At 28.8% G+C, this 54,170-nt stretch overlaps 1 protein-coding gene across 2 annotated transcripts; it reads left to right on the forward strand.

Annotated features, from left to right (window-relative positions):
* Positions 1-208: 208 nt before the first annotated feature.
* On the forward strand, positions 209-35,228 carry LOC135953584 (uncharacterized). Of its 2 annotated transcripts, none has more exons than XM_065503535.1 (3): positions 209-2,841; positions 32,888-33,055; positions 34,708-35,228. In XM_065503535.1, exons 1-3 carry the CDS (start codon positions 864-866, stop codon positions 34,824-34,826), a joined length of 2,265 nt encoding a protein of 754 aa, XP_065359607.1. In that variant the 5' UTR covers positions 209-863; the 3' UTR covers positions 34,827-35,228. The 2 variants fall into 2 exon arrangements, with proteins under 2 accessions (XP_065359607.1, XP_065359606.1); XM_065503534.1 differs by having other exon boundaries at positions 210-2,841; positions 32,825-33,055; positions 34,708-35,227.
* Positions 35,229-54,170: the final 18,942 nt, after the last annotated feature.

Here is a 54,170-nt window from a genome sequence, read left to right on the forward strand (position 1 = left end):
CTAACCACGTTATCATCAAACTTTTTTCTTCCACTACCAACTGTGTGTTTTTTGTTGTTGCTGTAACTTCTTGCTTACTTTTGGTTGTAAAATCGTACTAATGCAAAACGCATGCCTTGAGTTTTTGTGTGTTTTGTTTATAAATAATGGAAACTTGGTTTTATTATTATTGTTGTTATTGTGGTAGCCAACATGTTGTAGAGACCAAACAGCCAAGTTTCAAACTACAACCAAAGAGTACAAACAAAAACTAACTAACTAACATTCATTGGCAACATTAGCACGAGTATAAGCCAAGAAAAATCCAGCAACAAACAGTCTTTGACGGTTGAGCAACGTGAAAAGATGTGTTTCTGCTATCTGTTGAAATGAAATAAAGTTTAACAAATAAAAGAAAAAAACGAAAATAAGAAAAAAATAACAAAGCAGAAAGAAAATATCTTGAAACGCCGCGTACCAAACGAAGTGTAAAAACGAAACCAAAACGCGAAAACGAATCTTTTGAAATTGAAAAACCAAAAAAAAAAAAATAGTAAACAACAAAAATAAGAATCGCTAAGAAAGCCGATGCCAAGTTAGCAACACACGAAGTGTAAAACAAGCAAAAAAAAAAAAACATAAATGTGGCATGGTTTAGGCCAAACACGAAACCAAACATTCAAGTTGCATACAGTTTAGTTTTAGACCATCAACATCAACAACAACAAGATCAGCTGCAGCAGCAGCAGCAACCAAGTGCAATTTTAAATGTTTAGCTAGTGTGGATATTTTTGAGTTGTTGTTGCTGTGGCATTGTGGATAGTTTACGGTCATTTGTGCAGTGTTGCAACATAAATGCATTTGCCCATGTGCATCAGTTAGGCATGGTCCGTCACGAAAGACGGTCGATGGCCGCAACTGCAACCATAAATATAATGTGTGCCAAACGTAGAAAAACGCGGAGTTTACGAAATTCTTTAGTATCTTGGTTCGCTCTCCTCATCTGTTTAACGCAATTTCATGACGTGACATTGGCCTTCGACGACGCGGAATTGGCCCACTATGCTAATGAGGCGGATGTTGCGGGTGTGGGACGTACCGCACATGAGCCAAGATTCGGAGAACGTTTGCTACCGTTGCGCAAAAAGACAAACGTGAACGTTAGTGGGAATAATAATCGCAATTTGTTGAACAAATCTCTGCTGCAAAATACGCATGCAATAAGTGTGAGCACAGAAAAAAGTGTAAATAGTCTATTGAAAAGAAGTAATTATATAGTGAGTCAGGAAAGTGACATAAAAGTGAGATTGAATAAAAATCAAGTGACTAATAATGATAATAACAAACGCAATAGTGCAGAGACCCGACCCGAAGCGTTTACGCTGTCGGTAGCCTCTTTAGAAGATCAAACATTTGAAGCTGTAACACCAGCACCGTCTCGTAAGAGACAAGCGAAACAATTAAACAGAAGAGAAGACATAAATATGGCTGAAGCGGTTTTAGTGGCCAATGTTTCCAAGGCAGATCGTTTGGTGGAAATGTCCACAGAATTTTTTGTGGTGCCAACAAGTTCTGCATTGCCACCAGCCAGCACTTTGGTGCCCTCAAGAACGGGTTCCAAGGCCAGAGGATTACCCAACTTTATACAGCCTTCGATTACAGCTCCTGGAGGACCACGTTCGGTATTAATAGTGGCCCCAAAAACAGCGTCCGGAGCTAATAGTACAGCCACACCACCCACCATAATATCGACCCTCCATAACTTTACCGGTTTGCGTAAGGAACCCTGGGTAGTGCCGGTATTAGTTTTGGCCTCTTTAACCATGCTGATGATGGCTGCTTTTGAAATATTTGTGCTGTTTAAGGCCTGGAGAACCTCACCCTCTCGAAGGCATCTTTTTTTGGGACAAATGCTGCTTTTAGGTCTGTTTGCCTGTGCGGGTTTGGGAGCCATTATAACAGCTCAACCCTCTTTGCTGACCTGTGGCACCATACGTTTTGGTGTGGGTGTGGCCTATGCCCTGGTATTTGCAGCCTTGTTGGTGAAATGCGTATTTCTTATTAGTCTTAATGGTGGTGTATATTTACCGGCCCCCTATCAGGGTTTGCTGCTGCTGTTTGCGGTGCTTATACAGGTGGCTATAGGAGCTCAATGGCTGATAACATCGCCTCCGGAATTATTTACCCTATCCGTGCCCTTTGGTACCAACAGTTTATTGGCCTCTACCATGACAACTCAGTCAGAGCACACGTCCTCATCATCATTTTCTTCCATGTTCCATGCCGCCAGCACACCTACGGACATGTATGCTCGCATTACCACAGCGGGCACAGTATTAATACCCTTGTGTAAAACCCAATTCTCCGAATTCCTATTTTCTCTCATCTATATAATATTCCTGATAGTATTTGTCTCCGTGTTGGCCATTAAATCGCGAGGCATACGCGATAACTACAGAGAAGCTACCTATATTGGCTTGGCCATAGGCGGAGCCATACCCATTTGGTTGGGTTGGATGTTGTGCGGTTTGGCTGTGGCCGAACGTCATAAAGATGCTTGCATAGCATTCGGCTTGGTAGCCACCTCTGCTACCGTGTTCCTGGTAATGTTTATGCCCAAAGGCAGACAACTGGCAGCCATGGGCAAGGAGGGCCTCTATGTGGAGGACAGAGAAGAACAATTTAGTTCTTTAAGTCGAGGCGGTTCGGGATATTCACCCTCATTCTTTCACTTTAAGCCCATTAAATATGGAGTAATGGGAGGCGGCGGCGGAGGAGGAGGAGGTGGATTTCAAAATTCAGCTTCTAATTCAGGCAATGGTGCTAATATGAAACATTCATCGAATGGCTTAAATGCAGGAGGTAAGTTCAGCATTTAGATTTTCATAGTTTCAAGAATTCATAAAGCATGGTAATTGTTAAGAAAAACAGAGAGCATTTTGGTAAAATCATTACTAAATTGTTAAGAAAAACAGAGAGCATTTTGGTAAAATCATTACTAAATAATAACTATTTGACAGTGATTGTTAAGGAATTGTTAATTTATTTTGTTTATCACAAACGTAACACTTTCTATTCCCTGGCATATACAGGCATTTGAATTATTTGTTATACATTTTGTTATCTAACATTGATTCATTTATTATGGATTACTTAACCTTTTTCCCCTGACTTCATAAGCTTTTTCACATGCACTCACTCACGCTCTGACTTACAATTCAGTCAGTACTTTCGTTTGCTGCCTTCATGATGGCATAGCAAATAATGCTGGTGGTTTTTTTTGTTAATTTATTTTCATGGCAATACAGCAAAAAGGTTTTTATGCGTGTTGCACCGTGAAACAAACACAGCAATAAGTAGCAATAATATAAGGCATTTCAAGCAGTACGTACGTTAGAAGACTTAAACAGAAAGAAGCTAACAAATTACAAGTATTTTGTTAGTAACCGTAATAAATGTTAAATAGTTTCTTTTAGCTTTTTGCCAACTTTTTTCAACAGTAAATTAACTACAATTTTTACTTCCTTCTTCTTAGTTTTATTTGCTGCCAGGGCCTAGCTAAATAATTCAATGCAATTTTCTTTTCTTTTATTTTCTTTTTGTTATTTAAAAGGGGCAGCGGGAGTGTGCAGAAATATTTGTAATGCTATGTACAATTTACAATTTAAAAATATGTTTTTATTATGTAATTTTGTTTGTTTTTTTTCTGTAATATTATTATTTTTACATAGTCAAGACATCATTAACAAAAAAAGTGTTCATTGCATAAAATAGTAGTGGGAATTATAAAATGAAAAATGCATTTGTTTAGTTTTGTTTTGAAATATTTTGTTATGAAATTGCATTTCACACGTTACGCAAGCCAAACAAAAAAAAAATACATTAAATAATAATGAAGTAAAAAATATATTGTGGAAAATTGCTGTAATTAATTAACAAACCATTAAAAGTTTAAACACTTACTAAAGCCAAGAATAATGTGTATTATTAATTTAAAGAAATTTAAAACGCTTCAATAACCAGCAATTTCAAAGAGTCCCCAGGCGAAATTTAAAGGTTTTCCAATATTTGCAAAAGTCAAAAGCAAAGAAATATGGTTTAAATGGAACTCAGCTAAGATTTGTCTAATATTGAGGGTATATTTTAAAAGTTGACTTTAAAAAAACGAATTTTACAATTTCCTCACAATTTTGATCAGAAGAAAATTTTTATGCTCATACCTTCGTAATCGGATATTATGATTGATGATAAAATTTAAAAAAAAATGTCACAATGTTTTCCAAACAAATTGCTTACGTTTAAAAAAGTTTCGTTTTATTAGATAAGTACCCTAATAATATAATAGATATATGAATTTAAGTTAAAATTTTTGATTTGAAAATTAAAATGTCCCCGTAATTTCCAGACATATTTCATACGTTTCAAAAAGTTGCGTTTTATTAAATATTTCTCTTAATAAGATTTATTTTATGGAAAATTGTCATACATTTTAATAGTAATTATTATAATAATCATAATTTCGTAATTGTTTATGTCGCTTTAACACTTTTGCTTTTGTTTCGTTGTGAAAGTGTTAAAGAAAACATCGACATGAAAAATTATTTTATTTATAATTTCATTATTATACGATGTATTATAAATGCAATTTTTTTTTCATTATTAATTTTTTATTAAATCAAAATATAATAACAAAATTATTTAATTTGAAATAAAATGTACAATACAAATGTATACAGTGAAGGTCAAATTTATAAAGACAAAAATTAAAAATGTCTAATGTAACACTTAGAAATATTTACCTGAGACCCAATAAAGCTAATATGTTTTCATACCAAAATGTTGTTCAACATCTATGCAAATTTATCTTCTACCTTTCTTAATTTATTTCAAGTTTACTACAATTTATTTGAAATTCTACATGACGTCTGTGAGAAATATGGACATTTTCACGATCAAGAACGCGACATTATAAATTTACAGATTTTCTTTTCTGTTCACTTTTTTCATCGCATTTTATTGGCAATATGTCTAGTGCAAACTGTTGGTTTTGGTTTTAATTTAATATTTCCAATATTTTAGCAAAAAAACATGGAATCTAGAACACGTAAAATATAAAATTTCTTTTAGATTACATCTTGAAAAATATAAAAAAATCAGCAAATTGTAACTAAATTTTTTAGAGCGATTCTTTTTTAACTAAAAATATAATAATATGGCTTTCTGTTTCATCTTTAGTATGATTTATCATGCGACATTTACGAGGCGACATATTTTGTAAGAATTAGTTTCTAATAAGGATTAGTTTTTTGGTTTGTCATACTTTTTATATATTGCTTCAATAACTTTAACTCTTTAACTAATACTACTGGTAATAAGTGGTCTGCCTTCTTTACTTTTCAATATTCATTACAATTTAGTGGATTTTTTTCACTTTGTTCGGCACACGTATTACCTATCTACATGAATTTGTATGCATATCAAAACAATAAAATCATTTGTTTTTAAAAAAGATACCCTTACGATAGCGAATGCGACACACTTTGAAAATCCTAAGAAAATGTTTAGTGGGATTATTATATGCATGACGTCTATGAGAATAATGCAGATTGTCACGGTCAAGTACGCGACATTCGTAAGCCTTTAAAGTGGAAAATATAAAGAAATTTATAGATTTTCTATTATTTTTATATTATTCGAGACATTTTAGGGGCACTATGTCTAGTACAAAAGCTTGGTTTTGTTTTTCTGATGTTTCCAATATATTGAAAAGAAACATGATATCAAGAACGAGATAAAAAATATAACTTGTTTTCGATTACATCAATTTTCTTAATTTTTTAATGCGAATAATGTGGTTTTCTGTTTCAAAATTATCATGTTGAAATATTTGCATTTGATTTGTTTACAGTCTTCAAAATGATTTATAATGCGACGTATTTCCTAGTCACGTTTCTATTTCTATGGTTCGTCATACAAATAGCTTTCATATACTGTTCTTAGTGTCCGAGATATATTCAAAAGTATTTTAAAAAATTGTGATAATTGTGGTTTTTTAATCATATCTCTGCCATTTATAAAGTGATATTTTTGATTTTCAATAACTACATTCTCAAACGTATATCTGAAATAAGATTTGGGTCCCTCGCAGAGTTGTTTTGTATTTCACATTTCAAAGTATTTAAACAATGTATATCGATACAAAATATATTGAAAAACAAATTGCACTTGTATCTACATAGTTACTATCCCAAATCAAGTATACGTTTTTTGCCCACCACTGTACCATCATTACAAAACGATACAATTAAAAGCCATTAAAGGCGAAAACAAGCTAAACCAACAACAGCAACAAAGTAGGAAAAACTATACAAAATTAACACCTTTACAACAAAGTGTTAATTTAACACTATTTACTATTGTTGTTTGAGGTAAAAAAAGTCACTATTTCAATGTTGCTGTCATAACGCCACAATAATAAAAAGCAAAAGTGTAAACAGACAACCTAAACCAAAGCAAACTAAATTAAATATACTACCTAACAATAGCTAAAATAACAATAATAATGATAATAATGACATTTTAAAACTAAAACTCTCAAACACGTAACATAAACACAAAATAATGATGGTCAAAGTTAAGACAAAGGTTAAGGTGTTTAAACACAAAACAAACAAAAAAAGCTATTGCAAACTAGGACTCATTAAAAGTGAATTAAATTAGTTAGGAAATGTAACAGAAAAATAATAATAAATAAATTAAAGTTTTATTAAAAACTGCAGGCTTGTTAAATTGAAAAATAAGAAATAAAACTAATATGAATAACAATAGTATTGAATTTAAATGCAAATTATCAAACAAATAATAAAATAAAATAAAAATACATGCACTTGTATAAATTATTTATTTATGTGATTTTATTCATTCATAGCCATAAACAATGGGATTGAATGGAAATGGAAATTGCTGAAGTGATGTGTCTTATGTGTTGTAAAGTATGCCAAGAAATCATGTATTACATTGAAAATACAAAAATTTAATTGAATCTGGCAAATAAAAGAAAGTCAATTTAACAACTACATTGTTTTGGCTGTTAAGGCTATGAAATAAACAAAATTTGTTAAGCAAATTAATGAAATCTAGTCCTATTACTATGAAGTACTTGCTAACATTTAAATTTTCACTATTTCAAATGAAAGTAAAAACAATAAACAATCTCTTTAAGTTAATACTACAATATATTTTCAAAGTTGGCTTAAAAACTAGTACTCCTTTCCATACTTTTACTCAAGTTAATAAAATGCCAAATCATTGTTTTGGCTGTTAAGTTACACCATGAGCCAACAGCCAGCTAAAAAAAAAACAAAAACATAATAAAGCAAAAAGGGAAAATTAAAGAAAAACTACTCATGTTTACACTCTTACTAGTTTAACAGACAATGTATAGATAGATACATAGGTAAGAATAGGTATGAATATGTTTTATCCATGTCTGTTTATGTTTAGGGTTTTCTTTTCTCTGCTTTTGTGTCAAAACATGATTGTGGCAAAAGACAAAGATAAACGAAGCGTAATTGATGTTAGATACAATAACCAGACTTAAATACATACCACATACGTTTATACAAACTACATATTGTTTTGTATACAATTGCAAGAGGTTGTATTATTTTTGAACACCTACACTGAATCCAAAAGTCTGCCTTCTTTTTTTGTAAACTTTTAGTCTCAATGTTGTTTGTTGCAACAGCTGTTTTTTTGTTGTTGTTGTTATTGTAATTAAAGTATTATTTTTGGAATAAATTATTTTATAAAAAAAAACTAAAGTTTGTATTATCAAAATGTTAAAAAGTTGGGTTAATGCATTGTTTAGGATTAAGGTCACAAATAGTTTATTATTGAAGTTTTAAGTTAAATCAATATTTAGTTATAAATAATAGGTTAAATACATTTTTTATAGATCTAAATTTTTGTCTAGACAGATTATATTCAATTTTGATAAATATTTGTAAAAAAAAAACTGAATGCATCTTGGTTTGATTATAAATGATTACTTAAGATTAAATAAATCTTGTAAATATGTCACTGTAACAATATTAATTGAAGAGGGTTTGCTGCAGAATGTAGATTCTGTAATATGTAGATTAAATCGCTCACTTTGTTTTCTCTCTCATTGCTCAGCAGATTGTAGTCAAATTCTCAATTATATTAAATGTTATTACGTTTATCATCACAAAACAGTGGCTTACTTCTTTAAAAAAAACATATTCTTTTAATTGTAAATAAAAGCGATCAGTAGTTTAAATTTGTAACAACACAATAATTTAAATAGTCACTCTCTTTTAATACACACACTTTAAAATTTACAAGAATACACTGGTATTTCAGTTGATATTCTGACTCACTCAAAACTCGCTGTTTTATTTATATACACAGCGCCATCTTCCAAAAGTTTCAGGAATAATCTAACGGAAATAATTAGAATGATCTATTTTCACAATGAGTACCTAGAGCTTTTAACACTTTCAATGTTAATGTTAGCAGCAATGTTAATAACAGCGTGTTATCAACATTATTGAAAAGTAGAAGTTTCTACTGATGGAAATATTTTAAACCACGATGAATGTTGCAAGCAGCCGTTACAGACTGTTAAATTCATATTGATAATGCAATTTCGTAACAATATATACTTATTATATTATTGGTGTTTCTGAAATGTCTTTAACCCATCTAGAAGCTTGCCAAAGTTTAAACATACAGACGGATATTGTCCATCGATATTTAAACAAGTAAGAGAGCTATATTCGGCTAGTCCGAATCTTATATACCCTTCACCAAATTATACTTTAAAATAAACATTTGAAACAAAATTTAAAAAAAAATTCAAAAATTTTTAAATTCCTTTTTTTCAAAATTAGTTTGTAAAATTTATCAGTGAAACAATTTTTTGGCAAAAAAAAATTGGGGTTAAAAAATATTTTTACCGATGTTTACCCATTGTAAATCCGACTTACTATGGCCTTATATTCGTCGTTGCAAAGGTCTTTAAAATATCGGTCTATTTGTGTTAATAACTTAGTAATCCAGATATAGATAAAAAATCGAGGTTGTTCTTTTTTTTCCTTATATCTCATATAGATATGGACCGGGTCTATAGCGGATAAATTGATGTATGAATCATATATAAAGTTATTTGTGGGGTGTGGAAAGATGATTTAAACACTCATGGTGAATGGTATAAAAAAACTAAACGCAGTGAGTCTTTGTCATCGAAAATCAGACAGAAATTATCAAAAATATTAACGATTTTATTCCAAACTCAAAATTATTACATCTCAAAACATTATTATTAGTAGCCCTCGTACAAATACAGAACAAAACAAGTGTTAAACCAATTGTAGAGTTTTTTTAAAAAAAAAACTTCATGTAATACTGCTACACGTTTTATGTAAAACAAAAAAGACAAAAACTTAATTAAAGTTATTGTTTCATTTCCTAATTTCTTTTGCAAGCTAGTCATTTAAAGATTATGTTAATTAAGAATTTACAAAAGATTTATAAAACAAAAGATTTGTTTGAAACAAAAGCTGGAAATAATTTAATGGCTTTATTATTACCAGAGGCACAAAGTTGGGGGAACACAGTGATTTGGTAATTTCGTTTGCAACAGATATGTTGGTAAACCCGAACGTTTGCCAAAATATAAATTAATTTGCATTTAGAATAAAATAAATTGTTTTTAGTAAATCTTATTGAATTCTCGAATTCTCCTATATTTAAAATATTGTGTCTTCGCATTTTTATTATAAACATTGTGGGCATTCAAAATGCATTTAGCATAGACACAATAAACAAGTAAGCGAAGACACCATATTTTAAATGTAGGAGAATTCTTTGTTCAAGATAAGATCAAAGAAACATTAACCGTTAATGGTGTATTATTTAGTTCCTCAAATATTTGAACAATGTGAACTTGCCTTAAAAAAAACAGTTAAAAGAGATGAAATTTTCCATAAATACTAGTAATTAATCATAAAGTTTATTGGTTTAAAATCCACGCAATTTTTTTAAATTGTAGTTTTTAAGTACTATTTCTAATTGCTATTAACATGATTAATATGAAATTTATGCGGAATTTCTGATTAATTAATTATACTATAAATAATTTGTACAATTATTTTTAGTAACGTAATACAAAACATTAAAAAACACTTATAAAAAACAAAAGATTTCAAGAAACAAACTTGTTTTTTAAAACTCTTTTTTTGGGTATTAGGAAATCACGTGTGTGGTTTTAACATTTAGTTCCTTAAATACAAAATAATAAAAACAATTATAATAGAAAACTCTAACAAAAACCGGAGTTGTTTAAAATACTTTAACATGATTAACAGCACTTAGAAAAAACGTAAAAAACATTTTGATGCAAAATTAATTTAACCTTCAACAAATAATATTTTAGTTATTTAAACAAATAAATAATTAAATAAAAAAATAGTTCAGTAATAAATGAAAAAGAAACAATAGTAAGATAATTAAAGCTATAACAAATCCTCTTATATTGTTATTATTACAATTTATAAAGAAATCATGTTCAAACATGTACAAACATGTATGAATATAAATTTTTTAAGGTGCGTACTAAGCTGTAGAGATAAACTTTTAATTGCATAAGCAGCTTAAGACAAAAATGCGATAGATACATTTAATAAATAAACTGAATATGAAACGCCTACATATAAAGAGATTTTAATAGAGTATTGTAGCTGGTTTTAAATGATGGCGGTTCTAACAGCTTTCGAGTACCTAACATTAAAAGTGTTTTAAAACAAAAATTATTTTAATGAACAACAACAAAAAAACACTCTTCATAAATTCCTCTAATTTGCCTTGTGGCATAAAACTAAAAAAAAAATATCACGCACTCTTTCTTATTGCTGATGTCTTAAATAGACGTGGCTTAGAGTAGAAAACACCAGCAAGTACTTACAAAAACAACGGTTTATTTTATCATCTATTACTTTTAATACTTGTTTAAGAACGCGTATACATAATCATGCAACAGCTCTCAAAAAAAAATCATTATGCTCACACGTTTTTAAACAAGTTGTTGTGTTTTATTTGTGGCATGGATGTTGCAGTCTGTTTTCTGACTTGCCATGCCAGCCTGTCATGTGTTGCTAACATTAATGCACCAAAAGTAAATAAGAAGTTTGAAGTTGTTAAATATTTCTAGCTTAAATCATTCATTAAAGTTGAGCTTAAAACATTGAGTGAAATTGATATAGTTTTAGTCGTTACACGCTGCATTACCAAGTGCTTTACTGTGCCTTGTATAAATATGTTGTAAAAAAAAACCAGAAAATTTTCTTAATGAATTATTCTTTCATTAAATCAGTTGTTAAATAGTGCATTTTGAGCTGGGAAATGAAAATTAATTATATTTTTTTTTGTTATTATTCCCTCTTTTATTAAAACATTTCGTGTTAATTTTTCAAGATTTTATTTTAACTGTTTCAGCTTTTGTTCAGCAATTTCTTGGTCTTTTATCTTCTATTTTATCAGTTCTGTTTTATTCTAGACTTTCTTAAATGTAAAAGGAAAAGTGTTTCTATAATCTATCTTGCACTTGGAAATTACTCACTCTAAAACCTCTGAAACAAGAACCAGCAAATGACATTAATTCCATTTCATTTGTTTTTGTTTTGAGTTGTAAATTCTATTTTTTTTTTTTAACTTTTCTCTTTATATTGAAAAGGGGAGCGTGCGTTTAAGCTGTAAATTATTTATTCTTTTGTTTAGAAAATTTCATTTTTATTCATAGCTTTTTGTCTTGTTTTTATAGTGCTTTGGGAATGAAGCATAAAGGTGTCAAATTTTACAGTTAGCTTTAAAGAAAAGAATTCAATTTCAGTTTTAATTATGAATAAATTCTCTCTATAAAGTAAGAGTATTATTATGTTCATATTTCTTTGAAGTTTATCTATGTTTTTTTATTGAAATGAGAAATGTTTGTCTTTAGCTCTTATTTATGTTTTTGACCTTTGCTTATTTTGAAAAATGTTAACAAATATCATTAAATATATTCACAAATCACAAATCATCAAAGCTTTAAGGAATTTTGACAAATATTCAATTGATTCTTCTTTAATAGCATGAACCATAAACCCTAGTTTCTTACATTTAATTATTTTCATCTCACTTTAAATTCTTGGCCATAAAATTTTATTAAACAGACATTTTATATCTAAACAAAAATGCTCTATGCCTGCCTACAATTGCAACTTAAAAAATGTCAATAACAATAAAATTTCAACAGATCAGAATTCAAAATGCAAAAAAAAACGCAAAATTGCCTTTACAACAATTTGCTGGCATAAATCATCACAGTAAACACCAACAAAACTCTAAACAGGGATGGAAAAACTTACAAAGAGAAGGAGCAAGAGACAGAAATACAGACGGACATACATACAGGCCAGTCAATAAGCCAGCAGGCAATTGTATAATATGTTTATGTGTCCTTTTGGCATTGTCGAAGTTTTTCTCAACACCAGCACTGATCGATTTCATTTATTGCCTCAAACGACAAACAACTGAAATATAAGATCTACTAACAAGTGATGGTGGGTTTTTTAACGGTCAAGTTTAAGATTTCGAAAACAAAACGCAAAAAAAATATACTCAAAAAAGAAGAACCAAAAAAAAAATGGTCATGTGTCAAAAACAATACACACAATTGGAAACCGCATATTAAGAGTAACCACTTGTATTGAAGCTCAAGTATACTCAGTAGCAAAAAAGTGGTCGCTTTAAGTTTTTTGTAATAAAATAAATAAATAAAATTGGAATTTTTTTTTGGTGGATATTTTAGAAAAAAAAAGTTGAATGAAACAATTATTTTATGATAATTTTTTTTAGTACAAAAAGTTTTCTAGTGAAATTTTTTTTTTTAAATTTTTTTAAAAAATTATTTTTTTTGTGAAAAACTCTTTTTTGATGAAAAAACCATTATCTATAAATGTAAGAAGATTTGTCTATACTACTAATTTTAGCAAAAAAAGCTTTTTTTGCATGAAAAATAAAAAAAAGCTTTTTAATGGAAAATACCTTTTTACTAAAAGAAGCTTTTCAATTAAGAAAGTTATTTTTAATAAAAATTCTGCATTAATTTGAAGTGATACTACTTTTTTAATAAAAAGTCTTTTATAAAAACATTTTTAATATTTTTTATTTAAAAAGCTTCATTTTATTAATAAAAAAGCTGTTTTTATTAAAAAAAAATTAAAACAATTTTTTTTTATAAAATTGTTTATTATGGAAACAGCTTTTTATGACTTTTATAGAAAAGTTTTTATTAATTTTAAGGAAAACCTATTTTTTTATAAAAAACGTTTTTACAAATAAATTTAAAAAAGGCTTTTTTTGTGAAAAATTGTATTTGTTGTAAAAGCTTTTTTATGAATAAGTTTTATTTTCTGATAAAGGTTTTTTTCGAAAAGCTTTTTAACCCGAAATCTTTTTATGCGAATTGTTAATAAACAAAATGCTTTAGTGAAAAAACGTCTATTTTTAGAGAAAATATTGTTTTTAATGAAAAAAACTTTCTCAATGAAAATTATATTTTAAAAAAGATTTTTTTAATTAAAAATTTTTTTATTGAAAATATTTTATTCTGGAAAAAAGCTTTTTTAGTTGAGATTTTTGAGTAATCTTTAAGTTTAGTCGAAATGAGCTAATTTTCTTCTAAAATTAGAAGATGACAATGTTTGAACTGGTATCGAACCCTATCCCCAAGGAATCAGTCATGTAACCAGTACGTTTAATACTTGTAATTTTTTACAATTTTGTATGTAACTCACATGAACCTATTTTTCGTCGCTGCTTGTATACAACAAAAAAGCCCTTTAATCAAAGCACCCATTTCAACCAGAGGTTGGCTGTAGTTTATGTGAATTTTTTTTTTATTTCTTTTCGTTTTATTTAATTTTTTTGATGCTGTTGCTGATGATGATGAGGTATTTAAACTTGAACTTAATTCAATGTTAAAAGGTATTGTTGCTACTACAACAATAAGAAAACCTAAACTACTACTGCCACCACTACTGCTGCGGCTGCTACAAACCTAATGAAATCCATTGAAAACTTGGCACCGCGTGTTGAATGTATGTCGTAGTTTAAGAGATGAAAACCAAAAAAAAATATATATATAAAAAATAAATAAATAAACTTTATATATATTTAATCTTGATGGCGGTTTAAGTTTAATGTTGTTGCTTTTTTTTGGATTTTTTTCTTTTGATTTTTTTTTGGAGTGTGTAGTTTTTATTGTTGTAATGCGAGTGCATCACTATCGTCATGATCATCATCGTCAGCATGATCATAATTTTACTTACTGCCTCAGTTACTGTTTTTACCAAACATTGCAGCAGCAGTTAGTTAGTTGCTGTAAATAACCTTGAACTTTAAAGTTATAAGAGCGGCCTCTTAAAGCATTGGTAAGCACAAACTAAACTAAACTGAACTGAAAAACAACTACAACAAAACATAAACATACTCGTAAAGATACATAGAGATGATTTTTCCCTCTTCATAAAACGACAAAAAAAAAACATCTACTAACAGAAAAATATATATAAAAAAAAAAGAAATACATGTCAGTCAATTTTAAACATTGATGTTTTTGTTTCTGTTCTTTCCGTTTTTGCTAAGGATGATAACAATGCTGATGACGCGGCAACTTTTCATAAAAAGATACTTTATAACTGAGCTGTCCAATCTTAAGAATTTCCTCTCTAAGCTGATTTAAATATTCCTGAAAAATGATCAGCAATTATTCATAAATGTCTAAACTTATAAATTAAAATCGGGTGAAATTAAAATGTATTTGCCAGCAGCCAACTGACATCTAGCTTAATTGAATTTGATTTTAGCTTTTTAATTTAGGTTGCACATACGGTTTGTCTATAAACGTTTGTTTGCATTATTTTATTGCGGCTCGTTTACACTTTTCATCAAGCCATCCTAAACAAGCAGCAGCCAACTTGACGTGGTTCGCTCGCTAACTAACCAACCTATAGATCCATCCATACTCTATTTATAATTTTTAGTTTTCGCTTGTTTTTCAGTTTTTCAGTTTTTTTGTTGCAACTTTTTGCAATGTATGATGACAATAATCATTTTGCCTTTAGGTGATGGCTGTTTAAAGGAAACTTCATATTACAACTGGCTACTACAACTACTTTTGAGACTACTTCTTTCTTACACACTGCGCACTACTTACTTACATACTTAGTTAGTAAAATAAAACTTTAGTGTTTTTCACTTCTCAATTAATTGTAGTTTAATTTTAATGTTTAAAAAGGGCGTGTTTGAATAGGATGTTATAGTTAACATACTAAATGTTAAAAAGCTGTTGTGTATATGTTTTCGATATTGCAAGCAGCATAACTAAGTATTTATGAAGTTTTAGTAGTAAATTTAAAATAAAGGCAATATCTAGTAGTTTATTTTATTGCTACACAAATTGTTTGGGATCTTTAAATCATCTATATTCTTGTTTTTTTTTTTTTTTTTGCTATTCCCCACACCACTTGGAACGTGTATAGTCAGTCAGTCAGTCAGTCAGTCGTATTTATGTGCAAGGCAGGACCACCCAGTCATTTAGCCGAATTGCTTGTTGTTGCTGAACTGTTTATTAACAATAAACAATAAATATATTAAAAGTTGTTAATGGCCCCCTTTCAAACAATTGCTGGTAATTATCGTGTTGAAACAACGATTATCGCCAATTGTGGGGTTGTTCTAAGTAAACTAATTTTTATCGTTTTACAATTGATACCCATAATTGGTAATCAATACTCGTTTACAGATATTGCTTCTTTTTCATTCTTGCTTATTTTATTTTTTGTATTTATGTCGGAAAATGTTTAAGGTAATTTTCATAAATTAACACGATGAAAATTTTGTTTAGTTTGAAGCATCTTCATGAACACGTTTTAGTTATATTTAATATATAAACTGGGGTTTTCATAAGGCATTTTTAGTAGAACTTTGCTAATTAGTGCAAAGGAAGCATTCGTATATTTTACAAGTTTTATAAAAAAAATATTTTTGGTGCATATTCCACTATTATTTCTTTAAAGAAAATATTACTTTTGAGTTGTTTACCCACAACAAGAGAACGAATATTGGTTATAGATCCACAATATATATCTTGGGTCCTTATGAAACTTACAGACGCTGCCTAAAAAGTAAAAAAAAATTCTCACTTAGTTATTGAACATAAACAACAAAGAAATTTTTTTTTTTGCTTCGAAAATGTCGAATTTTGTGTAAACAAAGCGTCATATGCAGGAAGTTTTGCTTTAATTTGAAAAGCAAACCGATTGCTCACCAAAGCTTATGGTGAATGCGTTTCATCGGTTTCAATGTACGAGAGATGGTTCAGTAGTGGAGATTTTGACACGGAAGACAAAGATCGCCCAGACCAGCCAAAAAAGTTTGAAGACCAAGAATTGGAGACATTACTCCATGAAGATTTATGTCAAACTCAGCAAAGCATGCAAAATCATTGGAAGTTTCAATCAGGTTATTTCAACCGTAATGCTTCTTTGCTAACTGACTATCTATGGATATAATAGTATAATACAATTAGCAACAAATTTGGTCATACAACGAATCTGAATATTGTAACTTTAAGAAGAAAACTTATAAAGAAATTCCAGAAAATCCCCGACAAACATTTCTCGAAAGTTTACAAAAAAAAAATTTCCCGCGTAGGAACCCTAGTATTGACCGATTAACTTAGACATGAAACCGTAATATTTCTCACCCGATTTTTACCCAGCAATTAATTCAATTAAATACTATGGGAAATCTGCACCATCAATTTCAATGGTAAAAAAGTGGTTTATTGAATTTGGGATGAGGTCTCTATACCCGAAACAATTGAAAAAAATCACGGTGTGGTCTTGGCCGATCGGAGATTCTGGAAGCCATACCTCAGTGGTTTCAATTTTTAATGATCACTTGGGTATGAGAAAGCTTTCCGCAAGATGCCTAATGCGTTTGCTCACAATAGGGTTCACGCATATGCTGTTTCCATGGCAAAAATTCATGAATTAGGCTACGAAATGCTACCTTTTCCGCATTATTCTCCGGATTTAGCCTCGAGTAACTGTTTCTTGTTTCCAAACCTGAAGAAACTCGGGTGCGCTGAAAAACATTTGACTCCAACGATGAAATCATCTTTCAGAAATACCTATTTTGATGACATCGAAAAATCTTTTTTTTTTGGAAGAGATAAAAAATTGGGTAAATGTTCGACAAAGTATTAAATTTGTCAGGTTCGAAAACACCAATGAAAACTAAAAATGTCAAAGTTCTAGCTAAGATAGATGATGAAATAGACATAAGACAGCTTATTATAATTTATTGGCTGTAAAAACTTCTGGAATACAAATTGGGAAGGCGCCTCACACACCTTATATGATATAAAATCAAGTGTGTTAAGGGGACAAACATTTATATGTATCTCATTAGCATAATTATGCTTTTATGAAATGCTCCCTAAAACTGTTGGTCTAATATGATTAACACTTGTATGGTTTTATTAACTTATTTCAGTTTTTAATTAATTTAACTGTATTTTTTAGCAAAATTTGCTACAACTATGCTAAACTATATAGCTATTTTAAACATTATTTATGCATTATTCCGCTCATAGCTGTTTTATTAAGTTAAATTAACTTTCAAATTATAAATTTATGCATAAATTATTCACAAATTAACTAAAAGGTGTAACTGTTTTATTAAACAGCAATTAAATTGCAAATCTTAACGTATAACTCTGTTTTATAAAAGTAATTGAGTTGGAATTTAAATAAAAATTATGCATAAAACTATTAATTGGCAGTTAAAATGTTTAAAGCTTAAACAAGAAAAAGCTAAAATTGAGAATAAATAAATTAGTAAGCAAACATGTGTCTTAAATCTTTCGTTTTAGTGGAATGAATTACAAAAATAAAGTATTTAGGTTTTGAGTTCAATTCTATTAAATAAAAATAAAATTTTGAATTCTAACTAAAACAATAATTACATATACTGTTAGATGAGATGAGATTGATTGAATTTATGTTTAAAACTGAAATCATGATAAACCTATTTAATTAAACCTTAAATAAAACTATTTGCTTAAACAACCGTTAGTTTGGAGTTTATTATTTTTCTTTTAAATGAAAGTATTCAAAATTACTTAATAGAATTGGTTGAGTAGAGTAAAATTATCTTTTATGTAATTTAATCAAGCAAATAAGCAATTTTCATTAATGTATCTATCTCCCTGAGTTATATTGTATATATACAGTGGTGGCCAGGAATTTAAGACAAAAATTGTTTGCTAAATTCCACGTTATTGTCAATTATTTTTTCAAATATTTCCACAATTATGTATGCATGAGGACTGTTTTAACATACATGTGTGTTTTATTCGACTGTGTCAATTCATACATATTCCCCACAAACACATAAAATTTTTCTACAACTTGACCAAAAAAATTTTTTTTTAAATAAACTTATTTTCTCACATTTATATCATTATATTTTTATTATTATAAAATATTCGGACCAAATTTCGTATTTTTAGTTCCATTAGTTTCGGTCATATCATGTTATTAACAGCGGATGTTCGCTGAGGTGGGTCAACGTATTTCCACATATCTTTGTCCATATATGTTTTACCGATTTTTCCAAACATTTTTCAGAAACTAGAAACATTAATAATAAATTTCATACCCTTAGAGGTCCTTTTATTTTGGCTCTATCGCACTTAAAATTCAGTTGATGAAAAAAATTCAAGTATTTGTCTTAAATTGGTGGCCACCACTGTATGTATTTAAACATGAAAATGTTGCTTTTAGAGTTGCTTAGTTTTTCGTTTGACATTATTATCTTAATAATCATAAACCAAAAAATCAATTTGTATGTACCAGTTTTTGTGCAGAGTTTTTTCCTGTGTAGCGTTTTATATTACAACATAATACAATATAGAAACCTGTATGGGAAAACTAGGATGTCTGCTTTGGTTTTAGTAGCTTTACTTTATAAAAATATTATGTTTTGAGTTTGTTTTTGTTTGTTTGTGGCTATGTCTGTCTGTCGGTCTGTCTCCATTTGTCTGTCTGTCTGTCCATTTGCAACTCTACGATAGAGTAATTACTTAAGAAAAAAAACTGTATATAAAATGCCGGTTACTAGTTTATATGAGTTTTTAAAAATACACCACCTCCTCCTCTCTGCTCATTTCTCTAGGTTGTTTAGCTGTTCATTCATTAAAAATTTTCAATACAAAATCTATAAGTAAAATCCAAAACCAAAACCAAGAAACAAAAAAACATACATATTCGTATGTGTGTTTTGGCTGTCTGTCTGAACGTCTAAACACGTACATATTGTATTACTTCAACATTAGTCATTACGGCAACAGCAACATCGGTAGCAGCAACAGCTTTAGCCATATAGCAACAACATCAACAGCATTTACAATCAGTTATTTAGAATTATGTTGCTTTAGTCCATGTTGTTGTTGCTGTGGTTGTTGCAGGTTTTTAGTGTTTGTATGGCTGTGCTTACTTGTCGTCTGTTGTGTGTTGCTGACAGCTGTAGACGGCCGGCTCAACCTGTTCCCCTTAAACAGTTTTATTTAGTTGCATTTGTTTGTTGGTTTTTTCTTTTTTCATTTTTTTTTTACTAAATGTTGCAATTGCTCCGTTTTCTTTTCTATTTTTTTTTCGGTTTTGTTGTTTTCCTGCTAACATTCGTTCAATTTTCAACTATTGGTGTTGTGTCAGCATTACATACTGGCATTTGTTTTCAATTTCATTGAAATCTTTTTTATTTTTTTTCCCATTTTTTTCTGTTGCTTACATTTAGGTTTACCAAAGTCATGGCTAAGACATTGTCTATGTATAGAGAGGTATTAATTTGCTTAGTGTTAGTAGTAAGTTGCAACTATGCAGTCATACTCATAACTAGTTAAAGCTTATCGATTACATTACTTTACTCAGACACTGTATTATAAAGTAGTGTTGGTTTTAGTTGCTTACATGTACACACACGTACGTATTTAGTGTTTTGTAATCAAAAGTTGTAAGTGGAGGTTTTAGCAAAAAATAAAAAAAAAATAAACTTCAACATTTATCACTCATATTGATCAAAATATTCATAAGTAATAAATGAAAAACAATCAGGTTTTAATAGATAATTCATTATTTAAGATTTCTTATCTAAAATCTGGTCACTTTATACTACTTTTGTAAAGAACTCATTATGTTAGGGGTCCCTCTATATCTATATATGGATATAAGCAAACATATTCCCAGCTCTATAAGTATATAAAGATGTGTCGAACAATTAAGTTGTCCTTGACAATGAACAAGCTTTTAAAGCAGCAACACTTGGAGAAATTCTTCAAAATTAAAAAAAAAATCAAAAATCTTTCGGTTTTTTTTTACTATTCACTATAAGAATTGAATTCCGCTTGTAATTTCTGTATATTTTGGGAACCTTATAGAAACTGGAGTCGATATAGCAAAATCTGTCTGTTCATCTTACCGGCTTTCTGTATGTTAGTGGAAATACATTTTCTAAAGTCCCCAGATAACATATTAACCCATAAGGTGCGGATATATCAGACATAGATCTGAGAATTTTAGTACGGAAAATCGGGAAAATCGGACCATATCTAACTGAAATATAGACAATAAATTACGACTACCTCGCTTATGCCGAATATTTTATTATAGCTTAATTAAAGGTTTCAAACTTTGGAGTTAATCTATTTAGCAACTGAATTTAATAATACAAATATTTTTAGCAAATATTCCAAAAAAAATTAATTTTAATTACTTCCTTAACATTTCTCTCCGTGTACTACTCTGCTTAACTAAAGTAATGAAACTTGAAACTTTATTAGTTTAAGCCTTTTGCTCTTAAAGTGGCTAAAATATAAACAGACCAGTACCCACTTAGGCTAAGTACGAAATAAAGATACCAACACAAAATTCACGGACAGACAGACAGGCTGACCGTCACACAGACAGCCATCTATAGTTAAAGAATTGAAGTGTATGGTATACATGTATAGAATGTATATTAATTAACAGAAATTCATTAAATATCAACAAGAATTCTAGTACTTGTTGTAGTATCAAGTTTATTAACACAGCTTCCCTAAGCTACAGCTAATATCTGCGTCTCTACAGTCCAGTATTGATTTACACAATTAGAACCAATAAAGTTTGCTTTAAGAATGTTTTATTTATGCTTTTTTTGTTTTAATTTTTGTATATTTTGTACTTGACCTTCGTTTTGTAAAACACTTTAAGTTTCATAGTTTTTTTTTTGTTGAATTTTAGCGTTGAAATATATGTATTCGTGGAGAAGAGCACAAGGCTAATCATGGTGTTGTTATTCCATGATAAACATAAAAGATTAACATACATTGTTGTATTGAAATATTGTACTATTATTGAGTTTGTTTTAAAAGGAACATTTACGTGGGTAAATTTGAAATTTAAGCAAGAAAACCATCAACATTTACTGCCGAAAATATATAAGCTTCCAAATTAAATAAGTATAACCCCCATTTTCTCAATCTCTGGTTACTTTTTATCGTGACGATAAACTGACAGTTCTCATACAAAAAAAAATGTTAATTGGAGTTTTATCGTTACGAAAAACGATAACCAGATATTGAGAAAATGGGGATAAGTATGAATAAGTATATGGCCGTAGCGGCCTTGAGTGTTCTGATTTCAAAAAAATTTATTTTACATATGTGATCAGATTTATCTGAATGAATTAACAATTTAGTTAAATACGAATTTAAAAACGTTCAGTTTTTGTTCGACTTTATTTTATGCAAATAACTTTATTTGATTAGTAAATAAATGGTCAGTGAATAGGTAATTTTCTTTAAAAATTTCATAGGCAAATATTTTCAGTAATAAAAAAATTTCATATACAATTTCGATGTCTGATGTGCTATTCCTTATACAACCATGTTGTGCTTTATAATGCTCAAAGTAACAATTATAATCTAAAGAAAAAGAAACAGTGTTTTCTTTTTCATCCCAATCTAGAGGAAAGTTTGGTACACACTTTTCATTATATCTGTGTGGAGAAAATTGTAGGACTAAAAAACCTTATAATTTGTTTAATATATTGAATATTGAAACTGCAAGTCTTAGGATTGAAGCATAAGGGAAAACTGATCCTCTTTTGATCTTAAATAAACTAAGTACGTACACACTTTGAAAACTAATTTGATTCTAATAACTCTCCAATGCACTCTTAGTATTTAAACCCCAGAATAACATTTGTATTTTATTTTCCAATTTAAGAAAAATCTAAAAAAAAAAAATTACTCCCTCATACAATATAATGCAGCAGATCTTTTAAATCTGTCCTCTCTCTAGCTACAACTCAACACAAGAGTATTTAGTCACGCTTTATGCCTAAAGCTCTATTATTATTCTTCTATTTTCCTCACTTTGTTGCTGGTTGTTGCTGGTTTATATACATTTATATACAATGAAACAAAATCTAACAAATCGTTTGGTAAAACTTTTAGCAACTCTAAGGCATATTGTTGTTCTGAAATGACAATGACCCTAAAGCATGGCCAATTAGTTAAGTTTTGTATTTTTCTATGATTATCTTAAATGTGGCTGGCTGGATCGCTGGCTGGGTGAGTTTAAATGAGCTTGGAAGTGGTTTAAAGAGTGTGGTGTAGTTTGCAGCCTGAATGAAATATGTTCGTCTGTGTGCGAAGTTTGGAAAGAAAATTTTATTTAAATGGTTTTGGGGTTTTTTTCTCTCTCTGGCTATGGAAAATTGTAAAATGCAAATAAAACAACCAGCCACAACAATAAGAACAACAACACAAAAAACATGTTAATCCAATGACAATCTTCATGTAAACATCAGTCAACTGTTAGACGCCACATTCTGCTGTTGTTTACGTTCAAGTCATGTTTTACCTAAATTTGACATCAGATTGTTGGTTTTCTTCTATTTTTTTTTTGGTTTTTTGTTGGAATCTATCTACTAGTTTCTGTTTGCATACGTTTTGCTTTTAGCTTTAAGATTATTTCGAATTTATTTATGTTTTTAACATTGTGTTTTTTTTTTTGTAACTCACGTGCTATTAGTTTTGTTAACAAAAAGTAGAAAACAAATATAAAGATTACAAAAAAACTGTAACAAAAAAAAAAAAAAATAAAAACATAAGGTTTTGATCTTGTTCTTGTCCACCCACTTTGTGTTAAGTTAAATTTGCTGTCATTGTCTGCCACGGACATACAGAAAATTTACAAGATTTTGGTTTTTGTTTTATTTTTAGCTGTTGTTTTTATGCTCAATTTAATTTGTTCTAGAACATAGACTGAGTTATGCAAGAACATGAAACTCTAAGATTATATTTATTTTTCAAAACAGTAAAGACTAATGGATTTAAATGTACGTTTGCTGTAAATTGTATTCCCTCCTTTAAACCTTATTTTTATAAGCAAACAAAGCAGAATTTCCACTTTCTCTTAGATGTTTAACAATATTTTTAGGAAATTTGTCAAACGAGTGAGTGAGCGAATGAACGAACGAGCGACTTTCTAAATAATAATTGTGTCTTAGGTCTTTTGTTTTAGCTAAAGGTTTGAAGAATTGCTGCACAAAAGTTTGGAAATCACTGCTGTTGGTTTAACAAGACTATGCATGCATTAATGCCAACATTGACATAACAATTGATGTTCAATTATAACAATTACTTACTTACTTTGCTCTGCTTCACTTTATTTCAATTTTTTTATCTGCCTGTTGTGCTTTTTTTCCATTATTTACATGCAAGATTTTTCATTTCCCCAACACATTCTAAAATGAAAGAAAAAAAAACATAAAAATTAAAACCTTAAACAATATATGTTTCTATTTAAGAAAATTATAGAAAAAAAAAACTACTTTAATTGCTTGTTTTTGCTGTTTGGTTCTTTGGCACTTAAAACTCATTAAAAGAAAGTATTTCAAGCCAATAAAACCAATAGTCTTGGAAAATCTTATTTAAATGAAAAACTTTTTTATAAGAAAACAACAAAACAAAAGTTATACTTAGAAGCAACACATGACCAAAATAGCTTGAATAGAAGTACATGTAACTACGTGTAAGCAGCAATAGTAATAGTAGTAAAACTCAAGTTTAAACTGAAACCATAAGTGCTGTAAAATGCAAGCTAGTATGCTGAATATCAAGCTGGTTTAGAAGCACTAAAACAAAAAAACCAAACAAACACCAAACAATTAGTTTTACATACACATAAAAATACATACTTAGATTGTTACATAGATAGATAGATACTACACCACTATTTGTATTTATGTAAATGTCTAATGTAAAACACTATTTAGTTCTTTAGTTTTTTTTTTTTGTTTTTGTTACAGGCTGCTGTATGCAGCTTATATTTTTGTTGTTGTTGCTGTTGTTACTGTGTGCCATTAACACAGTTTAGTCTTAAAAGAAGCTTTAAAACTATAACAACAACTACATAACAACCAGAGTTGTAATAAAAAATTAAAGAAAAAATTAATGAAATTTCTCTATTTTCTAATGAACGTACAAACAAACAAAAAAATACACAAAAACTAATTAGAAAAAATGTTTCTTGTTAAATAAACAGTAGGCCATCAAAATCAAACAGCAATAACAATAATTACATTTAAGGAGTGTGTGTGTGTGTTTGTGAAAGAAATAAAGAAATTACGCTGCAACGTTGTGTGGAAAGATAAAGATTAAAGCTTTTTTTACGACCACTTGAATTTGTTATAAGGATGGGAGCACAACCTAGTAAACTCATTACAAGTATGCAGAATACTAGAGTTTAGTAAAGGGGCTAGTAATTAGGTGTAGGCATGAGTAGGTATCAATAGTGTAATTCCTATTGGGTAAATATAGTCATTTCAGGCAACAAGGGTTTCAATTATATACTACAGCTATTGCTGTACTTAAACAGAATTATTACTATACTGGTGTATACGCCTGTTAATTCAAGGGAGAAGCTGTTTAAAAATAGGCTTGATTTGTATTATAAGTAACCGAATCAATGTTCTAGATCATTGGGGAGCTCCGGAAAGAAATAAACATAAAGTACTTAGGAAGTTATAAAGGTTGTGCCAAAATTTATGCCAGATTTTAATTAAATAGAAAATATTGATTTTTCTTGATATTGTTCATTTTTCATTGAATCATAAAGTATTCAGTATAGGCTTATATGGAATAGCACATCGGACATATGATTTCTTCCATTTTGCCTTCCAATTTCCATTGATCAATTCTGATCACTAAAATGAGAGTATGTATATGACTTGGAAATGTCTCATGCAGTAATTGAATGGTTTAATGTTGAAAAAAATGGAAAAATTAATTATTGTTAAAAAAAATGTTAGGAAAAAAAATTTTTGGTAAAAAAAAAATCGGGTCAAAAATTTTTAAAATCTAAAAAAAAATTTGGTGAAAAAATTGGTGGTTAAATAAAATATTGGTGAAAAAAAGTAACAGAGCTATATTCGGCTGTGCCGAATCTTATATACCCTTCACCAAATTATACTTAAAAATATTTTTTTTTAAATATTTTTATTTAAACAAAATCAAAAATTTGTTTAGGCCCTAATTTTGTAAATCACTTCTCAAAGTGATATTTATATGGAAAGCAAAAACAAAATTTCAAAAATTTTAAAAATTGGTTTTTGTTTTATATACAAATTCTTAACAGAACAAACGCACCAAAATTCAAACGTTGATTTGCCTTTCATAATTTGAAAATTGTGTATATAAAACAAAAACAATTTTTTAAAATTTTTGAAATTTTGTTTTTGCTTTCCATATAAATATCACTTTGGTGACGTGATTTACAAAATTAGGGCCTTAATGTTTTAAATTTTTTTTTCCAAATTGTTTTTTAATTTTTTTTAAAAAAAGTTTTTTTAAATTTCTTTAATTAATTTTTTTGGAAAAAGATTTATGACAAAAAAATTAATGAAAAAAAAATTCGGATTAAAAACTATTTTTTTCCGATTTTGACCCATTGTATGTCCAACTTACTATGGTCTTATATACGTCGCACGGTGGCTCATATCTCAATTTCATCGGCCAAAAGTCCAACTTTTTGTTAACTCCGATTTCAATTATAATGCCATTCAATAGTAAACACATTGAAACTAAGGTAGCCAAAAAATTAAATAAAAATATTGTCAATTGTGTGCGTGGCAAGCTGTTAAAGTCAAATATTTTATATCATTTTATAAAAATGTGATTTTTGTAAATTTGATCAGAAGTAAATTATCATTACTCGTAAACTATTATAGATAATTGGATGATTTTTCTTTTGTTATGTTGGTAGGATAATAGTCTTTAAGAGCTGATATGATTTGTCATTGTACCGTTTATACCTGATGTGTTATTAATTTTTTTCTCAGGTACTATATTTTAGCCAAATTTGAATTTCAGTGGAGTAAAAGTGCTTAGGGTCAAAAGGGGTTAAACAAATTTTACAACCAGGAGAAAGTCCAAAGTGTCCTCTTTAAGCCTATATATACTTGTTGACCTGTTTTGACCTGTTTGTTGAACACTTATTTCATTTGAATGAACTTACTCCCAAATTTTTGTTCTATTTTTATTTTAATTGTTCATATGACTGGCGCAAAGTACAAGTAGCAATCCCGTTTTCCCGAAGTTATACTTTATCGGTCGTAAATGGTTAATTTATATATGTATCTACACAAATGACAAACTTATATATACCCTTGCCACTCATGGTGAAGGGTATAAAAATTGTTAAAAAAAAATTCGGATCAAAAAATATTTTACTCATTCCCGTTCCTAACATCTATGAAGCATTATTTGAAAGGGTCTTTGAAATGTCTTTCATTTTATATTCATATTATCTGTGTACATCAAATAGTAGTCGAGATATAGTTAAACAAATTCGTCGTATTCCTGGTTTTATGCTTATAAAGTCATTTGTGGGGCGGTTTTCCCGATTTTAAATTTTCCAAATGTTATCTGGAGCTTCGAGAAGTTGATTTCAACATACAGACAATGCTATATTTATGGGGTCGAAAATATTAAGGCATTTGATTTTCAACATTCACATGCAGAACCTTAAAATCTAATTAAAAAATAAATAACAACTTCATACAAATTTATTGATTTTTTGAACATCTTCGCTCAAGATTCTTAAATTTATTTTTACTTATTTCATTTATTCAGAATCAAGCCCTAAGGGCCAAATATGATTCAAGAAATATTTAGGTTCATATAAAACTTGTTTATGTCCAAATTCCATTACGATATAATTATTATCAAACAATTATGAACAGGGCAACCAAAAATATGCAATATCATATTTTTTGCTGTGCGTCGTATAAACATATGAGTTAGTTATTTATCCGTTTCAGACAATTTTAAGAATTTTGGCATCGATTCGTTAGTGCATATTTTTGCATATTTTGCCCTTTACTGCATATTTTAGCATATTTTGCGTTTTATAGCATATTATTGCATATTTAACTCATAACTGCATATTTTTGTTGCATATTTTCTTTTATTTTTCATTATTTTATTTTCCTGATATAATTTTATTGTTTGTATTGTAATTTTTCATTTCTATATTTTACTATTTTTTAAGGTCAAATGATAATTGGCCTAAGCTACTTAAATAAAAAATAGAGTACCCATTATCTTCAGAGAGTTTTCGTTGACTTAAGTGAGCTTAGTTTCCATATATTTCAATTAATTTAAAAATATACACACACAAATATTAAAATTTAACAAATAGTAAAAATACGTAAAAAATTAAAAGAAAATTCCAAAATTGTATGTTATTATGGGCAACTTCTTCAAACATTTTTGGATACATTTAAAAGAAGGAATTTAAGGCAGCTTGATACAGTTATGTTTGGGCATTAATAGTTTACCACTAATGTAAAATTAAACAAGTATTTATATAGAATATTAAGGATCAATCGAAAATCTCGCGTTCAAAACCCGTTGATAATTTTACTTGTAAAAAAATTTATTAAGAAACCATTAAAAAATAATATACGTGGATATCGATAGACGATACAATGGATGAGAATGGAAGAAACATAGGAAATGTAACGGTATTTTGAGTCCCAATGATAAAACTTGAACAAAAAGTTTGTTTTAATTTTTTTAATTGCCGCAGTCTTAAATAGAACTAATCATTCCACTATTGTAAGGCTCTTTTATAATTATATTTAAATTTTAGAAGCCGAATTCAGATGTTAATCTAGATACACGATGAATGCTCCAAAATCCTTTGCAATTTTTTTTTACCAAAAAATTACACGCTATTCACAGAGTTTTTGAAACATTATTCAAATGATAAAAAAGCTTCATATAGAATAGAAACATTTGGAGAAATTTATTTGGTACATCCTCAGTAGGGATCCTATAAACATTGGAACACATGGATTGAGAATGTAAAATATTATGCCACCATTTACTAAAAAATAGTTTGAATATTAGGCAGTTTAAAAGAAACTCGGAAATCTAAAACAAAGATTTAGTTTAAAAATTTTAAAACTTTTGTAAACTCATAGTAATTTAATGCTAAATATAATAAAATTAATTGAATCCAATTATATTCATTTGCCCTAAAATTTAATCCTATAATAACCAATTTTTATTTATGAGCTCAATATATTATTTACTTCATATATATTTAATTTAATGAAATTTTGAAATCAAACAATAACCAACTGTTTTTAAGTGCATATTTTTTATATTTTAAGAGCATATTTTTCGTTCTTAAGTGCATATTTTATGCGCATAAAACACTTTTTTTAGAGCATATTTTTGGTTGCCCTGATTATGAATAACAATTAATTTTCATAGGAGGACCTTGAATGGGGACTAGGGACAAATATTGCCCGATTTTCGACATACTTTACAGTATAAATTCAGAGCACTTAAAACTAATGTGTACAAAATGTTGTCAGGATTGCAGCATAATCAACATATTTATGACTGCCTAAACTGTATTTCTGGGGGACATTTGTATGGGGGCCGATATTGCCCATTTGCCCAAACAAACAGAGAATATATGTGGAAAATTTCAGCTAGCACCTTTCGTTTGGGCCCTATCGTGATTTCAACATACATACAGACAGACGGACGGACGGACATAGCTAGATCGTCTTAGAATCTTATGAGGCCCCAGAATACATATAATTTTTTTGATGGTGGTTACAAAAATAATAAATTATAAAAGAACAGAAAACTGTAAAATTCCGTCTATTTCATTTCATATACTTCTTAAATTAACACAATATTTCCAACACTTCTTACTTTCTACCAATTTTAAGTCTACCATAGATTAAGCTAAATTGCGTTTTACTCAAATATTTTTTTAGGATTTAATTTTTTTTTTTTGAAAAATGATTAAAATCTCTAAAGTCAAAACCAACATGCGTTTATATTTTGAACCCAACAAATACACAACAATAAATCAACGTAGGTTGTTTTACAAATTCAGTTATTTTCTTATGAAATAAAGCAATTTTCGAAAATGAAACTCCAACATTTATTAACAGCCTTTGTACAAACTTACTCGTATTTGAGCTTAGAAACATTAAAACCATGCATGCATGTTTAAGCTTAATGTCATGTTGAAAATGTTTTTCTCTTTCTCCACCATTTAATAAAAGTTCAGTTGAAATATTTTCCAATGCTTGCAAAGCTTATGTATTTAGTTACAAAAAATTTACTCATTCACGTGCCTTTGCAATGAGAAAATGATGAAGAAAACAGAAATAACCAAACGTAACGTTTCGAAAAAGAAGCTAGAGAAAATTAAGTGGTAAATGAATACTTACATTGGTAATGGCATTGGTAATTGCTGGTTGCACCTACTCCCATAAAGACAGACAGTCAGACGGACGAATGGAGGGACCGGTGTTTAAATGTGTTCAAATGTCTGTGTACTTAGAGGATTAAAGGTCATTTGCATATTTTTGCGAAATTACTTTAATAACACTGATTAGTTGGTAGCTTTCCAGGGGAATTTTTCTTAATGAAATTCCTTATAAGTTGCTTTCATCATCAGTTTAACGAAATATTTAAAACAAGTTATATGCAGGGGAAGAGATAAATTTCTTTATGGTTTATTGAGTTTAACAAGTTAAAATGTTTAACTAACTGTTGTGGTTAATTTTGTTTAAGCTTTTTTTAAAAAAAAAAAAAAAACCCAGGATAAATATTCCAAATTGTGTTTGATATTAAAACAAATATTTATTTATATAACAATCATTGAAGAAGAATGATGACCGTTTTTTTGTTATGTCTTTTAAATATTCGCTTGTTTTAGGTTCTGTTCTTTTATTTTTTTGCAACACAAAGAATTTTTGCTACCTTTTCTTGTTTTGTTTGGTCTTAATTTCGGGGAATCGTTAGTTTTATTGTCTTTAATCTTAGTGAATTTACACAGAAGTTTGTTATTTATAAATCACATAAGATGACGTCAATTTTTATTTACTGCTTTTTTATAAAGAATTTTATTGCAAAAAAAAAACTTTTTTCTAAAATCAAAATTTTATGGTTTTTAATTTGAAAATTGATTACTGTTTTATAGAAATGGGTCATCAAAAAAACTTATGATGTTTCATTGACACCTTTTGCTAAATTCATTAATCATTAAAAATTTATAATTTGTTTATATTGGAACTATGGCCAAGATTTTTAACACTACTAAACTATGCCTATTAGTTTTAAACTAGTTTTAGTTTAGAATTCTTTAATACTGTTAATAATAGGTGTTTATTATGGTTTATTTCAGTGTTATGTGAAGTTAATAGGATTTTTTAAATAAACATTTGTTAATTAAGTTATAAGAGGAGAAATCGTTTTAATAATTAATACATGGTTAATGCTAAACCAATTTAAACCACAGATTTTTTATTTTCGGGCAATGTTTAAAAAAAATTAATTTCATTGATTAATAAATCATTAATATGGACAATAGGACATCTAATGATAGTTGGACTTACAATGAGTCAAAATCGGGGACAAAATTTTAACAGGTTTTTTTTTAACCAAAAAAATTTAAAAAAATATTTGCCATACAATTTTTTCACTCATAAATTAAAAAAAAATATAAATTAAAAAAAAATTCCGATTTTTGAAAGTATTTATTTTTGTATCATATTTGATTTCAAAAGGAAATTAATTTTTAATAAAGGGTTTATTCTGTTTGTGAAAATCTATCCATAAATGTCTGAGATATGAAGGAAAATTCTCGACTACCTCGATTTGGGAGCATTTTTTATATATCATGAATAATAAGTTTTGCACAATGAAAATATGTATATTAATGAAAGGTATATCACAACAGAATTTTGATATTAAAAATCAGCCAAATCCGCTCAAAAATGATACCTCAGCCATTTTTAAGCGGATTTTTCTGAGCAAAAACACACGACTAATGGTGTTTTCTTTTCTGACAAAAAAATGTTGCCTATATATTTTGTACCATTTGCTAAAGGTTACCCATACCCTCATAATGTGTTGCATTTTTAACGATTACAATAGAACAAAAATCATTACCATTTATGCACTTTTCTTTTATGTAGCTTCTAAATATTATAAAACTATACTTTTTGCTTACATAAAAAGTGGTGTGTTTCTAACCCTTTGATAAAATTGAGGGTGAAACATGTTGCATATATTCAGGGTTTTAGGGTATCATTATTAGAAAAGAACACGACCAAACTAAATTTTTTTCAGAAAAGAACACAACGAAGGGTAAAAGGCAGAATAAATGCATCATTTATGGCAGAAAAGACAACATGTATATCAAATGAAAGGTATTTATTAAATCAGCCATTTTTTCTAAGGTTTACCAATGAGTATTCAAATATTGTAACAAAAATTAGCAAAATTTGCTTTCATTGCAAATAAGGGGGTTTATTTAGTTCCGTTATTACTATTTTTGTAACATTTTTAGCATTGTAGGGCCTTACTGGGTTAATAACACCAGGTGTTTATAACTTAATTAAAACTTTTATTGAAAATGTCTTATTTCTAGTGTCATCATGATTACAAAAATAAATAATTTGCAATATTTTTCAAATACTAAAACAAAATGCTCGCTGTTTTTCTTGTTCACTAAACAAACACACCTTATACAATTAAAAAAACAAAATAATATTTAATTAAATATAACTGTTTTAATTATACACTATTTATTACTTATGGCATTTTTAATTATTTTCTTTTATTTTTATTTTCAAACAAACAAAAAACGCACCTAAAAAACTAAAAAAAAAATCACATCACTTTATCACTTGCAACACAACGTCATCATCATTATCATCATAACAAAACAACATTATTATAACGTTTTTAAAACAAAATTTGTTGGGGTAAATCATTATAAATTCAATAATTAAATAACATTTTGAAACATTTAACATTAAAACCCATTAAAACATTAATAACACTTACAACACAACCAAATCATTTACATCATATTGCACGTGTTAAACATAAATTTACGTAATGGATTTTCAATCCATACATACATATCTTGTCTGTTTCAATGTAAATAATAATATTTTTGTCATATTTTTTGTTTTGTATATTAAAAAAAAAAAAAAAAACATTGTGTGTTGAATGAACATCATATTATTTGGATACATTCTGGTACCTAACAAACAAAACACGCTTATTTCCATTTTTAAACAAAATCCATAAACAAAAATATAACAAAAAAATATTAAGATCGGGTTGCCTTGGTAACTGCTGCACCACCGAGTTATACACGTATGTATCACTATTTTCCAGCACACTTGACAACGCACCCGTTTTGTTTTTATCCTCAACCCCCACCACCACCACCACTAGCACCACCTACCATGACACAATTGCCGGCCCCGCCAACACTTAAACAATTGGGCAATTCGTTGAGTTCTATGACACAAGCACATATAGCACAAACATTAAGATATCCAGGTAAGAGTTGTTTTTTGTAACAAAATAGAAAAATACTTAGAAAAACAAACACACACAACTACTTGATTTTAAGAAATATGTAAGCAGAGAATTTTAAGTTAATATTTTAAGAACATTTTTTGATCACAACTGAACAAAAATATTAATTTTTATAACATTTGTTCATACATCAGAAATGATCTACACTTGTGGATTATTATAAAATATTCAAAAAATACTGGTAGAATAAAGTCGGGGGACTCACTCAGTTCCATATACGCTTAATTTCATGTTTCTAGATTCATTATTATAGAAAATCAAAAAAAGTACCATTAGAGAGAATAAAAAGTACCATTAACTTCTCATTCATTGTTTAACTGTATATTTGTAGGTCCATAATTACAAAGTATTCAAAAGGTACCATCAGAAGAAATAACTACCAAAGTTCTCTTTTGGATTCTCACTCACTCAGATCGAATTTCATGTTTCTAACCATTACTGATAACAAGATAGGTACCACTAGATCTAATTATTTAGTACTATTAGTACTCAGAAGGATGACAGCTACATTTCATCATAATTTCATGTTTCTATGTTCATTATTGTAGAATATTGAAAATTGCCATTAGGATAAATAAAAAGTACCATTATTTCTGGCTTTTTGGTACAATTTGGTACCATCACCCAGAAACATGCCAGCTATATTTTATATTGATACGTTCCATAATTTAAAATCTTAAAAAAGTACCATTTTGAATACCCGTAAAGCTTGAAATTTCAAAATACTATATTTCGGGGAAGTTTTTTGTGACATGAACGATTCAAATCTGTGCTCCTTTTCTCTAGCAAAAATATGTTTTAAAAATGTAACAAAACTGTTTACCCGAATGTGGCCTTATCAGCACTTTTGCAATCGTTTATGTATTTAAATAAATTTCAGTATCGTAAAGACGGAAAAAAGACATATTTCCAAACAGTACCAAATTTAATTTAACAATTTTTCTTCAAATATAATTCACTTTTATGTTTATTGGTTTAAAAGGCTTCAAAAGTGAATATATGATGATAGATATTTCAAAGACCTTTACAGCGACGTATGTATATATCGCCATAGTAAGTCGGACCTACAATGGGGCAAAATTAGAAGAAACAAATTGTTAACCATAGAATTTGTTCACTAAAAATTAAAAAAAAACTTTTTTTTAAAATTCTGAAATTAAAGTAAAATTTGCTGAATATAACTCTCTTACATGTTTTAATGGAATGCTTTGTAACTTGAATATTTTTCAAAACATTTTTTAGTCGTTTGGACTGGCCGATGATACAACTGTGAGTATCCTTCTTCTAGATTATTAGGCTCTCATTTCATATAAGAAAAACGTTTAGAAAGGAGTGAAATTTGTATGAGGAATTCTTGAAAAAAAAAACGAAAGTATGAAGAAGATTTTTCGTTTGTCATTTCGCTTAGAGTTTTAGACTGAATTATTAGGACATTCTAAGTAAGACGATTTTAAATATTTAGTGTTCTGCAGAAGCTCTCATATACTCAAACTTCTTCTGATTAATAACAAGTAATTTTAAGAAGTTGGCAAATTATTATAAAACAAAACATTAAACTAAAAATTTTATATTTAAAAAATTTTCTCTTTCCACCCAATAACACTTTCCATTAGGTTTATTTATACGTCCCGATGATACCAATTTGTATACAACTTTGGAACCTACTTTAAGCAGTAATCCCAATGTATATTTTCAACGTGGAGGTGCTGTTCATCCCGGCATGATGTATTAATAGAACTTTACGTAACCCCCTTATAAATTACTTTGCATTAATCATAAGTTTATAAAGTAAATTTATATACATAAAATACTCATTATTAAGTACCGGGTCTCAATACACAGAAATTTAAAAGAATTTCTTTAAATTTCTAACAATACAGGCCTTTAATGATACAATTAAGTTTTGTGAAAAAACAAAAATCACCACCATAAATTTAAGTTGTGTTTAGTATATTATTCTTTTAATATTTTATAAAACCCTCAAGACTTTTTTAATTTAATTTAAAATAAAATATTAATTAATAGTTTTACCATGAAAAGCAAACGCTCATTAGTTTTTAAGTTATAAACTCTAGTTTCTTTAACAAAAAAACAAAACAAAAAATCAACAGCCTAAATACTTGATTGTTTACTTCCATGTCAATAATTAATAAGTGTTTATGGTAATTTAAACTTTAATTAGAAAACTAAATTAAGCAAAAAACAAATTTTACATATTTAAACTCATCTAGGAAAGACAAAAAAAAAAAAGAACAAAATTATTTTTTGTTAATAAGAAGATAAAATAAAAATACCTAAATAATGTTCATTAGTATTAAATTGTGTGACAGAGAGAGATTTTACATTTAATTTCTTTTTTGAGAAAATATTTGGCCTTAATTAAAGAAACAAAAAGAACTTAAAGTGCAACAATTATTTGTAGTAATTAGCAATAATCAATGTAATTGATTATTTAAGTTTAAACATTTTATTTTAATTTCATTTTTTATTTTAATTTTTGTAAATAAAACCAATAAAAATTTTGTAATTTTCTATTTAAGTAAAAAAAAAACGAAAAAATCTAATAAACAAGTTTAAAATGATACAAAATAAAAGTGGAGATAATTTATTGTATTACAGTTAAAATTCTAATAATAAAGGTAAGTAAATTAATCATAAATATAACTGTACTGTACTGGACTTGACACTTTATGCAAATATGTATGTAAATTTAATATTGTGACTTCAAAACTTTTCCTTTCCTCTGTCTTCTCTTTATAAAACCTGTTAAATTATGAGATTGTAACAAACATAACTGCAATTTACAATGCATCATATGTTGCAATGTTTTATAGATCAAAAACTTGTAAACAATTTCTTAAATTAAGATAAATAGTTGGTGACTACTATGTTGGGAAATTCTGGGAGGACTAAAACGACTTAAAATGTAACAACTTCAGTAAAAAATAAAAAATTTAAAATTTTCTTCAGAAAAAAATTTTTGAATGTTGAAAATTGCAATAAAAAAAATTCAATTTCCTGAAAGTTTCTACTAAGCTTAGTAATCCTGAACAAAAGTGTAGGGTATTTCAAAAAAAAAAAGTGTCAAGTTTTCAAGCTATTTGAATGCAATCAATTTCAATTAGTGTTAAATACCAGTAACACAAACATACAAATTCTGACTGGTGCAAATTTAAAGATATATTATTGAAAAAGTCTTATAACATACAGTAGTTGTTATAGAGAACATAAAACAATTTATTATAATTGATTAATTTGTGGAAAAAAACCAAGTTCCTTTTACATACACCTTGGCGCCATATATGGTTTACAAGGCAGTTAAATAATGACTTGTTTTATTGCTCTTCTTTAGCACTAATACACCCTAAGTTTTTTAAAGGATTCCATTAATTATTCCTTAAGCTTGTGTTGTTAGCATCTTTTGTAAAATATGTTTGATTACAAGCGCGCATAAATTAGTTGTTAAATTTTGCTGCTACATTTCTGTTTTATAAACATGTAAATAATATTTTCTATAACCATTTATTTGTATACCCCATGATAATGTAACATTTTATATCCAATATTTCTATACAATATTCGTTTATAAACATTGATAAAATAAAAACTTAATTTTGAATATCAATATGTTTCTTCAACAATTTTTCTATCAACATGTTGCTCCAAAATGTTACCTATCCTTAATTTAGCCATCAACATGTTTCTATTAATAGTTACATCAACATTTGTTCTACCAACATATATCTGCAACATTTGTTCAGTAAAAGCATTTATACAACATTTGTCATATCAACATGTTTCTGCAATATTTTTAATATCAACATGGTGCAGCAACATTATTTATATTGATATGTAGCTGGAACATTTTTGGTATTTATAGTTTGCTGATGCATATACATATATTTCTCATCAACATGTTTCTGAAGCATTTTCCCTATCGACCATATTTTTTTATAAATATGTTGCTATAATTGTTTTCATAAACATGTTGCTGGAACATTTATTTTCAAAATTTGTTTCTGCAAACATTTGAAGTACCAGTTTTTCTGTAACTAAGTTCCTGAAATATATTTTCTATAAACATGTTGCTGCAGCATAATTTCTCTAAATATATTGTAGCAAAACTTATTCTGCATCTATGTAGCTGCAACATATTTTCTATAAACATGTAGCGGTAAATATATTTGCTAATTTCAATAAAAAAAGCACAGGGCGCGCAATGGGCCGAGCCATGAAAGTAATCGTTCAAAACTACAAATATTAATAATTTAATTATAATGGACATAGGGTAGAACTAGAGCGCAACTGAGAGTAAGCTGAGAGTAAAAATAATTACTCTCTCCCAAACAAAATACATTGATTTCCATGTATTTTGTTGTTGCAAGACTTAGGTTTTTACCAACAGACTTAGGTTTTTTTGTCTCTCAGTAACGCTTCTATGTATATTTTGTTCTAATGTAAAGGGCTTATGAAAATCGACCTAAGCGCTGATTGTACATTTTCCGGTTTATGTTAGTAAATGCACAGTTTATTACACAAAGTTATAAACTTAATTTTAATAGCAATTGAATTAAATGTAGCTCGTTTTTTATATGGAGAGCTTCCATAAACGTTTTAAAAAGGCATCAGCACTAATATATTTTTTAAGACTAATAAGCAAAATAAATCTAAATACTCGTAATAGGTGTGTATCAGATAAATTTTCAGTTCAGAAACGTTTAATAAACTGAACAAACCTATTGTTATTAATTTTTTAAATTTTCTTTTCTTCCTAAAAACAAGCTGGTACAAAAATTTGTCACGATTATATTATTAAAAACGAAAAATAATTTCAACGTATTTTTTCTCATTTCCCATTTAGCCTAAGGTGATAAAAACTAAAGAACATTAAAATTTTTCCAATTAAAATTCTTGAATTTTTAAGACCAAATTTTACACTCTAACTTACGCCTCTGAAAAAATAACACACACAACAAATGTATTCTTAAACAGAAAAATTTAAAAAAAAATCGTAAACATTTAAAATCTATAAAGATTTTTTGTGCATAGATTTTATTTCAATATTTAAGTAACTATTGACTACAATACTACGATTTTAATTGCAACTGAAAGCCAGTGTAAGGAGGAGGGAAAAAACGCTTAGTGGTCTACAAAGAAAATGTTTATATGTAGGAAAAAAAATAATAATAAAAAATAAGGAATATGTAATAATAACAAGAATTTTTACGATTATTATATGAAGTCCTAATTCGTGCAAACGGCAAAAAAAAGAAAATAATAATATAAGAAAAAAAGGGCATTGAATTACTAGCAATATCCAGTCATGGACATTTAGTAAAAATCCATATTCTATATGTACAAAATACAACAACTAAACAATCACCATCTCTAAAGTTTTTTTTTATATTTTTTTTTTATTTGATTTTTGTAGTAAAAGGCTAAAGTATCTTTTAAGTATACGAGTATACGTAACAGAACGTAACTGGAGAACTCTAAGAGAAACGAACTTGAACAAATTTACCTTAACGAAAATAATTTTATCGCTTTACTGTCAAATAGAAATCATAAAAGTCATATACCGAAAATTTACTTTTCGAGCTAAAAACATGACAACCTCCTAAAAAAAATCGTTAAGACGTTTAAATATTTCAGGCAGTGATGTCAATTATTTTTGAAAATTAAATAAATGTGATTTTTGTCCCTAATTTAAATGAAATTTGAGTAAGCTATTTTTAGCTAATATTTCTAGTTGATTGAATTTTATATGTAAGTCTTGTATAATAAAAATATTTGTAAATAAAATTTTGATACAAAATATTCAAAATATAAAAAACTATTAAACAATTTGAATATGTTCTGTTAGTTAGAGATATAGGTTTATTTTTGAAAACTTTACCTTGAAAAATAGTTTTGAAAATAAAAAAAACTTTTATAAAATTTCGAAACTTTTTTTAAAAAAATTTTCGTTTTGGAAGTTGACATTACTGGTATGTATACTTAAAGGATGTACACGAAATATGATCAACAATTAGGGGAAAAAATCGTTTGCTTAGTAATACTAATTTTGCAGAAACAAAAATTCAAATTTAAAACACGAAAAACATAAGCCTAAACCTAAACCTTTTTCAGAACAAATAATCGCCTCGTATTATAAGATCAGTTAAAGCTTAAGCTGTTGACATTACACTACCTTTATATTCATAGATATTTAGTTTATAGGTTTTTACAGGAATTTTCGGATTGTCTTCAAACAGATAAAATAATTGTTTTCTCAAAATTCTCCCACTGTCGATTCAAATTTTTATGTTGGTTTCTTTGATGTATATATTGTCTTTGTACAGAACTTAGTGTCCGAGATATAGCAAAATTGTTTGCAAATTTAATGCCACGCCCACTCGAAAGTAGGAGTTATCGATAAATAATTCTTATTTTTTTATTCACAATTATAGACTCTCTTAGGGACAACATTTTTAACGAGATATGAAAAATTTCAGAACCGAAACACAGAAAGTATTTCAGGTATTCCAGTTATCTGGGAGCTTTCAAAAATTAATTTTTATGTCTAAATTTTGGGTAATGGATAAAAAATTAGCTGTGTGTTTTTGCTTACATCACAGCCATTTATAAGCCGATTGTGGAATTGGGCCGTCGGAAAACTTATTTCAATCAAAGCACCGACAGACGGACTTCTCTAAATGTACCACGATAACTATACTTAATTTGAAAACTTGTTGCCGCATATTTGTCTCTATAATCATATTGCTGCAATTTTGTTTCTATAAACATGTTGCCAAAATTTGTTTCTATAAACATTTTTTTGCAACATATTTCCTATGCGGGTACCCGTGCACCCCCTGTAAATAGAACACAGATTCAAACACAATAAAAATCCTTGAAAGAGAAGATGTTATAAAATGAAATTGCACGTACAAGTTTGGGATACAATATTATTTTGCTGTCTTCTTTCTTTTTTAGTTTTGTCTACTACTTAAAATCCAAAATAAGTCGACGAAAAGCAGCACATTATCTGAGAGTTCTATTTCGTTGATTTTTTATTTTTTTTTGTTGCTTCTATTTATATTGCATAGTTCGGTTTTTTTCCAGCTTTTTCCAAATACATTGCCAAACAACAAAACGTGACTCTAGACTTTAAGAGCAGCAGAGGTGGGTATATATTAATGTACCTAAGTATGAGTCTGTGTTACCAGAGAACTTAAGCTTGATTCTATTTCAACAATCTGTTTTTTTTTGTTTTGTTGTTTTTGGTTGTGGTTTTTTTAACAACTAGATGGGGATTTACTAAACGTGGAGTGGCAGGAATCTCAAAGGAATAATAAAATGTTAAATAATGTTAAAAAGATGAAGTTTGACTTTAAACGAAATAATAATAAAAATGAGAAGCTATAAAATTTTCACAAAAACCATAATGATAGAGTTACGACAATATTTACAGCGCACACATTACAGTCCAAAAAAAAATAATAAAAATAAAAAAAATAACTAACCATGAGTACCATTTTTAGCCCAAAAGTGAGAGTAAGATTAGACCTTAATATCAAAACCTAGCTATTTTCTTAACAACTGATGAACAATACCTATTTTGATTTACCAGGCGATTTGTATAATGTTACAGATAATGAATACTCTTTATAATCTCACCACTAATTTAAGTCAGTTAATACTTTTGCTGTACGTTATAAAAGTAGTAAAAGGCACTTTTTTCATCACCCAATAATAATCTTTGAAAAAAAATACAAAATTGTGTTGCAAATATTTTGTTAGTCTAAGCCAAAAAAAAAAAATTCATAATGTTAAGTCTTATAAATGAAGATTATATTTTTTGGTGAAATATTTATATTTCATGGAAAATTATTTAACGTCAACCACTAGCTTTATGAGTGTTTAATTATATTTTATGTTTTCTGGGAAAATTTAAAAGCCAATTAGAAAGTTTTACTTAAAATCATATGTAAAATGGAAGGAAATTGGATTTTTGTTTTGGTTTTTATCGTGGAAATTTCTAGTGGAAATAAATAAATTTTTTAATAAAATTATTAAGTTTAGAGAATATATTATTTCTTGTATTTACTACAATATTCATTTGCGGCCCTGTAAAGTAGAAATATTCCGGATCCCTATTGATTGGCAAGATTAACGCTGTCCGTCTGTCAATAAGTAAGTTGGAATCATTTTTCCGAAAGCTTCAGATATCTTATGGACTCAATTATTGTATCCATATATCAGTTATACGTTCGAGAATTTCGGTACGGAAAATCAGCAAAATCGGTTCATAAATCAAAAAACAATGACTACCTCAATTTTTGGACCTATTTTAGGATATATCTCGGTTACTAACTTTTGTACATAAACAATAAGAACATATATCAAATGAATGGTAATTCAAGGGCATTTCTAACATTAGTTAAAGAAACTTTTTTTCATAGAAAAAGTTTTTCCACAAACATTTTGTTTTCTGCAAATAAAATGCTTTAAACTAAATTATATTAAAGGTTGGAGCGGGCTATTTATGTATATGCAGCCTTAATATCTTACTTTAATACTAAGTGTTGAATATTCATTACGAATCAGATGGCTAGTATGAGTTATATATGTTAAAAATAAAGTTCTTTTACATGTCTGCATAAATTCCAATTAACTAACACTCACTTATTAATAAAAAATAAAAAAACAATATCAACCAGTTTTTTTAACATGTGTTTTACAATGTGTCACAATTTTGCTACCCTTCACTATCATGGTAGCGGTATATATAGGCTTGTCAATACGTTTGTAAAAAACCATAAAATTTCTAGTTTTTGTCAAAATTTTTTTACATAATTCAACTATTTGTACCCCGAAACATTTTAATTCATAAATTTGTTGCAATAAACATTTGTTTCTATAAACATGTTGTTGCTAATTTGTTTCTATAAACATGTTGGTACAAATTAGTCTCTATAAACAAATGCTACTATATTTTCGATTCAACATGTTGCTACAAATTTGTGTCTATAAACATGTTACTGCAAATTTGTCACTATAACCAGAAATATGTTACTTCAATATACTTCTATTAACATTTTGCTGCAACATATTAATACTTTCTATAAACATGTTGCTGCAACATACTTTCTATATACATGTTGTTGCAACATATTTTCAATATACATGTTCCGGCTACATATTTTCTACAAACATTTTGATCTAACACATTTTCTATAAACATGTTGCTGCAACATTTTCTCTAAACAATAAGTTTCTGCAACTTTTTCTCTACAAAACATGTTGCTGCTATTTTTAAGTAAAATTAAAAAACCCCTCTTCTCTTTTAACAAAAAATTAAGAGAAGGGTATTTCTGATTCGACACAGCCGAATTTAGAACTCTTACTTGAGTTTTTTTTATAGCTTCCTTGAAGTGAACATTTTCAGTTTAATTAAGTGTATAACTGAAGTTATCAAACAATATAATACAAAGTATTGTATGTATTTCGAATAAACTCGAATGCATACATACGAATACAAATATGAATATATTTATTTATATGCATAAAGAAAAATCAGTTACAATATCAAGTCTAATATTTAAACTTAATTACTTTAATACATTCATTAATGAATCCGGAAAAAAGATCCTAGAGTCATTAAGGTGCAGCTTAAGATTAAAACGGCAGAAATAACAGCAACAACAACGCCTTTTTTAACTTAAAATGTAATTGATCACTTGGGAAAAAACTGTATGACAGCACAACATGTCAAATGGACTTGGTTGAAAGATGGACATTCAAACAAATAAATAGGCAAGAAGATGGACAGACGGAATGATGGACGGACAGACAGACAGAACAACAAAACAAACAAGCAAAGACACTAACAAAACAACAAAACAAAAAAAAAACATAGGGACAGTTAGATTCAAATAGATGGATAGATGAAAGGACAGACGGCCGTAAAGTTGGACTAAACATTAAACCAATAAATATATATATAGCGAGAGTTTGGTTGCATGAGCAGGCACTAGTATCAACGACAGACAGACAGACAAATAGCTAGAAAGACGGACATTTAGACAGACAGGAAGAAGAAGGTAAGAAACAAACCCAGTACTACACATAGTAGGTACTTGTTAAGTGTACTCGCCGTACTAAGGACCGACCGTTTGGATTTAGTTGGTTAGAAAAGAACGAACGAACACAGCAACAAAACTAACAAACATTTCACGCTGAGCTGTCACTAGCAAAATAAATGACGCCGCAACGAATAACATGACAACTTCAACTCAACCACAGAGTGATCATTGCCGCCATAAAACGGTATAACAGGAATAGAAAAAAAGGGATTTTTTGCAGTTTTTTTTTGTACGTTACTTAGTTCCAGCTCTATGGTCACATTATGCAACAACTACGTACAACATAAAACACCATGAAAATGGAAAATGATTGCAAACGAAACTGCTTTATTTCGTTTGTATGCTGCAGCAATTCATGCCATTATCATCATCAACAAATGCAATGGCTGGCTGGCTGGATGGATGGATAGATATTAAAACGCTAAAGATTCTTCTATTTTATATTTATAGATATGTTTTTTTTTTGGTTTTTTGTTTTGTGTAGCTTTTTCTAAATAACGTGACAAAAACATGATATAAAAAACACATTCTAACATTGATTGACTTGTGATATGTAAGCGACTCTAATTGAGTGTCAATTTACGCAACGCAATACACAACACAACAGGATTAAACTCTAAATGGAAGTAAGTAAGTAGGTAGTAGGTACGGTACTATAACACAGAAGTGTAGAAAATAAAATTTAGAACCAAACTATCATTATTTCATCAACAAACAGAAAAAAGGAAATAGAAACAAACAAATAAAACATTACACAGTAGTCAAAAGATGCAATACAAATACAATTTATACACACTTAAATGTTGGTAAATATCTACCTTTGTTGTAGTACCTGTGACAGCCTTTAAACATTTCTCAAGCATTTCAATTTCAGTTTTTATTTCAAGCTAAAGAACAAAAAAAAACATTACACATCTATGTGGAGCTTGTTGGATTTCACCAATTTTATTAAATGGCTTTTCATTTCTATTTCTATGCAACAATACTGGATAATAATCCAACCAACCATAATAGTTATTGCGTAGAATGATGCTACATCATCGTCATCAGCATCGGTCGCATGGTCTTAATCATGGACATTACCAATGTAATTTCCCCCCATCTTTATTGTGTTAGTTTTTTCTTATTTTCTATTTTCAGTTTTTATTTGTTTTGCTTTTTATGTCAATGAGTTGTGATAGAAATTGTATTGTAACATATTTTCCAGCTGTAGACAGTCAGCCACACACTTAATTAATGCATTTTTAAAGAATTCTATCATTTAGGTTTTTTGTTGCAACTTGCAAAAGGGTTCACTTTAAATCTATGAAACAATTTTCACAAAAACAACATTTTCCAATTGTTAACATAGGAAAATGTCGTATTTACGAACATTACAGAGCTCAAAGGTCGACAACATTTGTTCTATAAACATGTTGCTGCAACATATTTTCTATATACATGTTGATTCAACATAATTTTTAAATAAGCTTGTAGCTGCAACATTTTCTTATAAACATATTGCTTTAAAATTTTCAATATAAACATGTTGCTGCAACATATTTTCGTTAATATTTCTATATTTTCAAACATTGCTGCAAAATTTCTGTAGACATATTTCTCCAACATATTATCTATGTTTATATGTTTTTGCAACATATTATCACTAAACATGTTGCTGCAACATATTTTCTGTACACATCTATCTGCATTTAGATATTTTTCAATAAAAATTTGACAAATAGAGAATACAAACTTTTTGACTTAAAAAATTTTAGATTTTTATTGCACAGTTTTGTAGTAAACTTTTATTTTCATATAAAAAAAAATTAAAAAAAAAACTACACCATCTTTAGATGAGACAAAGGACAACAAAGAAGTTACAAAAATAAAACAAAACTCCTGGGGATATATTGATCTATAGTTGAATATTTGATTTTAAATGTTGGTATATTTATATATTTTGTCATGCCACCATCAGGAGCAGCACAGCACAGCACACAGCATCATCATCATCATTATTATGCCAAGTAATATTGTCGTTATTTGGCATCCCCATGGCCGTCACCAGCCAAGCCTCACTATTAAACATCATCTTCATCATTATCATCATTATTAACATTTATTTCTCCCTCTATGGACATGATGCCTGTATAAGGTATTGTTGACCACATAATTTGCTATTTTAAGTATTAATGTTGTGTTTATTTAGTTTTTTGCTTTTGTGCTGCTCAATTTTTTTTTCTCTCTAGCCATTTTATTGCATGAGGCGCTTAGAAAATTAACAAAACATTTTTAAAATCATTGCTAACATAGCAATTGTTGTTGCTGATGCTGTTGCTGTTGCTGCAGATACAACCACACATACATACATATTTAGTTTTTAGTATCACAACTAGTTTCTAGACTTTTTGCGTTACGCTATTAGTTTCAATATCATTATGTGTCGTCGTTGTTTGTTTAAAGATTTAAGAAATGCGTTTAAAATCCTTTCAAACAAACATAACACTATGTATTTCTTTTTATTGTAGTTATAAAATCCCATAACAACAGCAACAACAACAACAACTATAACAAAAACACAAAGATAATGAAATATTTCAAATATGCATTTTTATCGCAATTTACAAAAGGTGGCAAGGCAATGATGACGACAATGACGCTAGCGTTGGCATTTATGAATGTGTGGCAATTGTCTTTAATTTATCATTACGACTGTATGCTCGAGTATGTGTGCAACAATTAGTAATGGATAATTGTGACAAGGAATGTTTGATAATTATTAATAATTTGCTTTTGTTGTTTTCTATAAGAAAACCACAAAAAAAAAACTAAACAAAAAAACTAAACAAATATTTTCAAGTAGAAATATAGAAATAATTAAGAAAGTGTCGAAACCAGTACTAATAACAGTTTGATTTAACAAAAGTTGAATTTTATTTTAAACTAGGTTTGTCATTCGAATAAAAATTATTCGAATTGTTAAATGTAACTTCCAAAGAAAAATTAAATGAGCAATTGCTTCCACTTTTGCAGTGATAAAAATCTAATTCATTAAGTTTTTTTACATTTCGACCAAAAATTGTATTTCTATTAATAAAACTGAGAAATTCCCTTTGTTACAAAATCTGACAGTTTTATTTTTAAAACATTTTTTTTCTTGCATATTTTGTTTTCTTAATTTTTCTTAAAAGGATTATATTGACTTAAATCATTTACATTACATGTAAATAGGTTTTGTTTTGTAACTGCCAATAAACATTAATGCGAAACTCTCTATTATATTGTAATACCCACGAAAGAGGGCTTAAGAATACGACTCAATGACAATTAATCGTAATTTACGTAATATTTTCATAACATTTTCACTATCGCAGCAGGACTGTCGACTAGTTTTTTGTGTGTTTGTTTGTTTGTTTGTTTATTTTATTTTCAGGCTAAAAGAAAAACACACATGTATTCACTATAACTTAAGAAAAACCCACGTCCTGTCTGTCACTTGTTTTAAAAGGGTCTATCTTGTCACAACAACATGTTACATACATGTAACAAATGATTTCACCAAAAAACATACAAGTATGATTTGACTGCCGACCAACGATCATGCAACAAACGAAACTAAGTAAATGGACTAGAGGTAAAGTACTTGTACTCACACTCACGCATAAGCTACAGGGCCTTTAAATTATACTGGGCAGGGCGGACTGAGCACACACTCTCAAACCAAAGAAAACACCGACATGAGCAGAATAAGTAGATCAAAATTTTGGCTACTGCTTAAACGCCAACAGAAAAATAATTTAACTCATTGTTGCAAAATTTATTATAGCTTAAATTGCGTATATTGTTGCAAGTACGTACCCCTACTTTAAGTGACAACGAACGAGTATGAGAATTAAAATGATTTTGGGCTTTTTATTTTTTTATAGTTTTCTTTACAGGCAATAAATGTCTTTGTGAAATATGACATATAACACACATGACTACAGATAGATAGACAAACAAACAAAAAGACAGACAGACAGACACACCAACAGACAGACAGCTAGGCACAACATTGAGATTTCAGTTGTGGCAAAGAATTATTGTAGTTTTAGGAAAAAGTGAATTTTACGATAAAAATTTTAAGATTTATTTCCATATACTATAAAAAACAATAAAAAATATACAATACAACAACACATTCATACATATACATATGTATTTATATAAGTCTAGCCTGTTGTTGGTATTTCCTTGGCTGACTCGAAACAGGCTTGAAGACTTTATCATTGTTGCCATACGGTAATAGCAGCAAGCAGCACATGGAATGTACTATATCTACTCTGCTGTATAGTAATTTTTATGTACTTGCAAATGTGGTTAAGAACTGCCACAAATTACTTTTGCTTTTTTTTGTTTTGTTGCAGCTACTCTCCTCTCTGCTGGCTTGCAACAAAATATACAAAAATAACAAATATGTAATAAAAATAAAATAAATAAATAAACAAACAAACATTACCACCACACTTTCAGAGCAACTAACCGGAGCACAATATACAGACATCCATATATCCATATATCCAAGTACTTTACATACATTATTGATATACCAATGTATAGTGAAGTGAAGTTTTTGTCTTTTAAAGACTGAGTTGATTGATTTTTGTTATAAAATGTGATTTCCGCATAATTCTTGTTTTCTGGCTGCTCTGGCATCAAAAGCTAAGGTAAACCAGGGGCGCAGCTGAAATTTTATTATTTTGGTTTGCAAACTGTTGTAATATATTTAGAATTTTGTTAAGGCGCTCTTATTTTGTTTAAACTTTAAACAAATATGTATGAATATTAGTGATATTCGCTATAAAATGGAATATTTAACAATCCCAGAATGAATAATAATTCAAAGGATATTTGTGTTTATATTATTTAATGCCAAATACAAACTACATATTCCAGGGAGAATTGTGTTAAAGAAATGTTTTTTTGTAACCTCGATTAGTATCCGAAATATGGGCAATATTATTTGAAATTTAAAGCCACGCCCATTGAAAGTAGGTGGTACCGATTCTACTCAGAACTATATGAAAAATTTCACTAGAACTATGACTTGATTTAAATGGTATGTTCAACACATATAGCAAAGTATTTGGCAGATTTGTGAACCAATTATTGAATTCCGATCGTGTTGAAATTTTGACCAAACAGTTGTTTTTTTCATCCATGTTGTCCAAAATAGTTTAGATAGCTATTTCCTCAATCTTTCCAAAATCAAAAACATTTTTGACTATTTTTTCAAAATATATTTGCAAAATCAAAAACACTGTTGACTCAAAAGAAAGCTTAAGAACATTTTTGTAGCTGAGTAAGATGCGAGTGGGATATCTATCAAAATAAATTTTATCGCTGAGTGGAATATCTACCACTCAGCGATAAAAAGCACATAAAGGAAAAAAGGACCTAAGCTTTCTTTTGAGCAAAAAATAATTCAAAGGTTCCATTTTGAAAAAAAAAAGTTTATGACTTTATAGATTTTGGAAAAAAAGTGAATTTTTTTCCAGTTTTTTTTTCTCGTAAGATTGCAGAAATACCAATACATATTTCGCTAAGTTTTATGGATGAGAAAACCGAACTGTTTGGCCAAAATGTCAAATTTTAACCCCCTCTAGCTCAGAGAGTTCTTGACCGATCTTGTTGAAAAGTTGTGTCTGAATTGGTGCAAATTTCATCTCGATCGATTTCATCCCCTATAAGTTTTTAAAATCAAAAACCGCGTTCAAAAAATACCTCATCTATTGTAAATCCCACATTTTTAAGTCATACACCCAATATTTTACAACTTTATTTGTAGAGATACCTTTAAGAAAAGTATAAAGAACATAATAAGTTCTTTAACCCCCAGTAACACGAAGGCTGGTTATGTGTTAACTAATAGTTATACTGACAGTTTTCATACAAAAATAATTTTAACCGACAGTATAACTATTAGTTAAGGCATAACCAGGCTTCGTGTTAATGGGGGTAAGACACATTTTTTATAGAAAAGAAAAAGTAATTTCTAAAAAGAATTTCGGTGAAAAACAAATTCACAATTTCAAAAAATTTAAATTTTTTTTAATTTTCAATTGATTGTTTTTGAACTTCATTCAACGATTAAGAATTGTATTGTTTAATTAACAAGAAAAAATTTAACGACATCGTTGAGAAATTGTCGCAAATTCTGAAGCAAAAAGACCGTAAAAAGAAATGGTAAAATGTTCATATTTAAAATTCAAGATATACGCATTACCCGATAACTATAAAAAATCAAAATATAATTAACAACTAAGATTTCACAAGCGCTTTAAAATTGTGTATGTCTGCGATGAACTTCTTTCAAACCTCGCAGCACCATTGAAAATATGTCCATGATAAAAATTTAAACTTGATACCATGTGAAATGGTATGTCGATCGGAACATACAGATAGAAATAGCAGATTTATTTACAAATATTTTGATTCTATAAAAGTCATATAATTGTGAAAATAGTCCAACCGAAACAGGGTTCTAGGGCCCGACCAAAAACCAACCTAAACCTTTTTCAAGGATCTACCAATTTCCTATATAACTTTATTATATAAATTTTAAATATTAAAGATCGAACACAAAATTTTAACCTCCCTAATAAAACCTTGCATAAAATGTATGTATGTATATTTGTTAATAGAGGAGTATATTTGCCGAGTAGACAAATAGTTATTGACGTCTACTTATACGCCCTATTATATATACATATATGCAGAATTTTAGCATATTTGGTTGGTTATTTAACTTTTTGTCTGTTTCGTTTCGATTTTATTTCGTAAAATTGTAAAAATTGTCTTGACCGTTTTCAATTTGTCTTTGACAAATTTGTTTCCAGTTTGACACACAAATATTTAATGTTTTTTTTTTTGCTTTTGTTTGTTTCCTTTTTGTCATGGTTTATTTAAAGTTCAGCAATGCAATTGCTGTTTCACATTATTCAGTGCAGTAAAGTAACTATACTTCAGGCCTAATACGGTAAATTGTACTGTTTATTTAGTTTTTTTATCTCTATTTTGTGTTTGTGTTGTAGTGTATTAGAATTATCTTCTCGTTCCACCCGCTGTCAAACACGAATTTATTTGTCGCACGTTCAACTAAGTCTGCATCACACGCAAATCTTGTTGTTAAGGTGATTTTTTGTTTGGTTTGTTTGTTCCATTGCTTAGATTTTTTCTAGTTGCTCTTGTTGTAGTTGTCTTGCAGCACAAGTATAGCAACACTAATTGTCAACTGGTTCTATGCAAAAATCAAAGGAGTATAAAACAAAAAGTCAGTTGAAGAAGCAAACAAAAAAAAAAACCAAACAAAATAATGTTTAAAAGAATCGTGCTCTTGAAAAGAGTTGTTGGACCAGTCCTCTTAACCATCAGCTATAAATGCAGCAGGCATCATCATTTGTTAAAGCCAAGTCATGAGAACAGACTGACTAACATTATATGGACTAACATAAATACGTCGCCAATTTTATAGCGGATGCGTAAACGCATTTTTACGAAAACTGCCGTTAGGGTCGGTAAATTGCAGCCTAAAGGCCTATGAATTACAACTACGTACATAAATATATAGACTCGCATGCAACATACCAACCGACCAACCAAACAACAACAACTAACAGCAAGTCAGTCTCAAACAGGGAACATTGGACGAACGGGCGTTCAAATAAATGTTCATACCACCACAAGCTGTTTAAATTGTATAATACTTAAATGAAAATATACATTGAATCGTAAGGGAGGCAGGGAGTTAGGGAGGTTAGCAGGAGAAGCACAAGAAGTAGTTGTAGTTGATTCTTGGCCAACAATTGTTGGGTGTAGAAAACCACTTATACTTATACTTATACTTTGAATACTTATTTGTATCATCTAATGATTTTTTTTTTGTTGTTAACATTCAACATACGTACGTTTAGTTGAATTTAGTTTACTTTAGTTATGGCTTAAAATCAGCAAACGGATGATGGCACAGTTATAAACAGAAGCCTGGCTATAAAGTGACAAAATTTAAGTGTTTCTTGGCTTTAAAGATTTACAGCCACAGATTTATAGAGCAGTTATAGTCTTACTTTAGCAACAACAAAAAATACACATTAATTATTTATTTAAGAATTTATAATAGATTTTAAATATAAGATATTTGTTAATTTTAATATAAAAGAAAAGTATGTATGTATGCACAAAACCTGATATAGTATTCTTGCTATTAGTAGAAAAAAGAATAACTAACTGTTGCAGTAAAAATTATTATTAATGAATAACTTCCTTAAAAATATGCTTAAATACATAGTAACACAAGAAAGTTAAGGTAAGAACTTGGATAATATGCGTGCAAGCGCATGTTTGTTTACATATGGAATTACCCGACAGTACATAGAACTATTTCCGCGTTGAGGGATAAGACATTGTAAATATTTCTTAATTTGTGTTACAGAAATTTGTATGCAAATTTGAGCTAGCTACGTGTTATTTTAATATGTTCGTGTCCTAGGCGGAAGTCTTAGATTACATAGACTAAACTCCGGATTACAAAAGGTTTCAATTGATTATCCAAAAGATTACTTCTAGTGAGTAAACTAACTGCTCTAAAAGTGTAGTTGAAAGTGACACCCTAGATAATTTAGAGATACCAAAGTGAGAATTGTCTTCACGCTAGATTACCCAGGATGTATAAATTATCCAATAGACTTCCCTTTGCTTCACAAAGAGCTCATACGTGTCGAATGGACCATAAATAGCTAATTAGACATTAGTGAAAATTGCTGTTTAAAAATATATCTAATGCTCTTTAAGCTATTTTTATACCTTCTGAGTTGAATAATTGGCAGTTAACGGGTTATATAATTTCAGCAACTGATTCAAAGCAGCTAAAGCTAAACAGTTGTCGAATAATTTTTTTAGGGTAATTATGACCCAATAAACTCAGAACAGCCATCAGAAACTAATTTGCAAATTAAGTTTAGGAACCAGGTGCAACAATAATTATGATACGATTTTATTGAAAATCTAATCAAAAAGAACTAATAAAAAATATTTCGAATAGATCGAACGACTAAAAGTTAGTAAAACTTTGATTTAAAAAAAAATTACACAAAATTTCAAGTGCTAAAATTATGACATCACTCACAAAACAGCTGACAGAACAAAAACTAAAAGTCAGAATGCATTTCGACCTTCGAGGGAAATGTTAACAAATCCGTAACTAATGTCACAGTTAAATTTAAAAAAAAAAAATATAATTTCTTTTTGAGATAATTAGTGTTTTGCATGTCTTGTGGCACTTTTGCGGGTTAGAGCGGGTTAAGGACAAATCTGTTAAACAAACAAATGATTTTAGAGTTTTTTAACATGCAACTGAAATGAGAATTCTGTTAATGTAAGGATAAGCTTCTCTTAACTAAAACCAACTGCCAATCTACATTTGAAATAATAGTTCAACAGACGCTTGTCATTTTGAAGTGTTTCGATTAGGTTAGATCAGAATCAAAGCCAATATCCTTGGTCCACTGTGATACCGAGGCTTAAAGATTGTCCACTATAGTGACAACTCGAACTCGCATTAATGCTTCTACAATTCAATATCGATATAGTCAGGTTGCTTAAAGGCACTTGGTAATAGAATTATTAGATTGATGGTACACAGAGAAAACTGATTCGTACTAGCAATCGAATGATTCTACCTCTGTGACCGAATTTTACAGTTGTTGGTACAAAATTATAGAAGAGGTAACAAAATTTTGGTTTCTTAAACCAAAATTCTTCTTTTTCAACTGACTTTCTGTTAATAGAGCTGAAAAATTTTATGTGTGCAACCGAATCATTAGATTGGCAACAAATTCGGTTGCTACTATGAATCTGTATTCTCTGTGTAGTCAGCCCCTACAAGTTCTCACCGAACAACACGTCTTAAAACTGAGCTCGGTACCAGATCCAATATTATTGTATGTAATTAGAATTAATTAGAAAGTGAAGAACATTGTTCAATTGCTCTGTCAATGTCCAGCACTATCAGGCAACGAACCTTAATGTTTTGGCTCTTTTTACTATCAGAATCTAGAAAACTTGAAGAGTAGCTACATTTTTCTAAAAAATATAAAGAATACCAAAGCTGTATCTTTGAAGGCATCCTATGATAAGGAAACTATCTTGTTAAATACACACATAAGCTGTGTGATCCTCCTTCAACATAACCTACTTCCACTATATCGTTTTGATCACTAGTTTATTTAGGAACTCAGTAATATTAAAATTCTCCACTGATCCAAAGTAGCAAACCAGTTTATTTCACGAATAAAGTCCATAAATTAAGATTTTTTAAAAAAAAAACAACTAAAGGAGCATATATGTTGCTTTTATGGAACTGGATCGAAAAAAGAAAAAACATAAATGTATGTTTGCTCTGGAAACTTATTTTTTCACATTGACTGTACCTAGTGATCATCACTCATTTCAATTCATTATTAACAAAACAAAAGACTTTATAAACAAACTTCAATTAATTACACAAGCAAGTACGAAGTTCTTGCCCTCACAACTGATTTATTAAAATTATAAAATTGATTTTCTTTGAGGGCACTTCATTTTAATTTACTGTAAGAATTATATGGAAAACTCTGCATGACTCAACATAATCATTCTTAAGCACAAGTTATCATTAAGTTTAATAAAATACTGTATAGTATAATTAAATTAAAAATCTATAAATGTTTAAGTCACCCATATAACAACGTGATAAAGCAGATTTATTTCTTATTTAAACTTTGTTATGAATAAATAAATCACTTTTGGATAATAATTACATATTTTCACAAGTCAACAGCTATTAACGAAAATGATGCATCAACATTAATAATATTTAAGCTAAATTGTAATATTGAAATTTAATTATAAGCTAAAATTGATGGTAAAGTAAATAATTAAGGAGGAGTTGG

The sequence above is a fragment of the Calliphora vicina genome, chromosome 3 (assembly GCF_958450345.1).
Source record: "Calliphora vicina chromosome 3, idCalVici1.1, whole genome shotgun sequence".
Lineage (NCBI taxonomy): Eukaryota > Metazoa > Arthropoda > Insecta > Diptera > Calliphoridae > Calliphora > Calliphora vicina.

Excerpts from the sequence above, each read along its gene's own strand:
- LOC135953584 (XM_065503534.1), top strand. The coding sequence starts at position 864 with ATGGTCCGTCACGAAAGACGGTCGATGGCCGCAACTGCAACCATAAAT. Across the intron at positions 2,842-32,824 it reads GAATGGCTTAAATGCAGGAG|ATCGGGTTGCCTTGGTAACT; the intron begins GTAAGTTCAGCA and ends AAAAATATTAAG. Across the intron at positions 33,056-34,707 it reads ACAAACATTAAGATATCCAG|GTTTATTTATACGTCCCGAT; the intron begins GTAAGAGTTGTT and ends ACTTTCCATTAG.